General features: G+C 38.4%; 2 protein-coding genes across 2 annotated transcripts; both read left to right on the top strand.

Annotated features, from left to right (window-relative positions):
- The first annotated feature begins 3,938 nt into the window (after positions 1-3,938).
- On the top strand, positions 3,939-10,676 carry slc25a48 (solute carrier family 25 member 48). Its single transcript, XM_017690052.2, has 7 exons — positions 3,939-4,126; positions 5,418-5,461; positions 5,778-5,849; positions 6,034-6,286; positions 8,180-8,455; positions 9,468-9,601; positions 10,456-10,676. Exons 1-7 carry the CDS (start codon positions 4,081-4,083, stop codon positions 10,558-10,560), a joined length of 930 nt encoding a protein of 309 aa, XP_017545541.1. The 5' UTR covers positions 3,939-4,080; the 3' UTR covers positions 10,561-10,676.
- Positions 10,677-30,064: 19,388 nt separating this feature from the next.
- cplx2 (complexin 2) lies at positions 30,065-71,198 on the top strand. Its single transcript, XM_017690054.2, has 4 exons — positions 30,065-30,146; positions 50,717-50,873; positions 60,846-61,021; positions 63,418-71,198. The coding sequence occupies exons 2-4, from the start codon at positions 50,843-50,845 to the stop codon at positions 63,613-63,615; spliced, it is 405 nt and encodes a 134-aa protein (XP_017545543.1). The 5' UTR covers positions 30,065-30,146; positions 50,717-50,842; the 3' UTR covers positions 63,616-71,198.
- Positions 71,199-72,089: the final 891 nt, after the last annotated feature.

Below are 72,089 nucleotides of genomic sequence, written 5' to 3'. Positions count from 1 at the left end.
CTTTAAAAGAATATACTTAAATATGAGATATACTCTCTTAAAAATAAAGATCATGGGGAAAAAGTTTACTTGGTGCAGAACATTATATGGCAGTCTTTAAATCCCTTACTCTTTACTCCTATGACATAAGTATGACTCAGTCAGTTTTAATTGCTTTCCATGTAGTTACTGATTAATAAGCCTTATGATATAATAAGCCTGGGATTTAAACTTAAAAAGGTTCTTAACACCAGCACATCTCATACACAACAACCAATCCATTAAAAAAGTGATTTGTTCCAAAAGAACCCTTTTTAGTGCTTTTATTTTAAGAGTGCTGGCTATTTCTGATCACAGTATAGACTACGTGTCAACCTATGGTGAGAAAGCCAAGAGAGAGCTAGAAGAGTCCATTGCCAGCGCACAAGGGGTTTATTTGGAAATAAGCTATGTTATCAGTCCTGCACAGTTGTGACCATGCTGTAAACATCTGTGAAAAAGACCCACCCCTGGGGTCTTTCATAATTACTGTAGCGGCTGCAACGGCCCAGCAGTGACAGGAAATAGAGACGAGTTCTGATATTTCACACCCCAAGCTTTGCTATGCATTCCCATAAATATTCCCACTCATACAGTACTAATATGTCAACAAGAAAAGCTGACACATCTAAGTAAGCGTATATTCAAGGACTGTAATGTTGTCTCAGGCCTGTCAGACCCTGGTAATTTTCCATGAAGTTGTTATCAGCAAAAAAGGTCTGTGTTATCAAGATCATGTATATGGTTATTTGTAACCCAACCAGACACCTCAGTTAGAGAGTCTTAATGAGATAATCAAATGTGCCATGTTCATACTTTAACAGACGTCCTATTTAGACTATTAAAGTGAAATAGTGATTGGCTTACAAATGACACATTGCCTTTGATCAGTTGACCATCTCAAGGGGAAAAGTTGACATGTAATTAAAGTAAATGAGTACTTTGATGTGAAATGGTGCATTACCATTACTAAGATTTTCTTATAGTGGTGGTGAAAAGAACCAGGGGTTGCAATGTGTACATCACAAATATAGTTATTTTGTTTGTGACCAAAAAAAAATTATTATTATATATTTTGTTGATAAAAAAAAAATAAGAAAAAATAAGTTTTCTTTGGGCATTGTTTTGCCATACAGCCCACTTCATGTACCACTTGGCCATGATTTAACCCAAAACTATCAGAGAAAAGTGTCTCAGCCATTGGACAATGCATTTTGTTACCATTTCATGTAATAATGTTCTGTGAAGGAATATATAGAGGCATTAAACACTTTGTTGAAGCCATTAATACACACAATTTGAAATATTGGTGGAATTTCCCTTTATAAACTGATAGGTGGTGTTCATTTGTAAGTTAAGGATTAATCAGAGCACTAAAGTTTGAACAAAACAGGGTTACAACAAAAATTACCTTGATGGGTTAACCCAGTTCGCTTATACAGTTTATACAGTTAAGCCCAGAAATATTTGGACAGTGACACAGGTTTTGGTATTTTAGCTGTTTACCAAAACATGTTCAAGATACAGTTGTATAATCAACATGAGCTTAAAGTGCAGACTCTCTGTTTTAATTTGAGGGTATTCACATCCCAATTGGAGGAAGGGTTTAGGAATTACAACTCTTTAATATGTAGCTGCCTCTTTTTCAAGGGTTCTAAGGAAATTGGACAATTATCTCAAAAGCTATTTCATAGGCTGCATGGGCTATTCCCTCATTAATCCATCATCAATTAGCCAAGAAAAAGGTCTGGAGTTGATTCCAGGTGTGCTATTTGCATTTGGAAGCTGTTGCTGTGAACCCACAACATGCGGTCAAAGGAGCTCTCAATGGAAATGAAGCAGACCATCATTAGGCTGAAAAAAAGAAGAAATCCATCAGAGCGATAGCAGAAATGTTAGGAGTGGCCAAATCAACAGTTTGGTACATTCTAGGGAAAAAAGAGCGCACTGGTGAGTCCGGGAACTCAAAAAGACATGGACGTCCACGGAAGAAAACAGCGATGGATGATTGCAGAATCCTTTCCATGGTGAAGAAAAACCCTTCACAACATCCACCCAAGCTAAGAAAACTCTCCAGGAAGTAGGTGTATCAGTATCTAAGCCTACTATAAAGAGAAGACTTCATGAGGGTTCACCACAAGGTGCAAACCGTTAATCAGCCTCAAAAATGGAAAGGCCAGATTAGACTTTGCCAAAAACATATGAAGAAGCCTGGAACTTCTGGAACAGCATTCTTTGGACACATGAAACTAAGATCAACCTGTACCAGAATGATGGAAAGAATATAGTATGGAGAAGGCTTGGAATGGCTCATGATCCAAAGCACACCACATCGTCTGTAAACCACGGTGGAGGCAATGTGATGCCATGGGCATACATGCAATTCCTGAACATTTCATAGGATATTTTTGTCTACACTTCAATTGCATCTCAGTTGTTTCATTTGAAATCCAATGTGGTGGCTTGCAGAGCCCAAATTATGAAGATTGTGTCACTGTCCAAATATTTCTGGGCCTAGCTGTGTATATATATCATATATATACATTTGTTTAATTTAAACTCATTTTTATTAAACTAAGTTGCAAATAAATCTTAAACCAATACTTTGCTTGTTTGCAAAAAGTTACTTCATAGCCATTTGGATCTATCTAATGGAAATTGTTTGCCTTCAATATTTTGTGCTTGTGATAATTTTAATACACATCAGTGTCAGACAAATTTAAGACATTCTATTATAATATTGGTGTCACAAGAGTGCTGAGGTGCATAACTGCAGAGTACCAAACCTCCTCTGGCATTAACATCAGCACAAAAACTGTGCACCAAGAGTTTCATGGCATGGCGTAGAAGCTGCATGCAAGTCTTGCATCTCATAGTACAATGCCAAATGTCAGATGTAAAGCAAAAGTGGTGTAAGGCACACCACCACTGGAATCTGGCACTGTGGAAAACGCATTTCTGTGGAATGATTAATCATTTTTCTCTCTCTGGCAGTCTGACAGATGAGTCTGGGTTTGGCCAGGAGAATGTTACCTGCCTGACTGCATTATGTCAACTGTAAGGTTTGGTGGAGGAGGGATAATGATATGGGGTTGTTTTTCAGGGGTTGGCCTAGGCCCCTTAGTTCTAGTGAAGGGAAATATTAATGCTTCACCATGACAAGACATTTTAGACAATTGTATGCTTCCAACTTTGCAGGAACAATTTGGGAGAGCCCTTTTCTGTTTCAGCATGACTGAACCCCACTGAGTGTGATGTGGAAGAACTTGTCCGGCCTGCAGAGAGCCCTGACATCAACCCCATCGAATACATTGGGGATGAACTACAACAGAGATTGTGAGCCAGACCCTCTCGTCCACCATCAGTGTCTGACTCCTCAAATGCTCTTTTGGATGAATGGGCAAGAATTCACACAAACACAGTCCATAATCTTGTAGAAAGCCAGAAGAGTGGAAGCTGTCACACCTGCAAAGTGGGGACCAAGTCCATATCAATGCCTATGGATTTAGAATGGGATGGCATAAAAGCTCCTGTAGGTGTAACATGTAGTTGTCCCAATACTTGTCCATATAGTGTACATTATGCACATATTTCCAATATTTGATTGTTATGCTTTATGTGATGGTCCTTTGATATTTTAAATCTCTTCACTGGCATCCCTTCAAATAAACCAGAGCACCTTTTTTTTGAAGAGTATAGTTTTCCACGGAAGCAGCTATTGGTAGCCAAGCAAGGAAAGTAGGCTATAAAGGATCGAATGGAGAGCAGAAAAACAGTGAATTCGTTTGGAAACGTGCCAAGTGCTCTCATGGTATATGTTTTGATCCTGATAACGCCACTCAGCCTGTCTCGCAATGCTATTGGTGCTCAGGCTGTGGACTCCGTATCTCTACAACGCCCCCAAAATGCACTCATCAGGGGGAAAAGTTGTGCTGCTGGCTTCAGGTCTTCATCTGTTCCAGTGTTACAGAAACATGCTCAGGTTTAAGATGTTCTCGGCTGTTTGACGAGCCGCTGTGCGATTATTCGATTTTTACCTCAGACTGACCGTCGTTGGCTAAGATGACTTTCTTTCGGCTGGATGATTTTTTGGCAGGATGGATTGGAGGTGAGTGTGTTTTTTGTAGCGTGTTTATTTCACTCACTCTTTAGCTGAGCCGCTTATGGTCACGGAACCGGGGAATTGGAAAAGAGAGAAAGAAATAAACGCGACTTTTGCGTGACATGCTTTGTTTAAAACGTGTGGTGGAAATGCAGGGCTCACGCTGAACGAAGCTCGAGTCGGCTTCTTGCTCGACAGTTTCTTTTTCGAAGTTTACCGGTCGACCTTAAATGGTGCAGCAGTTACATTGTGGCGCTAGAGTGGAACTGTTACACTATTTAAGGTGGACCGGGAAAATCCGAGTAAGAAGCTGGCGAATGGGAAAGCCCTGTTTACGGTGACTGTTTAGAGGCCAAAAACATCACAAATAACAAGTACGGCTATCCACGGTCTATATATTGACCACGCTATGCTGAACTCGGGCATGTTCGCCTCAGAAAAGCCGTGATAAAAGTCTGCAAGTGATTTGGTGTAGCGTTAGTTAAGCGGCAACGAATGAAAAGCACAGCTTTATGATGTGACCCAGTGTTTTGCTCGCTTTCTCTGGAAAACACTCCAACGTTTGAGAAGGATAAACTGAAAATAGAAACCACAGAAGTGGTAAAGCGACAAGAGGTTTGAGGGGCGTTTTGCACTTTGTTTACTTCGCTTTTCCCCTCTTGTTTTTATTGTAGCAGAAAATACTATAATGAAATAAGCCCCTGTCACTTTTAAATGCCACTTTAGACACCCCCCCCCACCCCACCCCACCCCCAGAAAATAGAAACCACAGAGTTGGTAAAGCGACAAGAGGTTTGAGGGGCGTTATGCACTTTGTTTACTTCACTTTTCTCTTCTTTTTTTTATTGTAGCAGCAAATGCTATAATGCCAATGCAAATGAAATAAGTCCCTTATAAAGGCCACTTTAGACCCCCCCGCCCTACCCCCCTACCCCCCTACAGGACTCGCCAGGTTTCAAGTTTGTTTGCACTGCAGGGTGTTTTGGGGAGCCTGACAGGGTCCAGAGGCTATACTGTCCTTTGGCGAGCCACAATAAAATCCCTCCTTAAGGAGTGTCCTGATTTGCTTGCTGGATTGCCAGCCTTTTTATTTGTCTGTGCATTCACCCTAAAAAACACAATGTATGGTATTCATCATAGAAGACAAAGTGGTATTCATGAGTCTGCTGCTGGGACGTCCACCCACAAAGCTGTCATGAAAACCTGCTCTTCCTCTCCAGTGGCTTGTGTTGTCCCCTTAAAATAATTTAGCAGGTTTTTTTTTACATACAGACTATGCTGCTTTCTTTTGTTTCAGGTGCATCTAGTGTGATTGTGGGACATCCACTTGACACAGTTAAGGTATCCAAACTCATTCTTTTACCAGAAAAAAGAGGAAATATCTTGTTTCATGTGCAAAAAAGACTAAACAATCTAAAACCCAATGGGATGCTCAATCCTGCCCCGGGACATCTACTGCCCTGCAGAATTGAGCTCATCTAACACACCTGATCTGGATAAAGAAGATTAGAGTCAGGTATGTTGGATCTGAATTCTCCAGGGTGGTAGATCTCCAGGAACAGAAAAGGGCTCCTTGATCTAAGCAAAGAGAAGTCAGCTATGATTTGAGCCTCTGCTCCTGGGCATATCCTTGTTAGTGTCATTTCAATCTGTGCAGACACGTTTACAAGCAGGCAAAGGATACAAGAACACTCTTCACTGTATCGTCACCATCTACAAAAAAGAAACCGTGAGTGAACAGCTACTGCTCTTTTTTATGTGCACTGTAACGGTTTGGTCCTGCAATGTGTCTTGAGGCATTTCTTTCTCATACCTAACATGCTTGTATCTACATAACAAGAACTGCCTGAAGAATGCACCTGGCTAACTGGCTCTTTCCTCATCGTACCTATCAATTTCTACTCTTGCATTAGGTTGCTGGCTTTTTTAAAGGCCTCTCCTTTCCCCTGGCTAGCATCACACTCTACAACTCGATGGTGTTTGGCTTCTTCAGCAATTCTCAGAGACTCATCAGCAAGCTTCGTTATGGTGACGGGAGACACCCTTCTGGTATGCTTGACCTGACTGTGGCCAGCATGACAACAGGCCTGGTATCAGTAGGCCTGGGAGCACCTGTGGATCTGGTCAAAATCAGGCTGCAAATGCAAACACAACCAGTTCTTGCAGGTAGGTCTGAAATTCAAATGAGGTGATCTGCAGTCAGTGTATTTGGGTATACAATCATATGCAAATGTTTGGGGGCCCTTGGTCAGATTGCTTGTTTTGTTGATTTTCTAAGGGAAAATGAGAACACATCCTTCCACTTCTGCACTATATAATAACTGTTTATTTGCTGAATTTAATATATTGAAAAAATTCAACATACAATAGAGTAGTGGTGAACGGAGAACACAAATCATGTACTTGAGTTAAAGTAGAGATACCCAAGATAAAAAATTACTTCAGTAAAAGTAGAAGTTCTCTCTTTAGACCTCCACTAAAGTATTTGCAAAAATATTTCAAATGTACTGAAGTATTGAAAGTAAAAATACTACAAATGTATTTATGGCTGCAATGTCCTATTATCATTTTTGTGACAAGACTCTTGCTTTATCAATTTATTTTAGGTACAAATACTCTAGTATCACTTTTGGTAAACCAATCTTTTAATAGAATGTCATCAATTAGTCTGTCACTAATGTCTATTAATATTATTATAAGAACAAAACACCAAAGGCAAACAATTTGCATTAGGTAAACATTTTGCAAACAAGTAAAGTTTCGGTTTAAGTTTTATTTGCAGTTTAGTTAGTTTTAGGGCCACTGTTAATAAAAATAGTTGACTTCTAGAATAAAGTCGTAATGTTTTGAGAAAAAAGTTATAGAATTGTGAAATTAAAGTGGCATTAATACCAGCAAAGGTCTCAATATTGTGGCAAAAGGCTTTGCAGAGGGAAGGCCCCACCTCCTCATGTTAAATGAGGGGCGTTGAGGAGTTGGTGGAGTTTATTTAAGATAAAGAGCCAGACAGACTCGGAGGAAACTGTCTGTTTTGTAAGAAGAGAGTCGCACATGCCTATCGGGGCTACATCACTGTTGTATTCAAAGAGGGCATGAAGTTTCACAGACAATGAGTATGATAATGAAAACGATCCACAAAGAGATAGGAGTGAGTGGAACTCCAGTACCAGTACAGCAGCCAAGACCACTGCAGTTAGCCCATTTTATCCTCCAAATTTTATGACTTTTTTCCTGAAATATTACAACAATATTGCAATTTTTATTACTATTACTATTTATTGAAATGATTTTATTCTTGAAATAGTAAGCTTTTTTTCTCTAAAATATTACGTCCTTATACTCTCGAAAGTGTATAACTTTTTTCTCTAGATATTATTACCTTATTATCGTAGTCTATTTCTTATTTTTGTCAACAGTGGCCCTAAAACACCATTGTACATCCATATGCTTGTACTGTGTCGGTATGTCTAATGGGTCAAAACAAGCTCAAAACAAAGTGTGTGCTGAACCTTGATTTGTGTTCTTGCTTCACGTTTCTTTTGTTCTGACTTTGAAAAATGTTGCGTTTTTATACACACATAAACCAAAAGGAATGTCAGATTTCACAAAAAGTAGTGGAGTAAAAAGTAAGATATTTGACTGTGAAATGGAGTGGAGTTAAAGTAAAAAGTTGCCCAAAATCGAAATACTTCAGTAAAGTACAGATGCCCAAAAAAACTACTTAAGTACAGTAACGAATTACATTTACTTCGTTACTATCCACCACTTCAATACAATAGAGAATTTGCTAACTTACAAAGCATTTAAATTAGCACTTATAGGTTGAGATGAGAGAGAGTGTTTGAGTAGTTTTAGCATGATAGCCTACTTCTAAATGCTCATCTTAAGTTAAGTACTTGAAATAAAATTGCTTATTTAGAGCAGTTTTTAAAGATTGGAGTTGGTCTCAGCCAGTACCCCAGGTTTTAATATTAGTGTGAAAATGTGATGTCAGACAATCTCTACTCATTAGATTTATTCACATTTAAATTTTTGTATACAACTTATCTCTGTTTCCAGAAAACGTCACCCTTGCTGGTAATGGCAGTGTCCCGCTTCGGACAATGGGCCTGCAGGCCCAGCCCGTTTATAGAGGCCCCCTTCACTGTATCAGCAGCATCCTGCAGACTGAGGGAATCCAGGGGTTGTACAGAGGGGCAGGAGCCATGGTGCTGCGCGACGTGCCTGGATATACCCTTTATTTCATCCCATACATTTTATTCTGTGACTGGTTAAAGCCTAATGGGAACAGCCCCCCTCACCCCTGCTTCATTTGCCTCGCTGGAGGATTAGCAGGTAGCAGGGTTTGTCACTAAATGTCTTCTCTGGACTGCATTGATTCAGGTTGTTTGTTTAATCATAAGAAATGACACAAGTGTGCTATAAACTTGGAGAAACTCCAAGGACAGCTAGTTGCAGTGCTAGTCCTGTTTGTATTTTTTCAGGTGCCCCTGCTTTATTCTCTCCAAGTTCTAATGAGTGAAAAGATCACAGGATAATAGAAACTTAGTGCAACTCTCTTCATTCACTTAGAAGAATCAAAGCAGTCAGATTTTTATCAGTAAATCCTCTGGACTTCAACATCGGTCAATATTGTCAGCCCTGCAAATATACTGGAAACTTTCTGTGAAGTGAAATGTATTTATTATTTTAGACTTTGAGACTTTATGTGGTTTATTTGAGTTCATGTCATAGTTAGCTCTGTAAAACCAGTGTAGGTCAGTCAGGGCCTAGCTAAGAGTATGCAAACATTTGCATAGACTTTGTTTTCTCAAAAATAGAATAGAGGAATTTACATTGCAGTACTAAAAAACATGTAGTATAGAAATACTAGATGATGATACGAGATGAATTGAGGCACATTATACAGAATCAGCCACATCCTAACTCTTACCGTTTTCTTTAAGATGCTTTTCACCCCAGTAGATGTTGGCAATACGAGAATATTGTATCATTATTGTGATAAATGTTGGTATCATATTAACAATGAACTTTTCTGAGCATATCATTGATAACGTCCATATTTAATGAAATAGAAAAACTGCATTTTCTATTACAAACGGGGCATAATTAGTACTGCCTAATTTGATTTAGTGCAGTGCAGTATTTGAAACACTGAATACAGTTCATTGTATTCATAGGTTTAAATGGCAGGTTTTAAATGCAGCACTACTAGTGCATTGAGTCTCTGTGTCAAAACATCATGATACATATTGTTAATCATGAAATGTCTTCAAGCATTGTGATGTAAGATTGTTGCCATATTGCCCACCCCTACCTCAAGTCTTTTATGCGTCTTTTCCTTCAGGATCCATATCTTGGGTCACAGCAACACCAGCTGATGTGGTTAAGAGTCGATTGCAGGCAGACGTTATGCACAACAGGAAATATAAAGGAATTGTCCATTGCATCATACAGAGTTACAAGACAGAGGGAATACATGTAAGTACACCAGACTAGGTAGATAGACTTTAATGCCATGTCATCACTCTATTGAAATTGATTACTAGCGATGGCACATTGAGAGGCTTTTATTGTCGGCTCAGACAGGAAATGACCTGTAAAGACATTGTTGCATAATAAAATAATCAGTAACGAAAAGTTCACCTTGCATAAGATACTGGTCTGTCTGTCTGAATGCCAGGTGGACAGAGATCCATAAGGTCATGGGGTACACCAAATAAGAACGTTGCACTTGATTTCTATTTTTTGTTCAGTGGACAATATAAAAAAAACTAAAAATTGGCCTATTTTTTGGCTAATTTGGCTAACTTATTTGTTTTCAGACTGAACACAATTTATAGTACTGTAGGCGCGTTTATAGTACTGGATTGATGCACATTCACTGTGAGGCTCCCAGTAATATATAGCATGTAATGTTTCCAATGCAGAATAGGAAAACAAAGTTGTTGTTAAATGCACACTCTACCATTTAACAATCATTGTTGTGCTAAGATGCTTTTCCATAACCCAGCCCTGTAGAATTCTGTATTTAGCCCTGAATAACTCATAACTAAATTTGTGTAGAAGTTGTAGAAACCCTAACCCTGAAATATCAAAAACTGAATCAAATCTTATCTTCAGAATTGAAAACCATATCAAGTCTGAAGATATGTGTATCATTACTTCCCTACTCATAACTCTTGAATTCTATTTTCATATCTTCGAAACATGAAATATAGCCTTTGGTTATTACTACTGGTTTATTACTAGACTATAGCTTGATTGGTATACTATATGAATTGAGTATGGATTGAACTGTTTTTAACTATGTATTCATTTGTTCCCTAACTCAGGTTTTCTTCCGTGGTGTGACAGTGAATGCAGTCAGAGGATTTCCCATGAGCGCTACTATGTTCCTGGGTTACGAACTTTCCCTCAGGTTTTTTCGAAGCCTGTAACAACCTTCCAAATCTCTACTTAACACCGAGACTGACTAGTTCTTAGTGTGGATAATATTCATCCAAGATTTTACTGTTTACAAAGATCTGCAAAGTAAACTGCAAAGTTTACAAAGGTTAGCTAGTTACTCTGCTATTCTGATTCTTCTATGGTATCAGTTACAGTTTCGCTTATTTCTTATGTTAAGAAAGAGTAAACATATTAATTACCCATGATTTACAGATGTTAACACAGCTTTTACTAGACTGTGTGTGTGTGTGTATATATATATATATGTATATATGTATGTGTATCTATCTATATCTATATCTATCTATATATATATATATCTATATCTATCTATATATATATATATATATATATATATATATATATATATATATATATATATATATATATATATATATATAGTATGTATGTGAGAGAGATTTTCAAAATGTTTATTTTACTCATAGTCACATGAATTCACTTTAAACATAGATGCTGCCTTTAAAGAACTGGCCACTATCAGTCAACAGTTCACATGTCTTAAGATGCTGTGCAATATTTGATCATTTGTAGATAACCAGATTCAAGCTTGAGATGTTTGTTGATAAGATTATATTATTAATATCATGTATATATGGAAATAATGTCAGTTGCATTCCATAAAGAAAGGTATAGCAAACAAATGTAATGTTTTGCCTAAACCTGTGGAAAATGTGATCCTTCAGCTGCAGTAGCCACACAGATAAAACTGTTTCAGAAAAACATGACTGTTATCAACAAACAAATGGACATTGTAACATGGATTATAGATTTTAGCTTCTACAAAACAAAAACGTTAAACTTTTTTGCTCAATTCGTCATTCTATACACAGAAACCTACAAAATGAGGTTAATCATTGATCCGGTTATTTGCTAAATGTGAAGTTCAAATGCCTTTATCGATCAAAAGTTTAATTATTCATATAACCTAAATTTGCATTAAAGAATCCAGGACAACAGCATATCAGGGACAGAGCTGCATCTCTGACTTGCATAATCATCAGCTTTGTTCAAACATTAGCTTCTTTGTGCTTTCAGCATGCAAAGCAAATTCAGGACGTCTTTCAGATATCAGCTACACACTCCTGCAGAATCATAATGAGATGAGAACAGATGCAACCAGAATGGCAAAATGAATCAAGGAAATTGTTTTGTTTGTTGAATATCATTCAAATATTCCTATAGCAGAAAAACACACCACCAAATTAATAGCAGACTGACTGGCTGAAGGGTTTTATTGGTCTCTTGAGTTAATGCTGCTTTCAGATGTGCTTAAAAAAACACATTCCTTTGTAGCTTTGTACCCAGCTGCACTCCACAGCTCTAGAGAATTGACAAAAGATGAGATATTGTTAACTCTATATGTCCAGCATTACATAAAACTTTAGCCATGTTTCTAGTGAACAACGTTGAGAGGCAGTGATTGCAGCTGAAAATCTCAAATATGTATTAAGGCCTGAATGAGAACTCTCTTAGCCTTTCTTTTTGAATACAAAGCAAATTAGTTCTGATTAGTAGGTGCTTTTGCACTTAAAGGGGAATTCAGCAAGTTTTTAAAGATTTTCTGCATAGTTGAGTCATTCAGAGTGTTTTGATGTGAAGCCCTGTGTTACTGTGTTACTTTCCCTGTTTTACAGGGAAATACCACCATTTTTTCTAAATTTATACACACTAATGCACACACTGTAAACAGTCATTCAGAGTGGTTTGATGTGAAATGGTTAGTTGTAGAGAAAACTGACTTGGATTTTCTTCATAACGGTAGTGGGAGTAACCGGATTGCCTACACAAATATACCTGCGCACTATTCAAACCTTTTTTATATGTAAGGTTGATGATGGTAAAATAGTGGGAAATCTTACTTTTCTGTGGGGACTACTTTGCTGTACAACACCTTGTGCCCTGTGTGAACCATGTATGCCATGTATGGGTTTTAACTCCTTAAATGGCCAGAGCCTGCCAGGCCCAAATAATAATGATACTAATGAAAGTAAAAATAATAGTAATAGTCCAGTAAAAACAAAGGGAAAAAAAAAGTAAAAAAAAAACTAGTTAAACACCAACATAAATAAATATGTTTCTACCTGTTTTAAAAACCATTGACAGAAGGAGCCTCACAGATGTTTATTGGTAATTTCCAGATCTTTGGTGCATAACAACAACACACTGCCTCTCCACTCGTTTTAAGTTGTATACATGGAATATAGAGAATTCAGCACTAGATGATCTTAAAGCTCAATTTGGAACATATCAGACACTCAGAAATGTATGAAGGTGCAATTACATTAAGTGATTTAGAAACTTTTATAGTTGATTCTAAAAGACACAGGCAGCCAGTTGAGTAATGCTAAAAATGCTCTAATATGATCTTGTTTCTGGTGACTTTCATTGAGGGAGGCATTAAACACTTCATATGTCTAGTTCTTATCATCAGAACTGTGAATAATTCTGACCAAGCGTTTCACAACACACCACTCCCAGTGACTTTATTTACAGACATGGTATCTTGTTTATTTGCATGGAACACTGCATCAGTTTACAGTAATATGTGTGTAGAATATTATAGACATAGAAAAGAAGAAAGAGGAAAAAACCTTTTAATGTGGCAAAAAGTCTATTAAAAACACTATTAGAATAAATAAAATTGGGCAAATGTGTTGTGTTGACCATTATTTAGGCCCAGTATTTAAAGATACCATCTAATATCTGTTTATCTAATGAACACCTCATTAAATCAGGAGAGGTGCTGATGGAATTGAATTGAAACATGCAATGGCTGGAGTGCAGTAAGAAGTCAGAAACCTCCCTCATCAACTTCTAATGACGACATTAATGACTTACAAGCAAGCAATTCTTGTTACATCGAAGTATGAATATTTATGTGTTTATACTGACGTTACTTACTACAGAAATACACTTATTGATATGATAAATAGCTTTCATCAGTTTCCATGATTCCCCAAGTTGATCCTTGCAGAGAACCCAAATGACTTTTGCAGAATTTATTTGATTTTGCTGAATTAAGAAGTTTTTGGTAAGGAAGTTCTTCCTGGCTCTTTAACTAACAAGCCAGCAGAAACAAAAAAGGTACATTTTTAATAAAGTTGGCTGATGTCAGTGTCACATTGCAACTACAGTAACAGATATTTTGTGCATTTATTTTGAATATCGTCAGTATCCAATGAAAACCATGTTCTCCATTTTTGTTGATTTTTAGTTTTCTGCATCATTTCAACAAACCAGCTGTCCTGTACATACATCATGATGAATGGACCAAAAGAAATGCTCTAAAATGACTTGAAACAAAATCTCTTTACATTGACTTACATTGAAAAGTAAGAGTGTTTTTGCCTTCTCCTGTAAAGTTAATATTTAGGAGATACTTGTTTTTCATTGGACAGCGGCGATATCCAAGTGCTGCTATGAAATCAGCACTAGATGCTGTTCTTTCTTTATACTCAAGGCAGTTAAGTTTAAAACCACAGTCTGGAACTGTTTTTTTGGGTTCACATATGTTGACAATAATCATAAAACCATTACATCATAAAAATTGTGCATTCGTGAATGTTCACACACATACAAATGAAAAACAGATACTGAGCCTCTGGGAAAGAGAAGAACTTTGGGAAAATACATATGTTGGCAACAATCATAAAACCATTACATCATAAAAATTGTGCATTTTTGAATGTTCACAAACATAGTTGCAAATGCAAAATAGACACTGAGCCTCTGGGAAAGAGAAGAACTTTTGGGAAAGACTGTTGACAGTGATTAAGATTGTAACCAACATTAAGGTAACTCAGGGTAAGTTTTGAACCTTTTCATAGGAGCGCTCTATATTCAGTAACTGCTGCAGGTGGGATTATATCCTCTGGGAGACGAGGAACTGGACAGGTACAATATATCCACCCACTAGATAGAGTCATTGCTTGTAAAACAAAAGTTCTATCTGGTATTCTATGTTCTGTCTGATAAGCAATGCATTTTTCAACACTAGAGGTCAGCAGTGTACTGTTCAAAAAAAAAAAAAGGTGCCAGAAGTGGTTCTATGGAAGGATGCCACATTATCACTAAGTTTGGGTCCTTAAAGAAACGTGTTTTGTAGAGGAGATATGAGGCAGTGAAGATGCTCCTCACCAGTGCTGCATGATGTATCAAATGTTTGATGCATATTTAATACTACAGCATAATAATCAACTTTTAATATGTTCAAATTTGTCTATAATCTCAGGCTTATTAAGGGGTTAAAGATCAGAATCAGAGTATTACTATATTAATCTGTCTTTAAGCAAATTATATTGTGCATGCTAATGTGATTTCAGTATTCATTCAGTGAATTCAGTAAAATATAGAGTTCCTGTTCCTACAAACAATCAACAGATTTACAACAGGTTTAACTGAACCTCTTCTTGTTTTAAATACAATGCGATCAATTTGGCACACAAGTTCAGGACACTCAAGTATATGGAGTGGTCACTTATAGCCAGAGACCGTTTGAGGGGAGCCTGGCCACTTCTTATTTCTCTCATTACATCAAAAATATGACTGAAAAATGCCAGAGGGCGCCTGCGAGCTAGTCCTCAATGAATGGAGGTGAATGGAGCAAAACGGATAGTTTTGAATTCCTTGCCCAGGACCTTTCTTTCATTTTGGAAAGTAGAAGGATGCATTCCACTAAAAAAGAACTCCATCCATCCATCCATCATCTTCCGCTTCTCTGGGGTTCGGGTCGCGGGAGCAGCAGCATCCTGAGCAATGAGGCCCAGACCTCCCTTTCCCCAACCACTTCCACTAGCTCCCTGGGAGGGATTCCGAGGCGCTGCCAGGCCAGCTGGGCGATATAGTCGCGCCAGCGTGTCCTGGGTCTTCCCCGGGGTCTCCTCCCCGGTGGACTTGCCTGTGACACCTCCCAAGGGAGGCGTCCAGGAGGCATCCTAACAAGATGCTCGAACCACCTCAACTGGCTCCTCTCGACGTGGAGAAGCAGCGGCTCTACTTTGAGTCCCTCCCGGATGACCGAACTTCTCACCCTATCTCTAAGGGAGAGTCCAGCCACCCTGCGGAGGAAACTCATTTCGGCCGCTTGTATTTGCGATCTCGTTCTTTCGGTCATTACCCAAAGCTCATGACCATAGGTGAGGGTGGGAACGTAGATCGACCAGTAAATCGAGAGCCTTGCCTTATGGCTCAGCTCTTTCTTTACTACAACAGACCTGTAAAGAGCCCGCATCACTGCTGACCCAGCACCAATCCGCCTGTCAATCTCCCGCTCCCTTGTACCATCACTCGTGAACAAGACCCCGAGATACTTGAACTCCTCCACTCCCTTTTCCGCCTGAGAACCATGGCCTCGGATTTGGAGGTACTGATCCTCATCCCGGCCGCTTCACACTCGGCTGCAAACCGATCCAGTGAAAGCTGAAGTTCACGGCCTGATATCCCCAATAGGACCACATCATCTGCAAACAGCAGCGATGTGACCCTGATGTCACCAAACCAGACACCCTCCATCCCCTGACTGCGCCTAGAAATTCTATCCATAAAAATTATGAATAGAATCGGTGACAAAGGGCAGCCCTGACGGAGTCCAACTCTCACTGGGAACAAGTATGACTTACTGCCGGCCATGCGAACCAAATTCCTGCTTTGTTTGTACAGGGCCTGAATGGCTCGTAGCAAATGCCATGTACCCCGTACTCCTGAAGCACCTCCCACAGAATACCCATGGGAACACAGTCGAATGCCTTCTCCAAATCCACAAAGCACATGTGGACTGGTTGGGCAAACTCCCATGAACCCTCCAGAATCCTGGAGAGCGTAAAGAGTTGGTCTAGTGTTCCACGACCAGGGCGGAACCTGCACTGCTCCTCCTGAATCCGAGGTTCGACTATAAGCCGGACTCTCTTATCCAGTACCCCTGCATAGACCTTACCAGGGAGGCTGAGGAGTGTGATTCCCCTGTAGTTGGAACACACCCTCCGGTCCCCTTTTTTAAAAAGAGGCACCACCACCCCAGTCTGCCAATCCAGTGGCACCACCCCCGATGTCCACGCAATGTTGAAAAGGCATGTCACCCAAGACACCCCAACATCCAGAGCCTTGAGGAACTCGGGACGGATCTCATCCACCCCTGGAGCCCTGCCGCCAAGGAGCTTTTTAACTGCCTTAGCGACTTCGGCCTCAGTAATGGACAAGCCTATTCCCATGTCCCCAGACTCTGCCTCCTCACTGGAGAACGTGTTTATGGGATTGAGAAGGTCCTCAAAGTATTCCTTCCACCGCCCAATGACGTCTTCAGTCGAAGTCAGCAGCACACCATCTCCACTATATACAGTGCTAGTGGCACACTGCTTTCCCCTTCTGAGTCGCCTGACGGTTTGCCAGAATCTTTTCGGAGCCGACTTAAAGTCACTTTCCAAGGCCTCACCAAACTCTTCCCACACCCGGGTTTTTGCCTTGGCAACGACTGAAACCGCAGATCGCTTGGCCTGTCGATACCTGTCAGCTGCCTCTGGTGTCCTACAGGCCAACCATGTCCGTTAGGACTCCTTCATCAGCTTAACGGTATCTCTCACCTGGGGTGTCCACCTCCGGGTTCGAGGATTACCGCCCTGACAGGCACCAACTACCTTGCGACCACAGCTACAGTCAGCCGCTTCAACAATGGAGGAGCGGAACATGGCCCATTCTGAGTCAATGTCCCCCACCTCCCCCGTTTTTCTGGTCAAAGTTCTGACGGAGGTGTGAGTTGAAGATCAATCTGACAGGTTTTTCTGCCAGACGTTCCCAGCAAACCCTCACTATACGTTTGGGTTTGCCTGGTCTGACCGGCATCTTCCCCCACCAAAAAAGAACTTTCCAGTATATTTCCTTTTTTTTTTTAACAGTAAATGAGTTTTGTGCAGTAGGACACTAGTATTACTGCTACTGAGTGCTGATTGGTTGGCAAGCTGATCACCTCATTGGCTGAATGAAGCAGTTTGGTGTTAAAATGTTTTATGCTATTCTGTGTTCTGGAAATGAATTCATTCTTCTGTATAGAATGTTTAAGCCTTTACAAACTATTAACACACTGCGCTGTTTGCTCCACATTAAGGCCTCAACACAAGTACACCAATGCAAATGACAACGCATTGCTCAGTCCTTCTGTACAAATGAATGGACTTCTAATGGTGGTGTACTACTTCTGACATACTGTTTAGTATGGTAGTATACTGCAGCCTAAATGAACTCATTAGCAGAACCAATCAACATCTCAGTTTCAGCTGGGAGGTGGAACATTTCACAAACAGTGAAGTCTTTCTGTTTCCTGAGAAGCTGTGGTTCACTATTCCAGTAACGATGTTTTGACTGCGATACACAAACATGCTTGAGCACAGTTTATGTCACTGTACTACTCAAATGTACTAAATGTCAGTTTAAATATGTCTTAACTAAGGACACTTTTACACCCATCTTGGCATTGGCCTACCGAGCTTTTTCTTCAGTTCAATCCATTTTGTACTCATATTTATTGGCATAAATCGCGGGTCTTGACTCACTTGTTTAGGGGGCAGTCGTGGGCTGGAGGTTAGGGAACTGGCCCAGTGCTGACAGTCCATGACTGAGCTGTCTTTGAGCGAGACACCTAACACCAATTGTTCCCCAGGCGCCGTAGATAGGGCTGCCCACCGCTCCAGGCAAGTTTGCTCACTGCCCCCTAGTGTGTGTGTTGCACATTATTATTGCAATTTCTGATTAGTTTAAAGCATATAAAACAATATTAGACAGGTTTAGGGCTGCCCTGTAACTCTGCCCAGACTTTCTCTCTTTGAATCTCAGTTCAATTATGTCCAAGCCAAGAACCAATTACGAACCTTTATTCTTAAGAGGGTATTGTTCCTCAATTAACATTCATGGTTTGAAAATTAGAGGCAAAAATAACGTCCAGAGAGCACTTTTTTCCATTTGTTTAGATCAATGTTGTCATTGCACCTCTTTTGTCACTTCAACTGACTCCTTTCATCTATGGTCAGTGGAGTGGTAGATGAGTTTTAAGGAAAAACAGCTGAGACCACACGCTCTCACTAAAGCTACCAGCCTGCACTGTCTCTGCTTCATTACAGATGAAAGCTGACCACCAGCCCTTCCTCCACTCACTACTGCTCTCCTTCAAAGGCCATTAGCAAGATGACATAAGGGCAGAGTTAATCACGCCATGACAATACTGCAGAGTAACTGCTATGTTACTGCATACTGCTATGTATTTAAACATTATATATAACATACAGTATATATATATGTGTGTGTGTGTGTGTGTGTGTCATGAAGAAAACATATATGAAATGTTCCTATAATAGCTGTTATAATGATCAATATTTTACCACAGATTAAATAATTTATCTTAAAGGGGAATTCCACTAATGTTTTGAACTTTTTGCATAATTAAATCAGTAAGAGGACAACAAAGTTATGCATCATGGTTTGATGCAAAACTCTGTTTTACAGAAAGAAGCAAGACATTTGAAGCACTAAAAGCCTCTAAAACCTACATCACTGAAAGTTATTTCATGAAATGTTAACAAATACACTACTTGATACCGGAGACATTGTTTTATGACAGTTTTGAGAGATGCTTTTGTTGTAAAACATATTTTTAAATATACTTCCAAATAGTGCTCAAAGAATGTTTCACTTTTATTTTGTAAAAATCCACCATTATTAGCATTTCACATACATTGCATGTAGGTTCACTGGTAATTTTGGATAGTAAATAAAATGGCTATAATATATTTGTATTATAAACTCTGTGACTCCTGGTTTCAGTCACCACCACAGTAATGAACTCTGGAATGAACCATCTCACATCAAACCACTCTGATTACTGAATCACCACTGAATTATACAGAAATGTTCAGAAATCAGTGGAATTCGCCAACATATTCTATTAGTTTGGCAGCAGCAGATTCTTTGGCAGGGTCTCTCTGTCTCAAGAAGCGAAGGACTAAGAAATGATGTCTTTTTTATCAAGGAGATCTGATTCTAAACAAACACAATCCAATGAAGTGATTGATCAGTTAAACAGCATGTGATCAATACACCAATAGACCTGCATCATGCAAAAAGGATTGAATCTTCTCTGCCTAGGAGAGGAGATTAGATCTGCCTTTTTGGGTACAGAATGCTTTGCAAATAAATTTTTATAAAGATTGAAAGCAATAAAATAATGTGATAAAAATGCGCGTAAACTTCAAATGTATGCAGAAACTGTCCAGTTCAAGCCCTCAGAGCACTATGAAAATGAGAGAAGCCACTTTGATCATTGATCCCTTTCACAGGATTAAAATGGAGGGTAGAGGTTTACATCCTACTGAGCCGTAGCCTCAGAGCGCACATAAACTCTTAACAGAGATGGATGGGTGTCTTCCTCATCTCTGTCAGCCAGGCCTTCACTCTGCTGCTTCCAGGAAGCCACAGTGCAGAAAGTGAAAGGAATCCCAGGCCTAGAAATGCAGGGCTTTGGTTCTGTTTTGCATATAAAAAAATGTTTCTTTTGCCAAGAAAAGAGAAAAAGTCATGCATTGAATTTACTTGATTCCAATGTGTACATAAATTCCACATAAATAAAACTACAGCAACAAAATTATGGCCACTATAAATAAACAGCAAATAAATCCAAAAGGAATTGTGCTCATACGTTTGATATATATTGATCCATGTAGAAAAGATGTACATATTTGTGTTGATCTGTATTTTTTGTTAAATTAATTGCAAATAAATAGAAATTGTCCACAAAGATTTGCAAAAAAATATCATATTTAACTCCCCTGTAGATGATGTGTTAACCAATTTTTATTTAGAAAATCAACAAAAGATGTAATTAGTGCAACTTTTGAATATGTCTGTATAAGCTTAGTTTACTTATATAAGACAATCTTGATCCAAATATTCACCTCATGCTCTTTATGCTTAACACTTGTCTTACTTGCATCTATTTTTACATAACTGATTATGTTACTAATGGTTCATTTACCTGGGTCTATAAAGCGCTGCTGCAGTGCACACACTGCAGTTCACCCTGTCTCAATGCTACATTCTCTGGAGAGATGTTGTGATTGGGTTACCTCTGCTTGTCCATGGTTGTCATGAATAAGGTTTTATTGCTCTTTATTGTGGGGACAGGGAAGGTTTCGCATGCCAGCTGCTGTTCCTGGTTGGCAATATAAACCCCCCCGAGAGTGCCTCCCCACAGAAAGCAAACATGAGAGGAGAATAACATAATAACCAACCTCTGGCCTGGCTTGGGTTTCCTCTTTACCAAACCCTGCTTCCGAAAATGAAAAGAGGTGGCTCACAAACTAATATCATTTGGATCCTGAAATCAGATTATGTGTGTATGGTCTGGCTGTCTTAGAAAAGGTTAAAATGGCCTATATTATACATTTTTCTTCTATTGGATTTATGTCCCAAAGATGGTTGTAATTCACTTTAATACAGCTATTTTCAAACCATTCCTGATGCATTAGAACTAAACAGGCTGTTTTTGTTACCTTTCATTTAAGACTGGTGTATGTAAGTGACCTCTATTCTGATTGGCTACCCTGTCTTAAGACAGAGATCAGGGACCAAATCTGCTGCTACTTATCACTTTAGTTTGAATAAGCAGGCTGTAAACCAGGAGCATAGCTACAGGAGGGCCCAAGGTGGGCTAAATACAAGGCAGAAGAGATAGTTTACTGGTTGAGAAATGAATGGGATAGCTTGATAACTGTCAACATGACATTAAAAACAGCCCTTCTTTGAGGAAAAATTAAGAGGTGCAGTAGCCTGAAAAAATATCTTTGTGTTTTTTAACCAAATGCTAAAAAGTACTAATGCTTTTTTGTCCAATTTTAGCAATGTTTTCAAATTTTGTTTTCTGAATGTTAATGTCTCTCTTGTTTTTTTTCTCCAGTTCAGTTCATTCATTCTCGTGACATTATTTTAAATACAATTTAGATCAATAATAGCTCTCCTTTGATCACAATTTTTGGTTGCTGCTTTTACCATGGCAGAGTATACACATCTGCATGCAGTCATGCAGCCCACTGTCACTGTTTTACACCAACCGTTTCAACAGGGCCATGTAAAAACAGCATTATCCTGCTTAGCTGTTTCTGTAGATTGTGGGAACATAGATGAGCTGTGCTAGTTTCTAGTGTAGAATTCTACTTACCTAGCTTGTGAGCTAGTAAAGTTGATCATGGTTGAAAATACAAAGTTCAATGCTGCAAAAATGATGAGAACATCACAGCTTCAAGCCATTCACCCCATCTACACATAGTTCTCGAAAAGGTAGGGCTCTGGTAGCTGTTACAGTAAGTAGACAGTTAAATGATGAATCAGCTTCAGTGCATGAAATCAAGCGCAAGTCTAGCAGTCCCCTTATTTACATATCATTTACATCAACCATGTCATTATTCATGCAGATGTTTCAGTAAAACAGCAGCATTCAGCAGCGATGGCTGTGGTCAAGTCAAAGTTTATTTATATAGTGCTTTTTGCAAGCAGCTTTACAGAAAATCTAAATCCAAGCCCCCATGAGCAAGCCAGGGGCAACACTGGCAAGAAAAAACTGGTTAAGAGCAAGAGAAGAACTAAGACTCAAAAGGGAAACCCATCCTCCACTGGTTGACACCAACACATGAGCAGTGAACAGAAGATATGATTTTATAATTAATATAAAATTTTGAATTTAGAGAAAAGGGAATAAAGAATGAGTCATTGGACAGATGTATTTAGATTAACCAGGGATAACTGATGATTACTCTTAGAGGCCTATCAAAGTAACAATGAAAAAAAAGATCTATGAGAGTCAATCACTGTCACCAGTGAAAACCATTGACTACTGCTAGGAGTGTATCACAGTTAAACCATGGGTGTCAATGACTACTGTTACAGGCCTATTATGATCTGTTAGTATGAATACGAAGAGCTCAGTGTATTGTGAAGCAGGTGAAACAATGCCTGTGATTAAATAGTTTGAGTCTGTGCAGCAGCAGAATCATCAGGAGGGTGAGTGGCATGCGGGTCAGGCTTTTCTGCACAGCATTGGACAGCCAGAAGCTCCATGTTGGTCAAACTGGTCCAGAACACGGGCAAGCAGGGGCATTCGATCAAGGCAGATGAAGGATCAGCATCAGACTGCACAGCATGGGCAGCTCAGCAAAAAAAATATAGACATTTCTATTAGAAGTGACTGATTACAGTATACAGTGTTCAACAGTGTGCAAGCAGAAACTCCAGCAGGTCTAGCAATTACAGCCATATTACAAATGGAGAGCCAGAAGGTAACAAAGACATGAGGGCTCCCTGAGATGTCAGAGCCTCTCTGCTCCACTAAGAAAAGTTCACACAGGTAATGGGGGGCATGGCCGTTTAGAGTTTTAAATATCAGTAGAAGAATTCTGAACTTCAGTACACAGGGTTGATAAAATTAAAATTAAGCATTATTTTATTACTTGAGTAGGGGGGAAGTTAATCGACATCTAGTCTTTTATGTCATTCACCCAGCTAATGACACACATTGTGTGTCATTAGCATAGCAGTGGAAATTTATTCTATGTTTGCTGATAACAGTACCCAGTGGTATATAAGACGTGAATAATAGAGATCCTAAAACAGAGCCTTGTGGAACACCATACTTTACTTTTGTACAATAGATGATTTGCCTTTTATACTCACAAACTGATCAATCAGGTCAAATCGGAACCAGGAAAGATCCACTCCTTTTACTCCTGAGGTTTTCTAGCCTGTCTAGTAGGATAGCGTGATCTATCATATCAAATGCTACACTAGGATCAAGCGGAACGATAAATATATATTTCCTTGGTCAGAGAACAACAAGAGATTGTATACAATTTTCACTAGTGCTGTCTCTGTACTGTGATGAGGCCTAAATCCAGACTAAATGTTTCATTTACTTGATTCCTATGCAAGTAGGGACTTGAGTTGTTGCACCAGTTTTTTTAATCTTTGATATAAAGGAAAGATTTGAGATAGGTCTATTATTGGATTGCTCACAGTGATCAAGATAAGGTTTCTTAATAAGAGGTTTAATTATTGCTCATTTAAGAGGTTTTGGTATATAGCCAAGGCTAAGAGAGGAGTTTGAATTTGAAGGAATTGGATCTACTATGCAAGTAGAAGATTTTGAGGAGGAAAATTTAAACGAGCTCTTTTTGGTGACGTAAGCCCCTCTGCAGTAGTTGAACTAAACTCAAGATCTGGATGGACTTTGTAGGGCAGCAGGTTTGCAGTGGTAAACTGCATTCTGAATTTTTGGCCTGATCGTTTCAATTTTATTATTGAAAAAAATCATGATATCATTGCTGCTGTAGGCTGATGGTGTCTGAATTTCAGTAACTGTTTGGTTCTTAATTAATTTAGAAATTGCGCTAAATAATAATCTGTGGTTATTCTTTTTAGTTTCAATAAAAGAGGAGAGATAGGTCATCATAGAAGCTATGCTCTTCTATAGTGTGCCCTTCTATAGTCTATAAGGCTATCCTTCCAAGTGGACTGGAATACTTCTAGTTTAGTCAGGCACCATTTATGCTCTAGTTGTCTGACAGTCTGTTTGCAAGCACGAATATGATCATTGTACCATGGGCAAACGTTTTTTTATGGTTTATTCTTTTACTTTTTAATGGAGCCATATTATCTACAGTGCAACCAAAAGTATCCTCTAAGCACTACTCCACCTCCTGACCAAACTTTAGAGTGTTAAAATAGCAGCAACTGGAATTAATTAAATGTGGAATAAGCAAGACATTTTCTTGTGTGTGTGTGTGTCATGTAATTATTTTCCTGAGATAATTTATTTAAACACTGTATTATTGCAGTGTGCGAGATGCCTCTGCTCTAGCTATGTTTTGTATTGTTGTTTTTTTTTCTTTTGGGCAGTGGGCTGAGATGTTCTGAAACTTTACCAGTGTTTACAAAGAACATGAAGCTTTTTTATATTATTATAAAAAAGCAAGACATTTTTTCCATGTTATAGGCCCTTTTAAAATGTGTAGCTTTTTCCAGAAAATTATTTGATGACCATATAATAATGACCTTAAATGCAGTTCTGAACAGCTCAAGGAGAGGACAGTAGCTTATACAATATCTAGGGTTTTTTTTGGCTCAAAGCCTCTATATTATCTGATTATAAACATAGTAGAGGCAACATATTCAAGCATACAAGTGTTTCAACATTATCTATCCATTCAGCAATGATGGCATCCCTTTAATAATTCATTTTCCTGCTGATGTTGCAGAGCTTAGCTTCCCAAAAGCTTCATAGCACAAAGGTCACTTCAGGACGGTCGAGCAAGTACCACTTTAAACACATCTCTATTGTCCTGACGCTGTGATGCTTTTAGGCAACTGATCCCTTGGTAGAAATAAATATCAGTTTTATTTTACACTTCTTTGAACTTGTCTTCGGAGCTCCTGGCTGTTAAGATGCAGCGCTGGACAAGCAAACAGACACGAATCTGTTGGCGACCAAATGCACACAAGACACTAATCTGCCCAAACAAGACTTGGCTTTTCTCTAAGGACATTCAAATGCATCTTAGCTTGCCTAATTCAATTGCATTAAGATGTGTTTATGGCACTGCAGCAATTCTCACAAAGGCCCACAAACGGCATGCTCTTGCACACTACTTACATCATTATTATGCTAAATAAAACATATTAAAATCATTACAGCACAAATGAGCTATTTCTTTACAAACACAGGCCCCTTGTTGTCTGTTGGATGGGATGGATGGATATAGTGAAGTAAATAGTTTGGCTGCTGTGTTATAAACGTGGTGTAACTGTTGTAAACAATAAACTGCAGTGGATCATGTTTCGCAGCTCCAAAGCATCTACAGCACTGTGAAAAAATATTTGGCGCCTCACACTTTCAGATAAGGAAGAGACTTGACAGACTCATTAAGAGGGCCTGCTTTGTCCTCTGTCTCTGCTAGACCCAGTGCAGGAGGTGGGAGGATGTTAACTAAGCTAGCATCCATGCTGGAGAACAGCTCCCACCCCATGCATGAGATTCAGCACTGGGCAGCTCCTTCAGTGATAGGCTGCTTCACTCCAAGTGTATGAACAAATATTATCGCAGGTCCTTTATTCCTGTTGCTGTTAGACTGTACAGCCAGAACTGCTCCCAGTAGAAATCCCCCAAACCCTCCATTGGACCTCACACACACAGTAGATTCACAGTAGAACTGTGAATTCATCACCATTTGGTTGCAATATAATCAATACTTTGTGTAGTTACGTGTAAATATTCTTACAGCGTAACCAGTTTTTGCTTCGTCTATTTATAATGTTTATATTGTTAATTTTGTGAAGGAAGTTTTTATATATCTTCAATATTGTATATATATATATATATATATATATATATATATATATATATATATATATATATATATATATATATATAAGTAGTGCAATTAAAATATATACACCAATATGGCACCTATTCTACCATTTATCCTGAAATATATTATATTCTGCTTTGTTTTGGCCTTGTTTAACATTGCAGATAGTGCACGCTGAGCAGCTGTCAGTATTGTTTGCTTGGGTCTGATGAATAGACCAGGTAATGACAGATGAGCACAGCACCTTCACAAACAACCCCAATAAGCTAAATGACTCTTACATACAAACTAAACTCACTGAACATGTGTTATTGCTAAGCTGTGGATTGATGGTATTAAAAGCTGAAAATCACTAGACACAGTCATGGCTGTGCTTCAGTGCCTTTCCTGTGCTTCAGTGCCTTACCTGTGCAAGGGGCTGATAATGTTACTGTGATGCACTAATGATAGACAACATGACTGTAGATGAGTCAAACTCTTTTTCTTCTTTTAAACAGGGCACATGTTTTAAGAATGCAACTTCAGCCCTTGCACTATTACTATATAAGATATATAGAAAACATTATAGACTATTATTTCATATGGAAAGCAAAGGCAACCATAGAGACCATAGACTCAGTTTAGAGGTGAGTCACTGACCAAATTGGTCTTTTTTTGCCCATTTATATTTATTTATTTATCCTAGAATTCATACTGTTTTTTTTCCACACCTCCAAAGTTCTGTCTTAGAAGTTGGTTGCATTTTCATCTTCTCATGTTCCAAGAAATCCCAAACACATTAAATGATGTTGAGATCTGGGCTCAGTGCATTGTTCTGAGAACACCAGCAGCTTTGTTTGATTTTGTTATGCTTGCCTGTTTCTTTTTCTCAGTAATAACTTCTTGACACCTACACATCCTTTCAGACCCATAGTGTTGAGTTATCTTCTTACAGTGTTAGGATGGAGAGAAGCACCTGTGGATTTTTCAGATCTGAAGCAGGAGGGGAGCTTGATTTTCTTGAAAGATGAAAGCTTTAAGTACTATTGATCTGATGGTGATAGTATTAGTGATCTACTAGGTCAGGGGTGGCCAACCAGCCACAGAGACCAAGAGCCAGAAAAAATGCTCATTACTACTAGGAGCCACAGGCTATATTTACACAAACATTTATAGTTTTTAAACCCATTTTCCTACCTGTCATGTAGATGAGTTTAGTGGGACTTCTAGCATTTTTTGTTTTCCACAATCTGTTTCAAATCTGGCTTGTATTTAGTTGTTGCTACTCGAAGCAGTTCTTTCACGTGTGTATCAGTAAGAACAGAGCAATACTTTGATTTCACATGTTGCAGGGTGGAAAATACTGATTCACAAACATATGCTGAGCCGAACATTGACAGGAGCTTCAGTGTAGCTTGTTTTACATTGGGATACTTCTCCACAGGCACGATTTTCCCTCACTCAGAACAGACCTGAGTCTGTCATCTTCAAAAAGTTCAATCATCTCCATTTGAGATGTAGCTTCATCTATCATCAATGGGGGTTTCAAACAGTCTGAATCAGCAGCAAAAGGGTTAGCAAGGAATGTCATTTGTGGCCTTTTCAGCTGTAGATCATGGAATCTGTCCTCAAGGTTCTGTTGCAGACTTTCAAGAAGTGTTGCATAGTGTGCAGTTCTCCCTTTTAGGATCTTAGCTACTTGGGCACTTGCATTTGACACAGACTGGAAATGTGTTAGTTCTCCGTTTTTAAGATGAGTTTTAAATAGCTTGAGTTTGTTAACAAATGCAAATACTGACTGCACTAGATCAGACATCATCTTTAATTTCCCCTGGAGATCAAGGTTCAGTCTGTCCAAGTGGTGCAGCATGTCCACCAGAAAAGCCAGATCTAAAATCCACTGGAGTATCAGAAAGCTCAGGATAGTCTTTGTGTTTTTCTTCCAGGAACAACTTCACTTGGTTCAAGAGTTCAAAAAAACAAGATATCACCTTACCTCTTGAAAGCCACCTCACGTTGCAGTGAAGTGGCAAATCACTGGGAAGGTTTTCATCAAGGTCTGCAATGAAATTTCTGAACTGTCTGGGATGAAGGGTCTGATATTCTGTGTTCGACTGTATGTCGGGACAACTGGAGCTCTGATACCATTCGTTTCAAATGTTTGTTTTGTGGAGACAAGATTGAAATGGCGTCGCTGAGACAACTTTTCAAAAATTCCTCCTTTTTAGCACGAGCGATATTCCATGCCAGTTGACAGGATGCAAACGTGACAATTTCTGACTGTTTTGTTAACTTCTGAACAACTGGGTCTGTTTGTCTGACTGGCGTTTCAAAGTGTTCAGCTTGTGCTCGAGCAGTTCGGTACCTTTGGGAAACTCCTGGTCCATGTTGGTGTGCAGTGAGGTAAAGAGGCGCTGAAGATTGGAAGCTTTAAAATTGGATAATGAAGTTTGGCATATCAAACAGAACGGCTTCCTGTTCCGCTCAATAAAAAAATACAAATCCTCCCACTCTGGTAAGAAGGTTCTGTGTTCATCTTCATATTTTCGCTTGGCTTTACATTTGCCCGACGCTGCCATGTTTCGGCGGTTGGATAGCTAGTAGCCTGGCTCAGCGCGTGGTTCTGCTGCGACGTTCTCCTTGCAGGGGGAGGGGTGGGGGCGTAGCATCACTGTGGCAACAGACTTTGGCTTCTTCCAGTGGAAAATATTGAAGAAGTGATATATATATATATATATATATATATATATATATATATATATATATATATATATATATGTATATATATATGTATGTATATATATATATGTATATATATATATATATATATATATATATATATGTATGTATATATATATATATATATATATATATATAATTATTTAATTGTAAATAGAAGAGCCGCACACGTGCAGGCATGTGGCTCGCCAGCCATGGGTTGGCCACCCCTGTACTATATCTTTCAGGTGTTGTGTTATAAATCCCATTTCCTCTGTACCTTTCAATCATGTTTCCACTCTTGTTTTGGAAGCTCTGTTTTTGTTTATTTTCTTTCCTTTTGCAAATGGATTATTTTATCTGTGATACCCTCAGAAATACACCATATGGACAAAAGTATGCGGGCACCCCTCCCAAATAATTCATGTTATTCAGAGACAAATTCATGTTTTCTAGAGTGACAAATAAGGCTTCATTATCCGCCAGTCTGGTGGACGAACCTTGTTTTGGTTGATGCCAACAGTAAAGTTTGGTGGACGTAGAATAATCATCTGGGGCTGTTTTTTAGGGTTTGGGTCCCTTAGCTCCAGTGAAGGGTAATGTTAATTCCACTGCATACAAAGACATTTTTGACAGTGGCTTCCAACTGGAACAGAAGGCCCTTTTCCGTTCCAGCATTACTGTGCCCCTGTGCACAAAGTGAGCTCCATAAATATATGGTTTGGTGAATTTGGTGTGGATGAACTCCAGTGGACTCCATTGTACACCTTTAGGATGAACTGGAACACTGATTTTGAACCAGGCGTTCTTTTGACTGAATGGACACAGGTTCCCACAGACACAGTCCAGAATCTCATGCCTTTACAAAAGAGTGGAAGCTGTTATAGCCACAAAGATCCAGGAATGGGATATTCTACAAAATCATAAAGGTGCAATGGTCATGTGTCCACATACTTTTGGCTATATAGTGTATCTTGTGCTTGCACAGCTTTTAATGGAAATTCCGACTTTGCCAAAGCACCACGTTGTCACACAGTTAGTGTGTGTTTCATTTCCACATTATACAGTAGATCAGCACACTTATGGTCAAAGTAAAGTTGCGTGAAAGTGACTGTGCAGTGATATACTCTACTCCTGTGGGAATCACGTTGAATGAAACAGTTTCACTTTATTTTTTCAGTGTGTGGTGCAATATGTTTGCCCTTATTTGCATAAAATAACTTGTTGTTTCAGCCCCACGCAGGATCGCCTTCATTTCCAGCAGCTTTTTGTTCCACAGTCTGGAGTGCGGGAGCGCTGCTGGAGAGGGGGGCGGTAGTGACGAGCAGCCCAGAGGAAGGGAGGAGGGAAGGAGGGACGGAGGGAGGGAGAGAAGGAGGGAGGAGGGAGGGGGAGGCTGGAGACCGTACAGGAGGAGCAGTCTCTCGAGTCACACACGAGTGAGGAGGCTGGAGCCGCGAGCCGAGGTTTGTACACGGTCCATCCTGCATGCTCTTTTCATCCGCAGCCCGATTTAAAAAGACAAACGAAAGGCATTACACGGGCGCGCGAGCACGAGCCGCTGGTCTTTCACGGCTCTATTACTGGTCAGCAGCGCGCGCTCGCTGGTTGAACGCTGCAGTGGTGCGAACTCGCCGACGGATGCGGAGGGAGGGTTGGGCATGCAGGGTAAGGCGTGATCTGTCAGTTTCAGCTCCATGTTGCAGGAGGTACATGAAGAACATACTACAAGTGAACCGCGAGCGCTGTGGGGTTTGTTCCTCGCGCTACGCAAGCGCGCTGTTGGGGATCGGAGGGCTAGAGGAGGGTAGGAACTGATGATCTCGCGGAAAAAAAGAGCACGGAATGTGCAGGTGCAGCCGGTGCTGAAGGTGTCTGTGGACGAGGGGGTTGTTGATTTCATTGTACCGCCGGTAAAAGGCTGATGTCCTGCAGCAGAAAGCCTGGCTGCGGGGGGAGGCTCTGTGCTCAGTGGGCTGCACTCTGTCAGGAGGCTAACATTGCTGTTTCCTCAGGGCTGGGTTTATCTCTGGCTTTACTGTATCACGTCTTAAATAATTGATTTGGGGCTGCATTGATCTCTTCACGTTCAGCTGTGAGTGTGTAGTGTGACTTCTTAATAAAGAATCAGTGGCACGTGTGGTTCTGAACAGGTTAACGTCATGACAGGCACTCTATTAATTGATTGATTAATTAATGAATTATTGTCATTGATTTGTTTTATTTACGTATTTATTGCTCTGGTTTAGTCTGTGTGTGAAGTCTGTGTAATATGCACCAAAAGGAGCAGATGAAAGAGATACTCGAGTGTAATCTCTGTGTTCATAGAGGTGATTACCCATACAACCTTTTCCCTCCTGATGCTGATACTGATTCGGGGTATTGGCTGATGCTGGAAACTGGCCAGTCCTTTTTTCTTCTTCAGTTTAAAATGTGTATATCTTACATAAGACGTATTTTGGGATCAATCATATGCGTCTAATTTATTTTAGGGCAACAAAGTCTTATTGATCCCTTTCGATATATTAACGATCCCTTTTATCATCTCAAAACCACCCAAAAATCCACTTGTTTAACCCAAAAACGAAGGTGCTAGAGAGGGTTATTTGCCATAGCAGAAATGTTTTAGTCCATTAAGTGGATGATTCTTTAGAAAACCATTCTTCTAAATGGGTAAGCCTGAAGAATCTTCTTTTGCCTTTAAAGTACCTGCGCATGATGTAAAGGCTAGGAAATCTTAGACTGGTAAAGAACCTTTATGTGAAGGTTCTTTATACCTTTTACAAGGTTCACAAATCTTATTTTCTTCAGGGAACTAAAATGATGAGCCATGTGGCTCCTTTTTTAAAGAGTGTACGTCAAATTGATGAAAATGTAAAAGTCTTAAATTGTTAAATGTGTGAAGCAAAACAGAATTGGAAAAGCTCGCACACACTGGGCTTTTATTTTGACATGCTGCGGGGCTTTGTTGAGAAACGCATTGTGCATTTCATGTTTGCTGAGAAATATTAATTTCATAACACAATTGCCTGCTATTGGAGCTTTCAGTTCCATTAATAAAAGAACAAAGTGGGAATTTGACGTATATCACATTTGGAACAACCCCCTTCCATTTTAGAATGATTGTGTCTAAGAAACAGTATTGATAGTATTGATAGTAGCTGGGTCCAGTCGGCCAATACCTCATCCGTTGTGTCAGATTGATTCATCGCTAAAAACTATCGACACATTTCCTTGTGCTTAGTACAAGAGCAGAAAACCCAGTGACTCGAGTGTCTGCCTAATTGACTTCTATTATAAGGTCTTTTGAGTGAACAGGTTTTCTGTTCTTGTCTAAATACAGCAGAATTATTTTTCAATGTAATCAGTTCTGTACTACAGATGTGGCAGATGGAGATTAAGTTGAATTTTTTTGAAGTATTCCTTTAATACTGACCTGCAGACTACATATACAATAACAGAATACGAGATCTTTCTAGGACAGAAAAATGCGCTGAGGTTAAAGAGACAGTAAAGCATCACTTCCCCGTGCAACAGCAGCACTAGTTTCTAATGGGGCTTTGCACACTGGATGCCCCAAATGCACATTACTGTTCTATACCCCCAGCTCCTGAGGCACAGGCAGAATCATGCATAGCCTCTGACCATCCTTCATTTGCTTTCTCAGAGAGGGAGAACATGCTGTCATGGCTGTAACCATGTCAGAAAAAAAACACTGAAGTTGTGATTAATGTGGTCTACGCTGCAGCGTGCACTCATGTGTACAGTTCGCTCAGTGAAGGTTAGCGAGGGCGTACAGCACATTCAGATTCACATTCGTCAAACAGGTCTAAATGGCCACACTATAATTAGCACTCAAATCGTAAAAGCTAATCTGGAAGATGAAGCCAGATAAGAAGGAAAAAAATATGTATAAGAAAATGTTACAAATGAATAATGCAGTGTGTCAGCCTACGTCTCATAAATAGGTAAATGCCATGAAGAAGGCTTTGATCAACCATTTGAAGGCAGCAGGCCAAACACTTCTGTATTGCTTAAGAATACGCCAAGAATAACAGCCCTGTGCTAACAGAGCAGGGTTATTTTCACCAGCCCTTTATCAAGATCAAGAGAGTAGAGCAATAGGACAGATCTGCAGCAAAAACAGAAAGTGGCTGTATAAACCTTCAAATCCAGTAAAACCTGTGAATGTTTAGTCACTGAACATATGTCTGGAACGTTTAGGCTGCTAAGAGCTAATACAGCTTTTGTCGAAGATACAGGATTCTCGGTTTAAAGGGGGATGTCCATTCTTCATAATAAGTTGATACGGTGTAAACAAAGTCATTCAGGGTGGTTTGACGTGAAATGCTCAATGGACTTGTTGTGGAGTTGTTCACAGTATTGGTGATAGGAACCAGGCATCTGAAGCATTTAATGCCGTAAAGATATGTGCATCACATAGTTATTACATGAAATGGCTACGGCTACATTTCTTGTTAAGATTTTGGCCTAAAAATGTATTTTTCTTACACTGTCTTAATTCTCAGGTACCTTGTTTAATAAACTGTGCTTGCATCTGCACAAAAATAGAGCTCTGAGACTGCTAAGAGCTGGCCACATGGGCAATAAAATACAGCTATTGTCAAAGATATAGTATTCACTAATTAAATATTTCTGATCGCCTAAATCAGTTGGAGTGAAAACACAGAAAGTCATAGAAAAATCTTCAAATCCACTAAATTCTTAACATGTGTAGATATGGAACTTATGTCTGGAACATTTAGGGCACTAAGAACTGGTCATGAGGGCAGCAAATATACGTTAAGATGTAAACACCATTCTAGAATCAGAAATTTTCACAGTATTGGTGATAGGAAGCAGATGTCTGAAACATTAAATGCTTCTAAAAGCAATATCACTAAGTTGTTATGCTAAATGGTGACTAATCACTTGCCTACACTAATATGTGTTTTGAATTAAAGTTCTGGCCTTACACTGCTTTTTTAATTGCTTCTGGGTTTCATTCTCACTTCTATTTTCAAGCCTAGCCTCCAAACCATAACCCCCATGCTATACGCATGGGTGGAATAGAGCCCTTAGGCAGCTAAAGGCAGGTTGTGAGTGTATCAAAATACAGCTATAGTCAAAGACACAGTATATGTAAATATGTCAATTCCACCAATTAATGCAAAATTCTGATTAAGAAAATCTATGGTTTGCTGTGAAATTTCCCATTCTAGAGAAATTTAAAGGTAATGGTAAGAACCAAAATGGTAAGGGATACATGCACTATATTATTTTACAGCCTTTTTGTATTAAGATTTTGGCTTAAGACATATTTGTTCATAGAAACTCTTTTCCTCTGGTTTCTTCTGTGTTTCGTTCTCAACTGCATTCTGAGCTCAAATTCAAGCTCTATCTCTAAACCATGTTGCCAGTGCTGTATCACTAAGCTGCACTTGTATTTGCCCCTGCATGAAAATAGAGCCCTTGGGCCGCTTAGAGCTGGTTGTGAAGGCATCAAAATATAGCTATGGTCCGAATTTATCAAGAACACTGATCTAAAATCAGTTCATGTAATAACCTTTCTTCTATGGAATGGGCATAAACTGATTCCAGTTCAGCATTCCTACCCTGAAAAGACTAATATTGGCCAAAAATACATTATTTGCAACTTTAAGGGCTCATATCCTGGAAAACCTCATTTTCCTGACTTATCCACCACTTCAGCCTATAGCAGTTTAGCTACACCCATTCAGGCTGAAGTTATAAGGAATGTTTCAGCCAGGACTGAATTAGGCTCGATACAGGCAGCCAGTCAGAACAGAAGTCATTAACATACATCAGTTGTAACGGCAAAAGAAACGCCCTGATTTATTCTAAAGAATAAAAGAGATTGGAGGAATATCATGGAAATTGTTTTTGGTATATAAATTCACACAAATGTTATAAGTGAACTTAAGGGTACAAAATAAAATGGAAGACAAATGTGTGATATGGGCCTGTAAAGCCTGAATTTTAACACACTGAACGTACACCTGAAGCATTTAGGCTGCTGAGAGCTGCTCATGTGGGCAACAAAATACAGCTACGATGAAACATGCATTATTTACTGCTTAAACATTTGAGGTCATCTAAATGATCCAGCTAGAGCTTGCTTTTATAAAGACCATCACTCTAATTGGGCTTTAGATGTCATATATGCTGAACATGCTCACGCATGTGCCCAGACTTCATATGATATGATTTATAACTACAAAGCAGGCCAAAGAGACAAAATCGTGTTAGCGACATGCTGCTAATGTGTTGTACATGGCAGGTGAGGAATGGCAGGCTGTGACTCCTTCTCTCTGTGTTTTGTTCTGAAAGTCATCAGCACTGGCCTAGCAGCAGGGAAAGAAATCAAGTGCTAAATTATTCATGCTCTGCACAAAAAAAAAACAAAACAAAAAAAACCACAACCTTGTCAAGATGTAACATGAGCTTTTTTCGATTCACTTTTTCGGTAGGCTACGATGACATTTCGTCCACAGAAATGCCTCAAACTTGCCGGTCTGGCAGAAAGTGGCCAGGCGGCTAAGGAGCTTAAAGGAACTCAACAGGTGTGGCAGTGACAGGTCAGCAGGAGCACTTTTAAAAAAGCCTTTTCACTCTTTTGTGGCGTATGCAATTCTCTTTCCTCTGCTGGGCTGCTGCAGATTAGAGCATTTGGCGACTGCGAGCTTGATGCCTTTTTGAAGCCTTCCACTGTAGTTCATTAGCTTGGCTACTTGAGATAATCCAGTAAGTGTGAAATTGGCAGCGGATGGTAAATTCCTTTTTTTTTTTTTGGAGATCAGTTCAATACAAGAGAGAAATAAACTGGCTGTGCTACTGCTTTCAACAAGTAGTCATGTTTGCTACCTTTGATTGTTCCCTTTGTATCTTCTATGTGGATGAGGAGTGGACTTGATTCTCTGAAGATTTTAAAAAACGGATGCCAGTGACACCATCTCTGGCAGTGGTGAGATGTTAGAGAAGTTGGCTGTAATTGAAAAGACCTTTAATCTAGCAAAATGGTATGGAGATAATGCTCTTTTGGACTGCCTGCTCGCGGCAAGCATTTCAAATGAGAGCTTATCTCCCTTCCCCAGATTCTTCCTCCTTCTAAGTGGTTAGCTCCTGGGCAGACGCACATGGACACTGAGCACTCTTCAAACCCACAAAAGATGCTTCAGCTAGCTAAAAGCCCCAAAAGTACAGGTCATCAGATATGAGTTTTGGAGGTCAAAATCACTGTTTACTTGCAAATGTTCTGGTATTGAATTATGTTTTTAATATGACGTGCTATGAATTGTTATTTTAATCTCAAATCTCTACATCTACAGCTACTGTTTAGCTATTGTGATTAGTTAGTCCTCTGTCAAGTAAGACTTTAAAGGGGAATTCCACTGATATTTCAAAAGTTCTGCATAATTAAACCATTAAGATGTAATCACAGTCAGTCAGAGTGGTTTTATATGACATGTTACATTATAGAGAAACTTACAGAGTCAGAATTGTTCTCAATGAAGGTGATAGGAACCAAACGTTGTTCACAATGGAGGTGATAGGAACCAGATATCTAAAGCGTTTCATGATGCTAAAAGCTTACCTGAAATGATCATAAATAATAATCAAAATTCTTTTTAGATTTACTATTATTAACATTACATATAAAAAGAAGTACACATGTGTAGGTTCACTGGTGGTTGTATTTGGCTATATCTGCAATGCCATTGTAAAGAAAGCTGAAGTAAGTTGCTCTACAGTAAAGCATTTCAGATCAAACCACTCTGAATGACTTTATATCTCAAACACTGAAATATATAATCTTGAAACCTTGATGGAATTCCCCTTTATGTCCAATATATATAAAATTCTAATAACGTTTGCTTACCAACTAACCAACACCAGTAATACTTATACAGAAGCCCTAACATGCTTTACAAAGGACACCAGTTCTACTCCTATTGCACAGATGGACGAACATCTTTTACATCTTTTTTACCTTAAAAGCTGCATGTGGTGTGTGCAGACTGTCACTCTTCATGTAATAATCTTATAAGACAGATGTAGCAAACTTGTTTATTCGTTTGTTTATTTTCTAGGATTTATATTAACTGCTTGCTCCTATTCCCACAGTTTCATACTCAGAAGAAGACAAAACAAGACGTTAATTAGGCTTCTTGTGCAGGCCTGATAGTCAAAGTAGGGCTTAACACAGATTAAAGAAGAAAAAAAAAAAGATTTTAGAAGATGAAAAAAGGGCAAAAATAGGACGACACATACTGGTAAATAAAATGAGACTGAGACCTAAAATAAATAGGTAATGATGTGCAAAAGTGCTAATTTAGGCTAAATGACTATTAAAACTGCCTTTAGTTGATGAGCTCATTAGATCTGCCAGATGGAGATGAAGTTCTGTTTTATAACAGGGAAGGTGTTTCGCATTTGGAGGAACTAAGTGTTGTCTGTCTAGCTCACTGCCTTATGTCCCTGCCTAAACACAATACTGAGAGCTGTTATCTACTTAATAAGCAGACGCCTTTGTGAATATGCCTTGCCAATAGAGTTGGAGAAGGCTGTGCAGTCCTACTGATCTGAAAGCGCTTCCTAGACAGAAGAATCGTCATTGCAAGCTACATGCTGCATACTGTAGTGCCTGTAATGTATGTACTGATCCACTAGATCTGATTCTGTAGTTTAAGACCTACAGGTTTAGCTCTTAGTGTGGCAGGTCCACACATAACTTACATAAGCAAATCTTAAGCTGTCCTTATTGATTTGTTGCACATTTCATATTTGTTGATGCTTGTAGTCTTTATATATGTTACAAACATCAAATGTTACATTTGATAAAATAAGAGGCAGGAGGTAAAAATCAAAAATTGCATGGGACTTAGACTATAACCTTGTAGAACCCCATAGTGAATTATTTTGCCCTCACAATCTTGCTTATTTTTAATAGCCCTTGTGTTATTTCACTTTTTTTGGTCAATTTTAGTTTGAAAAGATGTTTATGGGGAGAATCCAAAAACATAAATTTACAAAAATGTAGAAAATAAGACGAATACAAAAACTGCTGTCACAACAATGGAAATCATACAGTTAAATGCTTTACTGCTGTGGATGTTTATCCATAATAAGCATGCATTTCATTTGCACAAATCATTACGTGAAATGTTTAAATTGGGGATTACACACCAAAGTCAGCAAATGCTGTAACTATGTGCAGCAAACGTACATACTGCATTCTGACAGAGGCTAATTGGCCCCCACTGGAGAAGGGGTTTCCCATGACCTCTTATGCTACTGATATACTTTGACACTTACTTAGCAGGAGGTCAGTAAAAGTGAATGAAGACCCCCTCCCTGAAAGCAAGTGTCCCCAACTGCTTTCACCCTGCAGTGGGTAGAATATTCATATGTTGGCCTAAGCGTCAAAAATGTCAGGAAGATGCCACGGAGCCAGATTCATGAACCAGCACGCTTGAACAGTGAGAACACATAATATGAGAACATTTTAACCTCCAATAAATCTAGATTCATTACTGTTGTGATGCTTTCTTATTCAAATGCAATCAAGTCCATAATTAATTATACACTGTGTGCACAATTATTAGGCAAGTCTATTTTTGAGGATTATTTTTATTAATTACCAACTACAGTGCTCTCGGTTAATCCAAAGTGTTAATAAACCTCAAACATGAATGTTTAAGAAAGTAAAAGTGTAGTTTTTGCTTTCTTAGGAGAATATCTATACGTGCACATTTATTGAGCAACTATAATGGTGCAGAATTATTACGCAGCTAAATGAAAAACACACATTATCCATCTCACTTTTTATTTTCATCTGTTCAAGTGTTGTTATAAACAAACAACTCAAAGCTTTCCAAATGAACATTTCTGAGAGAAAAAAAAAAAAAGTGTGACCAATATAGCCACCCTTCTTTTCAATAACAGTGATAAGCCTTCCATTCATCGAGTCTGTCAGTTTCTTCATCTGTTGACGATCAACTTTTTGTGCAGCAGCAACCACAGCCTCCCAGATCCTGTTCAGAGAGGTGTACTGTTTTCCTTCACTGTAAATCTCCTGTTTAAGAATTGCCTACAAGTTCTCAATTGGGTTCAGGTCAGGTGAGGAAGGGGACCATGTCATAAGTTTTTCATCTTTAATGCCTTTACTGGCGAGCCATGCAGAGCAGTACTTGGATGCATGTGATGGAGCATTGTCCTGCATAAAAATCATTGTCTTTTTGAAAGATGCAGATTCTTCCTGGACCACTGCTTAAAGAAAGTGTCTTCTAAAAACTGGCAGTAGGCTTGGGAGTTGATTTTGAGCCCATCTTCAACCCGAAAAGGTCCAACCAGCTCATCTTTAACAATACCAACCCATACCAGTACCCCACCTCCACCTTACTGGCGTCTGACTTGAAGTGGAGCCGTTACTGTCCCGTTACTGATCCAGCCATGGGCCCATCCATCTGGTCCGTCAAGAGTCACTCTCATTTAATCAGTGCATAAAACCTTTGAAAAATCTGTCTTCAGACTCTTCTTGGACCAGTCTAGACACTTCAGCTTATGTGTCTTGCTCAGTGGTGGTCGGGTTTCAGCCTTCCTTACCTTGGCCATGTCTCTGAGTACTGAACATCTTGTACTTCTTGATACTCCAACTAGGTTGTAGTTCTGGAATATGACAGAACTGGAAGATAAAGGGTTCCTGGTAGCTTCATGCTTGATTCTTCTCAAATCCTTGGCAGTTATTTTGCATCTTTTTTTCTCAGCACGTTTCTTGCGACCCTGTTGACTATTTGCAACAAAACGTTTGATGGTTCTGTGATCTCGCCCCAATATCTTAGCAATTTCAAGAGTTCTGCATCCCTCTGAGAGACTTTTGGTAATTTTTAACTTTTCAGAGTCAGTTCAATCTTTTTTTTGGCCCATTTTGCCTAAAGAAAAAGCTGCTTAATAATTATGCACACCTTGATATAGGGTGTTGACCTCCTTAGGCCACACCCTCCCTCATTACACAGATACACATCACCTGCTATGCTTAAATCCATTAAGCATTCAAGTTTATCCAGCTTGGAGTTAGAAAATATGCCTAAAAATGATAATATGGTCAAAATACTCTCTTGCCTAATAATTGTGCACACGGTGCATAGAGACTGAAATTACTTACATTTACTTACATACAATTACTTACATACAATTTACTTGCATTTAATTTACGTGTCTACAATGTTGAGTACGAATGTCCGTCTTTTTACTTTTTCTTTTTGTGTCAGTGCTGAATAGCGACAAAAATGTTGCAAATCAAGTTCAAATCATAAAATATCTTTCTTTTCACTGTTCCGGCAGTATTTCTCCACTTTTTTCACATAGCTATGAGCTATCTCCGGCTACATTTGTTTCCTCTAAGGGTGAATTCTGGGATAATCTCAGCACTGACAGCAAAAAGTGGCATTTTTTGACACAGTTTTTATTGAAAACTAGGAATATATCTATAAGTATAGATGCCCATTCCGAGAGAGCTGGCACAAGACCTCGACAGCAAGCAGCAAAAATCCCACTGCCTGTCACTGCAAGCTCGAATTCACACATCCCAGATCCAGCTTGCTGTGTGGACAGGCGTAGGGAGCGCTGAAGTTGTGATAGGTAATGAAGAAGTGACATGCTGGAGTCCGTGCAGCTGCTCCTGTGCTCCACTAGGCCTCATCTTCCTCTCCTGGCAGTTGATGTTTTACACGAGAAGCCGTTGCCCTGGTAACAACTCTTCACACCTGATTCTATAATGCCACTTCATTTACCCCAACCAATTTATGAGGGACGCTCAGGAGATACCTAAGAGAATACATAAATATGTGCTTAGCATGGAGATATCTAAGCAGCCCTCCTCTCTATTAGCTATTGCATCATTCTAATATAGATTGTAGTCACTGTATGAATGCTCTGAGCCGTAGGGGAGCTGCTACCCACTTCACTATCACCACCACATCACCACCATGAACATGTTTAAAATTCAGAAGAAATTGGGTTAGAATTATAGTCTATGTGAAAAGCCAGGGAAAGGTCATCCACATACACAGCAGCTCTAGGAACTCCGTCACTCATCATAAAACACGTGAATTATTGTTCAGTCAAGCATGTCATGAAGCAGACAAAGAGGAGGCCGAAGTTAATTAATGACACAGCAGGCATGAGCGAAGAGTCAAATAAAGTCAAACCTCACACAGCTACGTAATGTTTTCGATAAGAGCAAAGACCACCCCGAGAGACTTGGACGCTATGGCAATTTCCCAAAAGCAAAAGCTCATGTTCAGTTCACTTATATATTCAGGCCTACACCAAATGCTAGTCTTGAAAAAATGTTATGTTTTTAATTGAGATGGCCATGATTGGCCAAGATATGCAAGTTATTAAGGAGATATTTCTGAGATTAGATATAAGATAATCCACTTGCATAAGGACAGGGGTAGTCAGAAAAATAAGTGTTTCTAAACCTGGAGTTCAGTGAAGTTAAACTAAAAGATACATAGAAAATAGGACTCCTAGCAACCGTTGAACATCTGGTAGACCACCAAATCTTTCACCATCAGATACAGTTACAGTTCACAGCCCACTGCATACATTCCATAGGTTAATAAATGTCATTTAAACATAGAACAAATTCTGTACATTTTTATTCTTTAATAAAAGTGTTATTAATAATAATACTGCATTAATATTTCTTCCTAGTGTAATCCCAATCCTGCTAACATATATAATGGAAAAAGTGAAGAAAGTGGTGTTTTATATCACTGTTGTTAGAAGAAAAACTTGTATCTCCAAACTGGTAACTTTACAGGAGAAGGAAAAAGCATACTTTACTTTTAATGTAAGTTAATGGAGCCAGATATTTTTCAGAGGAATTTTTGGCCGTTTCTTTTGGTCCATTCATCATTAAATTTATACCCAATGTAAAGGGCAACAGACATTTTCAAACTGTGTCAAAAACTGAAAAACATCAAAAATGGAGATACGAGGTTTTCTTCCGACAACAGCGATATGTTTATGAAACCATTGATAAAGAAACTAAGCTGCAAAAGAGGCTTGTTTTCAATGAATTGTTTTTGTGATGTCCCGAAAACGAAGGCTGAGTAAAAACCAGTTCCCCTCCCATGTGTGCGCTGCATCTGCACTGCATTTTGTCCTGGCTGCATGCCCCATATTTAATCTTATCATCAGTGGTGCTTTGCTGTCAGAATCACTTTGTAAACCAGGCAAAGCAACATACAGTTTAACCTAATTACCCTTCATGCCCTGACTTCCAGTATGCCTTCATGCGGCTCCCACTCTTTTCCTCTTGTGGGAAGGATCTCTGTCTTTTTATCTCATGAGCCAAAATCTTCCCACAGAAACCATTCAAACCATTCATTTGCTCCTTAACATCAAGCAATGGAAAAATAATACAGAGTATACAGAAAAAACAGTAATGCTTTGGATTTATCAGATTCACATGTGAGCATCGGTTCCACATGAATAAAATACAGAAGATCAACAGTGACTGCCAAAAAGAAGTTCATGAAAGACAGTAATTGTGTTGATGTAAAATGCTTCATTCATATGGACCTGATGCAAATAGTCAAACCTGATAAAAGCAGTTTTTCAGTGAATGTAGATGCATGCGTTGCTTTGAATCAAGTGTGCAAAGCGCATAGAACAGTATGTGCCGCTTATTCCGCAGTGTTAGTATCCAGTAGATGTTTGTTATATAACAGGTGAAATGCTCTGTTCTAGAGAAACCTACAGTCTGAATTGTTCACAGTGGTGGAGACAGGAACCAGACATTCTGAAAATGGGGTTCACTGACCATTTTGGACAGCAATAAACTACTATGTTCATATTTTAGACATTGAAAGTTTCAAGTTCACACCGCAGCAATTTACTTACTTAGAAATTTGAAAAATCTACATAATTCCCCTTGATTTAGTGCGACAAACTAAACTGAAATGTCACATTACAGAATGTTACGTCTTTAACCAAAAAGTCAACCAAAAATATTGCTCCTCCTCGGCTGGACTGGACATTAAAAGTTAATTAGTGCAAACATGAAGTTTCTTCTCTCTTACGAAGTTGTTTGTAATTAGAATGACTCCATCAGTCAAAGGTATAAGGTGTTTGCCAAGAATGTAATGAAACTATTGGTCTTTTGTCGTCTACAATTAATGACATTTACAACATGATTCAAGCAATTTATCAAGTCTGCGTCATTTAGAGAAAGAACAATCATTTCCAGTACCATGCATTTAAGAGGACTTTTAGTAAATGCCATCCATTATTGTCTTTCTCCCACATAACATTAAGTCCTTGTAGACTTCTGTAATACCTCTAATGCTCCTTAATTTATAATAATTTGTCAAGAAAGGAGAAGCCAGAGAGTTGACACTGAATGAGCTATGAGTTCCGTTTGACAGCATAATTCCAGAAAGCACTAGCAATAGTGCCAAACTCTCCACAGTAAAAGCCCTAGTGTTAAAATTTACGCAGTGTTGACGTCAACCCAGAATTAAAATAGAACCTTTTTTTTTTGTTAGTTGTTAGTTTGTGTGTCTTGGCATACTAAGCATGACTCATCCTACTACATCATTTATAGGACAAAATACTTGTTTTTCCTTCATCTTTGTCATATATGCTATGATTTCTGGTTCACGTTGACTTTAAAGGGGAATTCCACAAATTTTTTCAAAAGTGTGTACTGACATGGTTAAGATGTGAACAAAGTCATTTGAAGTGGTCTGATAAGAAATGCTCTGTTCAAGAGTGAAGTACCCAGGCAGAGTCATTCACAGTGGTGGTGACAGGAACCAGACGTCGGATAAGTGCTTTGTAAAGTTCCCTCTCGTGAATATGCTGCCCGGTGCCTGAAGATGAAGGTTTTGACCTAAAACCTTGTACAATTGGATACATTTCTTCAGATTTACAACTACTTCACCATCATTAACTTTACATGCAAAAACACAGAAGACATGTAGGTTCACTGATCATTTTGGATGGTGCATTAAATGGCTATATTTATACTGTAGACATTGTGACTCCTGGTTCCTATCACCACCACTGTAAAGATAATCTGTAAGTTTCTGTGTAAGTTCCTCTAGAATGCACCATGTTACATCACACCAGTCTGAATGGCTTTGTTTCTATCTTAATGAGTTCATTTTGCACAAGTTTAGAAAAATCAGTGGAATTTCCCTTTAAGCATACCATGTACTATAAGCCGCAGTGTTCATTCAACACTGAGGATTTTTCTAGGTACACAGGGGCCCTTTTTTCATGAAGCAGAGTATAACATCTTTTACTTCAGGTTGCCAGCCGTCTGTTTCTTATGTCAGTCAGATTATTCATCGGTTTTGTCAAGACTGAGGTTGCCCCACAACTACACGAGCGAGTGTCCAGAAGGTACAGTTTCCACACAAGTGCAATCAGATGTTAGAGTTAGAGAAGTGGAACAGAAGTAGGCGTGTGCATTAATTAATCAGGATCTTCTCAGCCAATCAGATGAATCGCCTCATACCTTTTAAACAGATGCACGATGTGCAACGTCTGCACATGCAAATGGCACAGTCGAGGCAGAGCTTCACTAATGAGGAGACAGAGGAGCTCTCCCTCTTTCTCTGCACCCTCCTTCTACTGGCTGTAATGTATTCCATTAGTCTGTACTCTGCACACCCTGTCAGATCAGGAGGAGACAGATCAAAATTACTAGTGTCTGCAGTAGAAATGGACAATGGAAATAGCCCATATGTCATACTTTGTCTTGCACAGCTCAAGAAATGCTGTGGAGCATGACGTTTTAAAGCTCTTTTATGTATATGGTGAGGGGTGTAGACCTCCTGTACCAGTGTTTGTGGTATAGTGATTAGTATAGCTGCCTTCCAAGCAGTTGACCTGGGTTTGATTTGTTGAATGCTATCATTGTCAAAATCATATCAGTTTGCTGCTATACGGTGTCATAACTACGTTAGTCAAGGCCATTTTCCATGAAACAATAGAACTGACCTGTCCATGCTCCGCCCACAGACGCATGCTAACCTAGCAACCGTGACGAGGTCAGACAAGCTTCATGCAATGTTCATAAAATTCCATTCAATCTAATCATAAATTGTAGCCTACAATGCAAAATGTTTAATGTCGCGCTGCTCTGCTTTTTCTGCTGTGTAACATTAAAGCTTCTAATTTTAAATGAAGCTCACAAATGGACTATTTTAGCAGGTAATCAAAACAATACATAAACACCACGCTAACATCAGCCTGAATGCACTATAAAAACCTTTCACAGCATACAAATAAATTCCATTTGAAAAGTATTTTAAGAAAAATAGTTATGCTCTACAGTTTCTCATTATGTTGAATATAAAATTTGCATCACAAGGGTTACTATACAACCGAGCCCCTGAAGGGACACCACATGGTATCTGGTGCTCATCTGATCGTGTCTCGTGCTCATTACATAGTATCTGTTGCTCACCTGATCGAGTATCAGGTGCTCAACCGTGCTGAGCCATGAGTGTTAACACTGCACCTTCAATTCAAGCTGTAAACCACAAAACTAAAAGAAAACACCTCTGTGGTGCAAATTTCTGCATCTCTGTGGGACGTCAGGAGTATCTTAGTGCTAAGCTAACAGCAATTCACATTAATATTTTTGGCAATGTTAGATTAAACAGACATTTGAAGCTTGTAAAAGACATTGTGCTTTATTTGAACATTGTAATAAACACGTTAACATATATTATACATTTGATACCACTGCAAAGCTAGAACAACAATCAAAATGTGGAAGACAAATCTGTGAAGAACCTCACACTTTAGAACCCACATTCCTAAACTGACTGAAGGATATTACCAGCATCTATTTCATGACACTAAAAGAACCTCGTCATGTCTCTAGTATTAAACTGACAAAGAATCATTTTCTATGAGATATTCTGTAGCGACTTTGTCCTTCAAGCTGTGGAAAATGAGATGTCTTTTTTTAGAAGCTGTTCACAGGCTATAGGATAAAAATGATTTGAGTCATACTAATTTGTTATAGGCCTTTAACATGGTGTGTTATGTTATGTTGGGTGTATCATTTTGTTCTAAAAAATAATGGAACCAGGCCACCTTACCCTCTATCAAGACCAGCTACTGTAATTGATCACCATCCCGCCACAAGAATAAATTCGCTTGGCCTGTGAACTGGCTAGCTGTGGAAGCAGTCTGGAGGACAGTATTGGTAGACTAATAGTGACCAAAGCCTCAGATGTGTAGACCAGAATCACCAGAGAGTGAACATGATTTTCAATGGAAGGAATCATTTTTTCAAATCTGACCTTTTTGTATAAAGGCCTTAACATGGTCAGCAACACAAATTAGCTTAAATCTGAACAGTGATATAGAAATAGTGCAGAATTTTCAATATTTCTTCTGTAAATTCTGTATTTATTATAATATAACAATCTTTTATTTATGTTTTTGAAATTTCTCAAATGTTTTTTCCAGTCTCTGACTTTTGGACCCCACTATACACGCCACATACTTTGTATTCTAGAGATATAGAACCTCTAGTCGAACCTCCATATGTGGATCAACATGTCAACATGTATTTTTAGGGATGTAGAATGGAAATCCTCTTCAAAATAGATTGGCACCAAAAACGTACGTATTTGATTTACACAAAGTCATTGATGCATCCGTTCAAAAACTGCTTGTAACCAGCATGAAAGAGAGTACAGTGTAGCAAGGTGTAAAAATACCTGTAGTGTACTTGTGAGCAGGATACTAGATGAAATTCTTTCACAGGTATGAGTTTCATCATAACCTTAACACCGGTATGCCACAAACAAGCACAGATAATGCACTAACACTATATGACCATTTTTATAATCTTATACAGACAGCTTGGAGAGCCATTAAAAATGATATTCTGTGTGATATTCTTATGTTTCACAATTTCATTGTATTCATTTACTTTATTCATAAATTAGGGAGTTTAATGTAGTTAATAAATTGATTGGCATGTCACCTTTTAATTTCATTTTATATTGATTTCCTTAGACTTCCAGAATCCATCATGATTTTGAGTGCACCAAGCAAAAAAGCAGGAATGAAGGGCTGAAATTGAGTGCTTTGACTCTATTTGCCATCAGTACTTTGTTCCATGTATATATGTTGATTTATGCAGTGAAATTGGGCTCCCCGGAGTTTTCTACTACATCAGGGTGGTTTGCCACTGAAATGGAAGTTGCATAAGGAACAAAACTCACTAATAGCTGCAGGAAGAAAAGTGCTGCTTTTGTTCTTCTGTGCTTAAGATATTATGTGTAGCTCAACAAACAAATCTTTTATACGATTTATAAGATTCTCTTCAGCTCTTCATTAAAAATACACTAGAGGTTCAATCCACATTAAGAAAATCAAACTATAATGTACCACACACTACTTTAGATTTTTGAACTTATGGTCAAATTAAATCATTAATACCCTTGAGTTTAAGCCCGGTTCAGACTTGATGGCCATGTATGCATACCAAGTCAAATGATGTGAAATGCTCCATTCTAGAAAAATGCACTGAGTTGGAACTGTTTGGAGTGGTGGTGATAGGAACCAGGCATTTGAAGCATTTCATTCCTCCAACAGCTACGTAACTGAAAGTTATTGCATGAAACAACTACACATGCATGACATTGTTTATTATAGTTTTCAAATGAGGTTCTGACTACATGCATGGTGGAGAGGATACATGCAGGATGTAAGGAAAAATAGTACTGAATGAAATTTGATATGAATTACTATAATTTTATCATCAACATTAAATAAAAAACTCAGAAGATGTGCAGGTTTCCAGGTCATTTTGGACAGTGAATAAACTGACTATATTTGGGTTTCACACATCACAACCTATTAGCACTACTGTAAAGAGATCAGCACCGGTAAGTTTATCTACAACAAACCATCTCCTATTAAAACACACTAAATGACTTTGTTTACATGTCAACAGTTTAATTATGCAAAGATTTTGTAAAACCAGTGAACTTCCCTTTTTAATATATGTGGTCCTTTGCAAGTTTAACACGAACTTGTTGTCATCACTGCTGTACTGAAGTGCTCAGGGCAAACTAAGATAAGAGACACGATGATGTATTTCCAGAATGAAACAGTAACCTGCTGGGACCTCCGTTCCAACAAGTCCCAGCAGTGCCATACGCTCTCCACACGAGTGCCGTTTGGTTACGCTCTGATTGGCAGGGTTCCCCTTTGCTCCATTGATATAAGTAATGTTCCAGCCAAGATTAAGCTTATGCCTCTTAGATGCTTCATTTACAAAGACAATAGGGGAGAATGTTTGGAAATGAACCTTCTGAGAAGCATGGGACTCATCTTTGATAATCAGTGGCAATATAACAAAGCTGTTCTGATCAAAAGTGGCTTAATAGTTTCCTTGGCATGTCTTGGTGCAACGAGCAAAGCAGCCTTACGACATAGCAGAGATGTAAAGTGGACAATCCTGGATCCCAATATCAGAGTAAGACTCCTCTGAAAGGTAGAAACAGAACAGAGTTTGAGCACAGGGCACAGGACAGAGAGAGAAGGCAGGGGAGATTTCAGGTTAGCAATGGTTTATCAGACATCTGTTGATGCAAGCTGCTCTAAGTGCCTCAGATGCCAGTTCTTTGCTCCAAAACATGGCAAGAATGACCTTGCCAATTCACAGTTATATAATTTATAATGGCAAAAATGAAAAAGATACTACAACAACAACACACTTTATTTATATAGCACCATTTTTAAAACATGTTTACAGAGTGCTTTTCAGGGAAAGTAATATAGAAAGAAAAGAAAATACTGTAAATAAAGTAAAAAGAACATGCACTTAAACGAGAAGGGGAAATTTCATTCTTTAACTTTTTAGTTGGCTTGACGTAGCTGTTGTTATAGGCTTGCTTGGCTGTTGCTATGGTATCCCAGGTGGTTGCTAACGTGCGTGTGTATTTACAATATACACTTCCAAGCAAACAGAAAAGCTAAGTTTTTATTTCCAGAGAAGCTGAAAACAGAAGCTGATTTGTTTTATATGGGTCCATCAAAATCAAGAGCCATTGGGAAGCCAATGAAGGGATTTAAGGGCTGTTGTAATGTGATCTCTCTTTGGGGTTGTGTGAAGTTTCCGGCTTTAACACTCTGAGCTCGCCACAGATTAGTGAAAAAGGTCCTGGCAAGGCCAGATACCAACTGAATGTTGAGTTATCTCACTCAGTACATTCTATCTAATCATTACAAGACTATGACTGAGCAAAGTCGTTGCTATATTTACAGTTGTACTACAGGTCAACATTCATATTGCTGTGCATTGTCCAGTATTATCTGTGATCAACTGTAATGAGTTTACAGTTCTTTGTGATACTGTGCTCATTTTCTTAGCTTCAATGAATAACACAAGTGGACAAATAATGTATGTATACAATTCCTGGCTACAGAAGTGTCCTAGAAGCGTTACTTCCTGCAATTCCCTTTTCCATATCATGCCTTGCTGCTAAGGAAACCTAGTCACCAACTTGGTGGCTCTCCAGGAGTAGCCTGCGGAGCTTGGGTTTGCTTAATAAGCATAATGATAATGGTGCGCTAAGTACACCGCGAAACAACATAATGGATTTGATTCCCAACAAAATGCTCTACATGGAAGCCTAGCAATGCTCCCAACTGTTTGCTTTTGAGTCCATTAACATTATCTAACACTAAAAGCTCATGCATGACTTGTCCAAAGTGTAGTAACCTATTACTGTCAGCTCGTCCTTAAACATAAGCAAGTAAATATATCACAGTTCATCCGTTTATAAAGCTTATATCATAGTTTCTGATGTAATTCTGTGGTGTGCAATGTTAGGTTTGTGCTTAACAAAACACTCCACTGATTTATCTAAATATCTGTAGAAATAACCATTAAGATATAAACAAAGTCATTCAGAGCAGTTTGATGTGAAATATTGTGTTCTAGAGAAAACAATTAAGTCAGAATTGTTCACAACAGTTCTGATGGGAACCAAACATCTGTGTATTTTCCTCTGATTGACCAATTTACTGTGATTTGCTGATTTAATACTTAACCACTATTATCATTACATAAAAAATTCAGAGGACATGTGTTGGTGCACTAGTGGTTCTGGATAGTAAATAGAACACCTATCACCACCAGTGTAATAAAATGAGTGTGGGTATATTGCTCTAGAACTTTTATTTTACATAAAATCTCTGTTTACATCTCAGCAACTGAATTCTGCTGCAGTGTTGAAAGATTAGTGAAATTCACTTTAAATGATTAAGAAAGGTTCTTAATTCATTAATAAATGAATTTTGAAAGATGTCCAAAATATATTAGATATTTGGAGTATGTCAACACTCATATCACTCTTGCTGGAAGAAAACCTCGTATCTCCAAAATGGTAAATTTACAGAAGAAGGAAAAAACCTGCTTTACTTTCAATGTAAGTCAATGGAACCAGACATTTTTCTGAGTCATTTTAAGTCATTTCTTTTAGTCCATTCATCATGAAATTTACATACAATGTTAAGGACAACAGGCATTTTCAAATTATGACAAAATTTTTTAAAATGTCAAAAATGGAGATACGAGGTTTTCCTCTGACAACATCACATAACTGCAAATAATGAAATATAATATATATATACATATATATATATATACACACACACACACACACACACACATATATATATATATATATATATTATATATACATACATATATGAGAGAGAGAGCAAGAGAACGAGAGAACGAGAGTGTTCTTCTTTATCATTAAATTGAAATAAAGATCATGTTTAGAGCAAAAAAATTGTTTTTGAACATGCATTTATATATGCATTTCAACAGTGCTAAATAATCTTTACTGAGAATAACTGCTGTTGGAGAATATGTTTGGTTTTACAGTCCCCTCCCCTGATGTAGGCGTGCATCTACCAGCTTCTTATCATTTCTTTCTCTTTTTCCCAACAGACGTGAAAGCTGTATTGTCAAGCACACGATAAAACACGCTGTGGTGGACTGACACAGTTGGGACTACAGACAGACTACATGCACCATTCTCTCTAGCTTTAAGAAGGCCAGATATCAAACGTCATCATGAATTTTGTAATGAAGCAAGCACTGGGGGGTAAGTGTAAGACTTTTTACGGATATCGCCTTTGCAAATCACATGTATAGTGATACAAGATTTTTGAGAGATTTGGCTTAAAAACTGCTTTGTTGTTTCTTTACAACCATACAGATTGTTAGGTATTCATTTGTTTAAGTAAAAGGCAGCAAGCTATTTCCAGAGGTCCCAGCAGATAAGCTCAGACCTTCAACATGAACAGACAGACTCTTACACCATGTTAACACTCAACCCTGTATATATTATTACTTTGGATTATATAACATTACCAGTAATTCTGTAATCTGTAAGACTGGGTACTGGGTATATGTCATGTCTGTGGAGATATAACCTATTTTGTATAAAATAAGACTGACAACCTAAACTATTTTTCACCTGTTTGATTGATAACATAAAAATGACCTATAAATGACCTATAAATATTCTCGATTTGTTAGAAGACAATCTTAGCAAATAAGCATTTACTACAAAAATATTAAGTATTTATTTTGAGATAAACTCTTAAATTCACTGGATAAAGTCTCATCGCTGAGTAATTACATAAATAAACATGCAAATTGAGTTATTCTTAAGTTCATTCTTAAGGTGTGTCTGGCCATTCACAGGATTGAAATAAAACCCTCTTAATATGAAATGTTTTGTGCCAATATCAAATGACCTGCATCACATGATGAAATGTCCCCCGAAAATACTTGAAGTCATATGCTCTCTTTTCTTTCCAAATGTTTGTTAAAAAGGCGTGTCTGGATCAAGAATACAATCGTTTAGTGGTCACTGCTGTTGCTCTACTATCATTGATTAAATATTTAATACAAGTGGTTGAATAAAACAGTTGTAATGTTTTTGGAAATACAGCTCCAAACACAGCATGTGCCAGTTTTAGGCTTTCATGTGCAATACAGACCCAGAATTGATCTGTGACCTGTCAACTGTGTTAGTCTGTGATACTGTGGATTTTAAGGTGTGTCCTCTTTTATACATGGTATTCAAGATGTAACCTTTATTAATGTTTAGGTAAAATAGTATGTAACAAGACAAAGGGGAATTCTACCAATGTGTTCCAGTTGTCAGATGTTCTGTACAGTTTAGTCATCAAGCTGTAAATTAAGTCATTCAGAGTGATTTGATGTGAGCTCATTAAAAACAAGAGCCATTGGGGAACCAATGAAGGGATTTAAGACCTGGTGTAATGTGATCTCTTTTTCAAATTTGATGTGGAGTTAGAATTGTTCACAGTGGTGATCTTAGGAACCAGACATCAGAAGAGCTCCCTCACAGAAAGTTATTACATAAAATGGTTATGTACCACATTACCTAATGCGCGAGACAGTTTTACAGTCATTGTAAGATAATATTTTGGCTCTTTTACTTTCAGAATATATTCATGGCACGTAATTTTTTTTAAGATGTACCACTATTTTCCTTCATCAACATTACATATATGAACACTGAAGAAAAGTGTATGTTCACTGGTCATTTTGTTCGGTAAATAAATGCTCTATTTGTGTCTCAGACATTTCAGCCACTGGTTCCTGTCAACCCACTGTGATCAATTATGACTCTGGAATTCAGCCTTTAAGACAAGAAATCAAAACAAACATGAAGGAAAATGAATCACATATATATTAAACAGACACAGCATGTACCCACAGAGGATGCTGACTGTTATATTGACTGTGCTTTACACATGTTGTGGTTGCAGGCATGTTTATGTACGGACTATAGATTTTGTGACTTTAGAGGACACGTTTTGGTCAATGAGTCACTTATATCAATTTTTCCGTTTGGTTTCTTCAGCTGAGTGACTAAAGATAATGTATTCCCCACCTTCCAATTCCCTCAAATGGGCCAGATGTGGCAGCTTCTTGAGAGCCATTCTGATGACATGATGATCTTTTATGTATTGCGTCTTACAATGGAACAGATTCACTGGCTGCAGAAAACACTAATAGTGAAGTATTGCCAAATTATCTGGCAATGTTTTAAACCCACAGTTAGCAAATTTGTTCTACAGGACTATGTTGGAATACGGTGCTTTTCAACTCTCAGTGAGATTCAGGTCAAAGCACCAGCCCACTGCTGCTTTCTAGCATGAATGGGGTCATTATTGTGTTGATGGGTAAACTTCTATTCCAGTTTCGGTTCTATAGCAGAGGCCAGCACGCTTTCTTTGGGAAAATCATCTCTTCTATCCTCACTAGTGCCCTATTGACTTCTGAAGAGAAACATTATAAATGAATGCTGCCAAGCTTTACAGCAGGGATGGTTGTTAGTTGGCAAGTCAGCTAAAAGCATTCAGAAACCACACATTGCATTCAGATTCAAAATGCAGCGGAAAGAAATCAGCAATTTTTGTTTTTAAACTTAAAACCAATTTTAAATAACCCACTGCATGGCACAAAGATAAGTTGCATACATGCAGCTTCTATTATCTCCATAGCAAAGGACTGAGAGCAGAATGGGATGCTGGAGGACCCACATATGAGCCTAAGGCCAGACTCCTCTCCAGGGTGGTAGATCTCCAAGACCAGGCTTGAGCCTCACTTGGCATTGGACATGGTAACCATGATGGTGTCAGCTAGAGGGCTATAAAGCCCACCATCACTGAGCCATAAAGCAGTGCAACTGCCTTCTCTGGAGTGATGGAGCTCCATTTAATAACTTTGGGATGAGCTAGAGTGATGTTTGCAATCCAAAACTAATCAGTCAACATCACTGCCTGACCTCACTAATGCTCTTATGGCTGGATGCAATCAACTCTTCACAGTAATATTCCAACATCTAGTCTTCCCAGAAGACCATAGACTGTGACTGCAGCGAAGGGGTACAAACTCATTATTAATACCCTTTATTTTAGAAGAAACATTGGATAAGCAGATGTCTACAAACCTTTGGACACATATCTTTAAGATAAAGTAACAAAAACCTGTTTCATTCCCACATAAATGTCATCACTGGAACCCTTAAAGGAAAATGCAGTTATAGTCTCTTTAGATATTAAGAAAATAGGAATAATTTTTTAGCATTACATACATGCCTGCATTACTATATTACCACATACACAAGTCGACTACACCCTGACGGAACAGGACACTGTAAAATCTGACCTCAGAACTCACGCTGGATACTGGGCTCTTATAAAATCTGTAGCCTTTGTCACTGTGCTTGATGTGTTTCTTTGAGCAAATGTGTCTGCACTTCTGCTCACCTTAATGGTGGTGGAGCATGATTTATCCATGAAGGTCATTCATTATTCAGAACACTTCTTCTCATCAAACTTCCACATCCTTTACAAATTATTCAGGAGAATATAACATTTCAGCAGCTCCTTTGGAGTCACCAGCCCAGCCTTCTGGCCTCCTACTTGTTCAGCAGACTGGAAAAAACCCTAAATATGTGTGAAAGTGTTTAGTGAGACAGTCCTTACAAAGAATAATTAAAAGACTAAAACTGTACAGGCCAGTGGTCCTCAACTACCTACAGCACAAGTACATACAGGCATTTTGATGTCTCTGACATATAGATAGCTAGTAATCAATAGAAAGCTTTAGCAAGAGCTAGAAAACAGTAAACGGGCACTCTTGTCGAAATAAAAAATGCCTGCCTTACTACCCATCTTTTGTAAACATGCTGATTTGTCTCGCAGTGGTGCTGCACTAGTCTATAAAGCATGTATTTGTGGTGTAAAGGCTAGGGAATGCCCCTCCTGATGTATCTTAAAGGTGGGAGTGCATTTTTAAAAGACTATAAGTACTTTGGAGTGGAAACTTACGGGTGGGCTGTTTTCCTGCTAACTAGCTAATTCTTCAACTGAATTATTCCTTTAACAAATGAGAAAGTTTGGCGATCAGCTGAGGTCAGTACATCAAAAATCCCTAAGTACTAGCTAGCACCACGTGTTCATTAGCTTTTAGATCTGTGGCTATCAGTCAGGATTTGTTGAGCATCTTCGGCATCTCATACCCAGTGACTGGTGTTCTGAGTATTGCAAACTAAAGATACATGAACGTGTATTGTCTGATTCACTAGTGCCTGAGTGGTAGTGAGTAATAGTCAGGGATGGGGGAGAGGCTAAGTCGCGCGCTACCTTTTGTAGTTAGCTATAAATTTTAGTAGCTAGTAGCACCTACAAATGTTTGTGTAGCCATAGCGAACCACAGACCGTGAAGCACAGAGCGCGGTCGAGAGCGAGTGGCCGGTGGCGACCGTGCAGTAATGACTGAGCCGCGGACAGCTCGAGCAAACGGGCACGCGCTCGCCCCTCGCGCCGATCACCCCTTACTAGTAGGCTAAACTCAGGGGTCACAACCGAAATGTTAAGAGCCATTTTGTCCTTTCAACAAAAATAAAACCACCTTGGGAAACACGGCATTTCTGTCCGTTTCACCGTCGTGGCTGTAAGTATGTCTCAGTATGTGCTGATGGCGCAGCCTGAAAATATAAACCCATACTTGCTCTGCTCTGCTTTAACCTTCAGCTCAGCTGTAGCCGCTTTTCTCGTTTCTCAGGAAATTTCTCCGCGAGTTTATTGTAAAAATGTCTCTCAGTGTTTGACTTTTTAAGAGGTTGAAGTCGCTTCTCATTCTTCAGTTTCTCTTTCGTTTGTCCCGTTCCACCTTAAATTGTGCCTGAGGCGCCAGATTGTCCTGCTGCGCCATTTAAGTTGGAACAGGAGAATTCGAACGAAAAGCAGGGGAAAGAGAAGCTGACTGAAGTTTCGCGAGTTGCTGCAGATTAAACGTGTCAGCAAACCAGAGTGATTTATAAATGTAAATATGTCCGTTCATCTCCAAATGACCGGTGTTCGTCTTCTCTCTCTTTTCCCTTTCGTTGTCTGCGTTGCTGTGTGTCCAGCAGTCTGTGCGTCTTCAACGTTAAAGGGTGAATTAGCCGTTATGCGTTATAGACCATTTACTTAAACACTGTGTCCACTCACTGTCCACTCTATTAGACGCACCTTGCGTTGTCGGTTCACTCTGTAGATGCAAAGCCAGAGACGGCAGCTCATCTCTTGCTGTACAGTATGAGCTAATCATCATCTAGTCCTTCATCAGCGGTCACAGGACGCTGCTGGCTGGATGTTTTTGGTTGGTGGACTGTTCTCAGTCCTGCAGTAACAATGAGGTGTTTAAAAACTCCCAACAGCACTGCTGTGACTGATCCACTCAGACCAGCACAACACACACTAACACACCACCACCACGTCAGTGTTACTGATCTGTGAATCTTGCTGAAATGTTTCAATTAGACCAGTTTTATTTCAACAGTTGACAATGTTTTGCACAAAATTCTCTGGTTTGTATTCAGTTATTTTTGTTGATTTTAGTTAGGAAAAACCTGGAACGATTGACTTTGACTTTAGTCTTAATTTTTGTTGGATATCACGCCTTTGGGTGTGTAAATTTGATTGTTGGTTACACTTTTTGGTGGTCTTTTTTTTGCAGCTTTTCAATTGTATGTTTCTTTCTAGCCCAGGATTAAATGCAGCGTCTTGTTCACACTGTCAGCTGGGCTTGTTTGGTGTGTCAGTTGGAGATTCACAAACAAATATTCTGACAACTTTGAAAGTCGCTAAAAAGTAGCCAAAAATTTAGCTAGCTACAAACTTCAGGAAAGTAGCTACAAAGTAGCTAACTACTAATTTTTCAGTAGCTATCCCAACCCTGTTAATAGTGCACTTTGCAATAAAGGCATCAATAACATTTTTGGTAAGAAAGATATTCAGGTGGGGCTGCAGCTCAAAATTATTTCTGTAATCATTTAATCTATTGACTTTTATTTAATTAATGGATCCATCAAACTATTATACCTTCTTTAATACCGCTGCCTATGCTCCAGTCACAACACCTCCATTATTCAAATTCCTTCGTGAGTGAGGAGACCTGGCTTACAGGCTTGTCAGGCGCTAGAGGACGATCCTAAGCGATTCCAAAATGAATGAGTTTAATGGAGCTTTGTGTAAAGCTGTAGTTTGTAAATGCTCAATCAGTTTTATACAGTAAATACACTTGTTTTTGCAACACACAATGACAAATATTCAAAGTCTGCTGTGACAGTGCTTTATATATGTTCATAACATCAGTGAGTGTGAGCTGCTTCACTCAACCAGTCAGTGCTCAGTAGCTAGCGTTCTACTGCCCAAAACCTTTTGCAAAAGAAAAAAGGAAAGATACTGGTAGATTTTCATTCCATATTCTTTTTCATTCTAACACATCCTTTTCCTTCTAAAATTACAGATGATTTCTGCATAAATGGCTAAATATATGTTAAATTTTTAACCTTTAACCATTTAGCTCAGTTCACCTCCATCCTTTGAGAAACTGCAAGAACAGTGTTTTGCAGTATGTTCTTAGTATAATGGGAGGAATTGTAAGTAGTCAGGCTTCCTATGAACCTCTTAAATGGCCAGGGCCCACCGGCAGGCCCAAAGTTTTATTACACACCTCTGTGACCTAAGAATAACCTGTAGTTACAGAGTAATAAGCCTTAGTATGTAAAGAGCCTGGGGTTTTACATGGTTAACTAGCTCTGGTTGCTTTGTGCAATAAGCGCAATATACGCCATATCACTTCCTAAACGTCCTGTAGCGCATTGCATTGCACCAAAGTCATTTTAGGAAAGTCTAACTCCTATGTGGCCATTCTGACAACACTGCCAGGCAGTCTATCTTTTTGACTGGTGAGAAACTAAAAATGATAAAACTGAAGTCCAGGTTACCAATTTAAAAACATGTTCGAAGTTACTGGTAAAATCTGAAATAAATGGTTTATAGCATTTGTCTCAAATGACACACAAAATATGTGAAGGGCAAGACTATCCCTATAAGCAGATGCCATGTTGAGCTTTACAAACTTTCAAACCATTCATATTTGAAACAGTGACCAGGCTCTTCCTTTATAATGTCTCTGGTACTGTCAAAATGACTTTGATTACTAATCAGCTTTGTAGACTACAGCCCTACTTTAGAGATCATATATCTCAGCTTTAAGGGGCAATAGACTAAATGTTTAACTGCAACCTACTCACAAAACCAACTGGTTGAACAGCAGATCCTGGTGATTTATTGAAGTAGATTACAGAAAAAAAAAGAAGCACCGTAACCCTTACTGTGTTAAAGCCCCTAACTTTTGTACAGATGCTGAAGTGGAGGTAATGAGTGACCTATTTTATTAGTCTTTTATCAAAGAACACTAAGAACCTAATTAACATGTTAATTTAGGGAGCCCTGATGATTTGCATATCAACAAGAATTAGGGTTTTTTTCCCAGATATATGAATTTAGCTCCAACCACCGCTGAACGATAAGTCACGGGATTTGGTCGCCCATCCATCACCACAGTCTGTTATTTCTGCAGTGCTTTGATGTAAAGCCATGCACAATCTGATAGAGAAGAAAAGCTCTTCTTTTGTTATGTTAACTAATCTCGGTATGGCTTTAAAAGTGACTGGAATAAATGAAAAGGCCTACATATTTCTTACTAGAAGTGCTGTTATATTGTTGTTGAAGAAGACTTTAGATTGCAGATCTCTCCCAAAACAAGTAACACAGAATCTTTTCAAATTTGCAAATAAAAAAGCCAGAATTTAATCTTGTCCAGGGACTATCCTTTGAGACCCCAGACTGGTATATTACTGTACCACACCATTCAACTGAGGATGAAGAGGCAGTATTAATGACCTTGAGTTCATGTGTAATGTCAGAAAAGCTCAGGCGTACAAATCCAGTTAGCAGAAAGTGGACTGCTGAGCTGGCTAGTTAATTATCTATTAGGAACGCTGGGAGGAGTGGCCCAGGCCCAAGATTCTGAACGACCTTCACTACCTATCCTCTACAGGCTGTGGAGGTACCTGCAGTTAGAACTCAGCTGAGTGCTAATCTGTCAGCCCAAGGTGTCCCATGCACACATTTGCCAATTAAAGAGTCCACTGGCAGTCCTTTGCCCCTGAATGCCTTGGGAGGCATGTGAAAGTAATTAAACTCAGGTCATTAACACTGAGGATGGGTTTCAAAGGTGTAGTGGTATGTAATATATGCCGGTATAAAATTATAATTAATATTCAGATTTCAAAAACAGAACTTTCTCCACTTGTTTGTAGAGATAATGAAACACAACTAATAATGCAGTAATTTAAAAAACAAAGGCAGTGATTGTCAAGTGCACTTGATCTGACTTCTTAACTGTCAAGTTGTGGGCTTGGGGCAGTTGTGGGCTGGTGGTTAGGGAACTGGCCCTGTGACTGCAACGTTGCTGATCCGATCCCCAGTGCTGACAGTCCATGACTAAGGTGTCCTTGAGCAAGACACCTAACCGCCAATTGCTCCCCGGGCACTGTGGATAGGGCTGCCCACTGTTCTTGGCAAGTGTGCTCCCTGCCCCCTAGTGTGTGTGTATTCACTAGTGCATATGTGGTGTTTCACTTCATGGATGGGTTAAATGCGGAGGTGGAATTTTCCCATTTGTGGGATTAAAAAAGTATCACTTAACTGTACCTCTGCTAATTAGGTGTTGGTTGAAGATCTAGATTAGTGTTTTGCAACAGACAATTATTTATTTGATTTCCATTCAAAATGTTCCATTTTGAAGAGCCATAAAAACAATTACATGCATTTACCAGATAATCAAGGTTCAACAACTAAATATAATATCAGGTTTAGTTAGGTTTTGCCTTTATTACACCGTCCATTCTTTTCAGGACACTCGCTTTCAGTTTTTTTAAAGTAATCTGCACCACCATAGTTCAGTCTTAGTAGTTGGTTGAATTTTTATTATCTTGTATAATTTCTCTGGTGTGCTCAAGCTCCATCTGAACCTTTGGGATGAGTTGGTGTGATCCAGAACTAATAATCCAACATTGATACCAGACCTCGCTAATGCTCTTGGGGCTGTATGTAATCAAATCCTCACAGCAATGTTCCAATATCCAGTGTTCCAATATGCACCAGCATAACAGCCATGTTTAGAAAAAAAAAGTTATGGAAAACTATCTATGATATGAAATAATAAATATTTCTGTCAATTTTTTCATTGTAAATAATGTCCAATCAGAAAATAACAAATGGGTCAGTATCCAGTCAGATTCTTGTTAATGTGCAGTTGACCATTTTTTTGCACTAAGTTAGTATAACTATTGATCAACATTCAGTAACCGTTTGAGAGACAGAGGGCAAGAACCCTATCTAGAGACAGAGAACAATAAATAGACTTTTTACTTTCAAGAGTTGGTCTGACCATTCTGCGTCTTTATAAGTAAAGATGTGGGTGGATTCCAGTGGTGTCTTATAAAAGCAAAGGGTGCCTTTTTTTAGTGGCTGAACTATTCTTAGGTTGTAGAAGTGTGTAATAAAACTTTGGGGTTGCTGGTAGGTCCCAGCCATTTAAAGGCCATTTAACTAAATAACTGGTTAACAGAAATGTGGTATTATTATTAATAATGTGTAAAATGTAACATGGTATTAATAGTCCACATGAAAAAAAAACATGACAACTAACCTATAACCCTTATACGAACAGAATAAAGAAAATAAAGATTTTCTTAAGAGAATATATGGGTTTTTATGAGAACTGCATTTAAAAAAAATCTTAGGAACTTCGTAGCATTTGTGTTAAGAACCTGATGAGGCATTTGGCCCCAAGTTACTTGCTGTAGATGAAGGTTATTAAAGGAAACAGGTATGAAACACACATACTCCCAGATTTGATATCATAAATTTGTTACCAATTTAGAAAAAGATTTCTAGGACACAGGAAAAAAATGCTCATGACTTTAATATGAGCTAATACATTAATACATTTTATTTTGTGCAAGTTATTTAAACCCATTTCTGTGGTTCTGTTTGTCACATTTACATGATGTGAACAGCAGTTGCCAATTTTTGTTTTGTTGTGCTGTTTTCAATCTCTTAAAAAAAAATGTTACAGCTTTCTTAAAAAAACACCTGATGATAAGCTGGCTTTTGACTCTGTCCTACAGGGGCCACCAAAGACATGGGAAAGATGTTAGGTGGAGAAGAAGAGAAAGATCCAGATGCCCAAAAAAAGGAAGAGGAGAGGCAAGAGGCACTGAGGCAACAAGAGGAGGAGAGGAAGGCCAAACACGCTCGTATGGAGGCAGAGAGGGAAAAGGTCAGACAGACCATTCGAGATAAGGTGAGCTTCGCCTGTTACCCACAAAGCCCTGCAAAATGATGACACACCACACCCTCAAGCTGAAACTTTTACGATATCGTCTGAACAGTGAATTTAAAAAAACTGTTTATGTGTACATTGTAGGGGTGCAACGATTATTCGACTAAAATCGACGACCAAATTAGTTGGCAACTAATTTAGTAGTCGATTAGTTGGTGACGTCATTACGCGTCTTTCTGACATTACTGGTCACTGGAGAGTTAACAACAGCGCGATGGCTGCCTCAAGAACAGAATCCGTCAAAGTGTGGCAGCTAAACTCCGAAAAATGGTTGCCAGTCTTAGCTGGCATGAAGGCACATCCTCCATGTTGGAGAAACTGAAAAGGGAACTCATCACTGGGTGAAGAAGATATCTCGATAAGATGTCGTCACGCCCCGTCCCAAACCGCATACTAGCTCACTAAACAGTGTGTAATAATAGCGCATATTCAAACAGAAGTACACTCATTAGTGTAGTATGTGAAGTACATAAGTGTGTGGTTTGGGACGCGGTGATAGTTGTGCTAGCGAGCGAGTTAGCTAACTAATGCTAATGTTAAAAGCCGTGCTTCATGTTGTGAGCCGAGCTGAAACACTTTCTGTTTCGACATGCAGGTTCTCTGGTGTGGTTAATGGAGCTGAAACAGAGAAGCAAGTGACTATTGTTCACAGCGACCCTGTCCACGTCCCGGAAAACGTTCACACTTTTGAACGCCGCGTCGTCGTCTTAGCGTTGAGGCCGCCGGTGCGGTCAAATTCACTAACCCTATTTAGTTTCAGCGGAGTGTAGACAGACAGCAGACTGCACAAAACACTGTTAAACTGTAACATTTAAATTTAGATTTATTCTTTTTATTTACTTGGTTAAAGGAAAATGGATTCCGTGTTGTTATATTTTGTTGCTGCTACTTTGCACGTCCATGGTTATAAACATTGAGAGGAAAAATACATTGGAGTTTTATTTTTTTTATCTTTTGTATTAGCAGAAAAGTTCTTTAAACAGTCAATCACTGAATTTTATTCATCTTTATTGTCTTTACTGTTAGTTAGCAAATGCATAAAACAACCTGAAGCTAAAAGCTACATAAAAGTTATTTGGTAATGTAGTGATTCATAATCCGAATAATCGATTATTCACTTCAGTAATCGACCGATTATTCGACTATCAAATTAGTCGTTTGTTGCAGCCCCAGTACATTAATGTCACAAGCTATTACTGTAAGTCATTTTGGGTGTTTTTTTTAGTCAATTTGTCATGAAATGCAAAAGTTTGACCATCTCGGTCAAATGACATATTTTTTAGTGAAAATGAATAAACACGGTCTCTATATGGAACCTAAAAATTTTATTTCTTCTGCACAAAATATATTTACTTGGTGAGTTTAACATACTGGAAAAATATAAAAAATAGAGTGTAAAATATGCCATAACTTTTGCACAGGCTACATTTTATGTCCTTTTGTAGAGCATGTACTTATTTTCACTTACAAAACCAACAAAACATGCAACTTGACTAGGATTCCCCAACAGTTGTGCATATATGAAGACCACATATTCACAAATCGTTAGAGAATTTAACCTCATCTACACTTCTGTTCAGATCCAACAGAGCTGTTACATCACGTTCGAGCTGATTAGTACTGTCTGTGGTTCATCAGTTAGCATTACAGAACAATCTGGAGGTCATGATTAAAATGTATTTGAGGCTCTTAATTGCAATATTTAGGGAGCAGTCATGGGGCAGTTTAGGACTCTGTAGTGGTGATGAAACAGAAAATAAGTGATTTTAATGTGCTTTAGCAATTGGCGGCCCCGCTTTGTGGCTGAGCTGTTTGCTTTAAGCTCCATTTCACAATAATAGCATTTACAGTTGTCTGGGGCAGATCTAGCAAGACAAAAAATTCACAAACTGACTTGTGGCACAGTTGGCATCAGACAACAGTGCTTTTAAAGTTACTGAGCTCTTCAGTACGACACATTCTACTGTCAGTGCTTGTCTGTTGAGATTGCTTAATTTTTTTACATCCGTTAGCAGTGGATGGTGCTAATATTTTGGAGGTGCACCCACATACTTTTGGCCATAGAGTGTATGTAACACTGCATAGTTCCAGACACATTTTCAAAGGTAGAGCTATACCCAAAAATCTGTAACCTTTTAGTAACAGTGGTACCTGTTAAAATGGAATGTGAGTTGAGTTTGTACTTGTTGATGTCAAGTGAAGGGATATACATGAATATTTCAAAGAAATATTTCACATATTTGTCGTTATGTACAATGTTGTACACTCACTTTACAAAGCAATTCTATGAACACATGCAAACATTGCTCCTTGAATAGCTATTTTTGCTTGTTGTGTGAATCCCCTGTGTTCTGTAGTATGGACTGAAGAAGAAAGAGGAGAAGGAGGCTGAAGAGAAAGCAGCTATGGAGCAAGCCTGTGAGGGCTCACTGACCCGCCCTAAAAAGGCCATCCCAGCAGGGTGCGGGGACGATGACGACGAGGACGAGGAGAGCATTTTAGACACCGTTCTCAAATTCCTGCCTGGACCTCTGCAGGACATGTTTAAAAAGTAATGGACACAAGACTTTGTCCTGGGGATGGTGGGCATTTTTTTTCATGGGGTCAGAGGGGAAGAGAATAGTTGTAATTTGGGAGTAGGGATTGCGGGTATTTTGCCAAACTGTGGGAGGCTTCTTCACTGCCTTGACAAAGTCTTAGCTTTTCTTTCTACGGATGAAAACAGTTCATACCCCTACAAGGTCTGGTCTTTTCACTGCCATTCAGGTTCAAATTGTTTACACTTTAGAGGTCTTTCTATTAGTTAAAGTTAACTTATATGCACAACCATGGCCTCATGCTTTTTTTGTAGGCCATCAGTATTCAGTGGTCAGGCCCTAATAATAAAGGGAACAACGTCAAGGTATACATTCCATACGGTTGACACTATTGAAGTCTGGCACTGGGATAAGGTGTGTGTTTAGATTGGTCTTTTTTCTCAAACTCTGAAACTTGACAAATTCATTGAGGGCAATTTACAACAGCAAATTTAGCATGCTGCCTTCCATTCACTTCCTACTCATGGAAGTTTTTTTGATTTCTTTCTTTTTTTCTGATTAAAAAAAGGACTGCAAATGTCTCTCTGTGGGATGCAAGAGGTCAAGTTCTGTCTTGTTTTGAATGGAGTGGTGAAGCCCCTACAAAACAGTGACTTATGTGGGTTTGTTGTAGTCATAGATGATATGATGATGCACTGCTCATAATAGTCCCAAGAGATGATTGTCTGAGTTGTTATGCCATTCCAGACGACCTGAATGCTAAAACTGTATGCAGTCTGACAGTTCTCATTTCTTTGTGATACTCTTATTGTATACTCTTCTTCCCTTTTTTAAAATAATTGTCTTTTCATTTGTTTTTGCGCATGAGAGAATATGATCGTACTTCGCATTAGTCCTGCCAGCAAAAAGATTTTAGGAGAGTATAGTGTCTGAGTTTGCATTGGGTTAAAAGCACTGCCACATTTGACATAACAAATGATTTATAGGGCCAAATTGTTTCTACGAAGGTAATTTTCTCAAAATTCTTAAAAATATAATATATATCTATTACACATGCATTAATAGTCACCCAGACTGATGCACTGAAGGGAGCTAGATTTTCAGAAAATAAGTTAATTTGTTCAAAGCTGGTAACCTTTCCCCAAAGACAATCAACGCTAATCACTGCTGGAGGAGAAACTCCTCAATCTTGCCTTCAGTTTATAATTATATATGAAGAAAATAATGGGACCAATGACCAACGCACTGCAGTTCATTTCTGCAGTAATGGCTGTTCAACAGTGTTAGTCTGTTACCTCCAAACAGATCCGTAATTGGCCTGCTTTTGATGCACCCATTTTCAAGAAAAGGCTCTTTGCAAGTGCCTTTGCAGGTGCCACTGCTTTGCTGTGTAAAATGCCTTTCCTGTTTTTTTTCTATCTCAGATCTTTGCCCATGTTTTTTTTTTTTTTTTTCTGAAGCACTGACCAGGCTCAAATTTCCCAACAGTTGATACCAGTTGATAACAGATATTGAGTTTCAGTTTGCATCAAGAAACCAACAGACCAAAGAGAGAGTGATAAAATCTGATTTGATTTGAACATTAGGTCTTCAGGACTGGTTTTGCTGTTTGCTGTGACCAGAGAACTGACAGCAAGCTGCAAGTAGAGATAGCGTTTCACAATCTAGCTCCCCAATATCAGGATCATATCTTGATTTCTATGAATGGTATATTTGTTACTTTGTTAGTCTAATTTTGATCAGTTGCTTTTTGTTTGTGGTTTTAATTTACTAAAGGATCTACAACAGCTCACCTATCCAAACATAACCAAGTAATGTTCTCAGTAATACTACTGGGATACCACCTTATGTGAAGGCTTATGAAACAAGATTTAAGTTTATATGACCAGCTTATGCGAGTAAGTGCAAGATGACATAAGATGACCTGTTAAGTAAATGATCACATTGCATTGGGCCTTAATTGTGATTGACATTTGTTCCATTTATGACACTATTATGAAGCATCATTCCCAAGTAGTAGAACTTAGTAGATCTAGCTAACTTATGTAGGTGTCGTGTAACCTTATGACACCTGACCTTCATTACAGTGTTACTCAGTTTTCCCATTCAAAGTCTGAGTATCTCTTCCATCAACTGCTGTTTATTTCTACCATAGAAGCTGATTTAATTTGAAGTATGGTAAAAAAGTATGGTTAAAAAAGCTGGCCTAGTTTGATTAATGTGGCCGGAAACGTATCAAAGTCCGAAACCTTTTATGTTACTATTTATTTTGAGTTGAAACTTAGATAATAAACAAAACACTTTTTGGGAGGTTATATTTACATGGTAAAATGAGTATTTACATGAAAAAATAATACTCATCAGGTCAAGAAATCGTGGGTTTAGTAATGCATGATGAATATTATATACACCCTTTATCGATAGGTGACAAAGGAAAGACAGTAGATATTTTTAGCAATTATATAGGTGTAAAAACGTAAAGTGAGTTTTTGAAAACTTGATGCAACCCAATTTACATAAAGTCCTTTATGACCATTCAATTGGCTTCTTAAGCATCAAAATATGTTAAAAGTGAATATGAAACATTAGAAATAGCTTTAGGTCAAATACGCCAGGTGAGTTTTCTATTTCTAATAGGATGATAGTAAACGATGTAAACTTTTTTTCTAGTGCTGAAAGTTTTTTCACTAGTTAAAGCCATATTGTTTAGACTGCAATAATTAATGAAAATAATATATAGGTAATTCACCTTTTAGTCATGCATTTGTTTCCTGTAAAGATGTAGAGGTTCGTGGATCCTATCTACCTAGCTTATGTGTCTTTATTCTCTTCCATTATATATGTGAACCTGTGTATATACTTAGGTATATATGCAAACATTTCTATAAAGAAAACATGCGAAAAAGCCATTGTTGACGTCTTCTGTATGTATTACGAGTTCTATGTGTAAGTGTGTCCATGTCTGTGCTCGTTTGTAATGTAAAACGTCGTTAGTTCATGTACTATGTTGATGCTGTGGCTGTTTCATAATGTTCTAATGTGCACAACTCAAAGTCTCATCGTCTCGGGGTCAGTGCGGTCTGGCTGGGGAGGCTCCTAACGTCTGACATGCATGCAGTCTAATACCAAAACGCTATGTACTAGGTTCTGTGCTGTTTACGTGTCACTGTCCCTGCAACAGAAGCTGCTCATTTGGTCAATTGAAAGGTCGGTTTCAGTTGTTATGAATGAATTGGTCCCTGCATTAAGGCCACTGCCTGTATTCCAGTTCTATAGTTAAGATTGCTTAGCTCTGAACAGCAGGGCGTGTGGACTTCTGGAACAAAAATCAGGTGTTGTTGAATGAAAACGTCTAAATCTACATTTTTATCAAGCTTCATGGTCATAGATGATCACGTTTTATATTTGTAAAGTACATTTTGTAGACTTCACATTTGGAAATGGAATTTTTAGTCATTCAGGCTGCAACCTGAGTCGTACATCTCTTCTAGACTTCACATTCCAATTGAAATGACAATTACAGGAGCACATTGAATATTTCATACATCTCACACTATCAGATCTAACGCCTTTGTGACGTCTTTACATATTTATCATGTTTGCAAATGGCATTCCTATTCTGTGTGAAGCTAACATTACTTACTAATCAACCGAAGGGCTGTGTTGATCTGTCTTTGCTTCTGACTTCAAGGATCTGATATTCACAGTAACTTTCTGAAGGTTTATTCAAAATATCTGAAGACTGATATTTTAAAATGTTGATGTATTGGTTATGTAGGACTGAGTGGGCATGAGTCTTCCTCTATTAAAACATTTGGCATCTAAAACCAGTTGATTTGTGCGAGCTTTCGCATTTTTTTGCATGGATTAACAGCTGCATTGATATGAATATTCACCAGTGAAGACAGTCCAGCTCAGATATCTCTAGCCATCATTATTTTTATCACATGTAGACTTCATCGCTTCAAATTCAGGCCTAACAGGTCACATGTAGTAAACTACAGTGCATTCAAAACACTATACAGTGCAGTGCAAAAGTCAGGGACCACCCTTCATTTGATTTATTTTCACTCAAAATGGCCATTAAGCTGGTTAAGCTTCTATTCTTTTCAGGTGACTCACTTTCAGTTTTTCAAAGAAATCTGCAGGGATATTTTTCCACACGTCCAAAGTTCAGTCTTAGAAGTCGGTTGGATTTTCCGCTTCTTACATTCCAAGTAATCCCACACACACTTAGTGATGTTGAGGTCTGGATTCTTTGGTCGAGTTGCTTTGCTCAGTAATGGCTTGACATCTACACATCCTTTCATACTGGTAGCATAGAGTTGTCCTCTCACCGTGGATGAAGGGACAGAAAAACCTGAGGATTCTTTCAGATCTGAAACAAGAGTGGAGCTTGATTTCCTCCTCTCTCTCAAAGATGAAAGCTTTAAGTTTTGTTTATCTGATGGTGACAGTGGTGGTCTACCAGGTCCATTTTCTCTTTGTTATTTAATATATATATTTTTAAGCCCACTCGTTTCTCTTCTTCCTTTATTTCTGTATTAATGAATTAATTATTTATATTTTACATAATCCTCTGAGAAATATCAGTTGAAAAAAATAATAGCTTGTGCTTAATGGACAGTAAATAAATGAAGGGTGGTCTTTTCACAGTACTGGATATGACGATGTTTGCTCTTTCACTGACTGTTCAATGCCAAATATCGTTCATTAGCTCATCTGCCCACAATGAAAAGCGTTAGTGTCTGTCGGCTGTCCTCTTTGTCATGTTCCAAGGCAAACACCGTAGGATCTTCCTGTGCTAAGGGCTATTATCAGCACATTTCCACAGGGGGAAATATTCCACTGCCACGGCACCATGGTGTTCTGATGTTACTATCGTTAACTTCTTTGTTTTACAGAGGAGAATTAGACCGAGTCCGCAGGAAGGGAGGGTCTGAAATATTTGTCTCAGTTTTTTGCCTGTGCATTTTCTCCCACAGTAAAATAAATAATTCTCCAATTTGTTTTTGATGCACATTATGTAAACTAAAACATTAGTTTGAATGAATCAGCTGTTTTGCCTCACACCAGTGTTCATTATCGTCTGCACAAAGGAGCTGAAGCTTGTGGCCCAACAAAGCCAATAAATTACAGATTAACAGAAATGTCAATTGGGACGGATTAAGGAGACGATTTAACTTCAGGCCATAGCTGCTCTTTTTCTAACTGCTTTTCTCCGTACACGCACAAAGGGACAGGCTGTGCATAACACCGTGTTTCTGACATTTGAGTACTGCTCAACATGCCCTCTCAGCATAGAGACATTATACAACCTCAGCATCCACACTCTTCAGGTCAGCCAAATACTTTCAGATCTCTTCGTTTGAATGTTTGTACACAGGTACACTGCTACAATGCTCACTTATAATGAGAAACCATCTTAAATCTAGTCAATATTTCTAATATATTTAATCATAAGATTTTTGTAAGAATATTACAAGATTGTTACTTTACTTGCTAAGGAATATTTTGCTCATGACATTGTATATATGACTGTATTGCATTGGTTGGAAAGAAAAAAAAAACTAAACTAAAAAATGTATATATAATGTTTGTGGGAGTCCTTTTGGGTTATGTTGCCTTAAGGCAACATTGTGCAACAATGGAAAGAAAAGTTAGTGTCAAATGAAAAACATGATTTTTAAATCTAAATATTTGAAACAAAACAGATTATGTATACAATTTTTTTTCCAATTTCCTGCATAGATTAACATTCAATGCTAAAACATTACAAAACTGATGAAAATATTAGAACATACTGCTAGATGATAAAAATGATTAGGCTTTAAGTCACTAATATTGCAAACACATTCAATACTAAACACACTAGATAAACACATAAATGATCACAAATTAAAAAATTATTATAAATGAGAACTCTTAAGTGACTGCATGATTGGCACTTCACTTGCGTCTGGCTATATTGATTGCACTGTCACTCACTGTTGCTTCTAGGCAACAATCTTTTAAGCAGTTTAAGCAATTGCTCATAACATAAAAATAATTAATAAGACACTGAATGATAAAAGCATGAATTCCAGCAGATGTAAATCATATATTGAGATGAATTAAAATGAGGAAAAACGGCCTTTTCTGTGAGAAATTATCTAGTATTATCTAGTCTGGGAGAAATTATCTAGAAATGTGCACATTCCAGCATCAACATGCCAGAACATTGTTTAAAATGCCCACAAAGAGATAATGTGGCAAAGTGCAAGCTTTTTATCATAAAGCATTTTATTGCATTTAATAATGTATCATGTTACTGAAAAATGAAAATGAGTTTGTTACCCTGAGGCAACATTGCGCAATAGAGGGACATTTACCTGTTAGGGAAAGTAATACTCTTACAACAATCCCATGATCTCATATTAGGTACATTGGCTTGATTTAAGATGACTTCACTGGTCAACATAGCATTTTTTGGCAGTGTACTAAGAGAAAACTGAGAGAAAACATCAAATTCTCTTAGTAACTTTATTTACGTTGTTGACAGCGATTTCTGGCAGTACAGAAATGAAGTAAAGTTCAAACGTTGGATATTTGAATCAGTTTCTGTTGCCAGGGACCTATAAGTTCAATCAGGGAAATAACTTTATTTCTCACTGCATTTCTGATAAAGAGTAAAACAGTGTATTTAAGGCTTGGACTCTAAAATCACTTTGGAATGTTATTTCTCGAAAAAGCAATTATAAAATATAACTGGACATGTGACGTATGAGTAGAATACATGTGTTAATGTTTACTGCTTAATGTTGATTTAGTCATGCACTTAAGGGTATTACTGGTGGGATTAGCAGAATAATGCATCATTCTGTTTAAAATTGCATATAATTCAACTAACCTTTCAACTTTATCGTATCAAACAAGGCTGTGTCATCAAATTTAAAATGCATTATTGTCGTAAGGCACCAGTTTTTTCCATGCATGTGTAAATACCACTTAAAAATGTGTATTGATCGTACTTTGAAAGCCTGGTACCAACTACCTTCTTAATGGTCTTGGAAAAAAGCAACATTTTAAAGTAACCTGAGATGCCACGTTTAGCAAAGACAAAGCAGGTATTGCTGTTTTTTTTCCAGGAATTATTGTCTATGTAAAACTACATTTTATGCATCAAATGTATCACTGCACAAAACATTACATGCAAAATAGCTTTGTGGAACAGCTTTCCTGATAAGATTTCAAAATTAAACAAATATCCCACTCCATTTTTCTACATTAATATGTTGAAATGATAACTGACCATCAACACATACTTTCCTTCATTCAATCTGAATGCTGTAGTGTACTGTACTGATTATTTTTGTCATATGTGACTATGATAAAGTTGAAAGGTGTTAAGCTAAGATAAAAAAAAGACAAACTTTTCTGATGCAGGGTATGCGTTTTGGAGAATGTATAGTTTGAGCTCAGATGGAATATTTTTTTTTGTTTGCATGTCACATAGTACACGATCTGTTAAATCACTGTAAAAAGTGTCATATTAACAAAACTAAGTTCAACTTAGCATTTTTGGAGGAATCGTACACAAATAAAAATGATTTATAAAAACATTTCGGTGTTGTTTTTTGGTTTGAGGTGTTCGGTATATTGAAGGTCACAGCTTTGTTTAATACTGCAGAAATACAACAGTCTGCTGCTTTCATTTCTTTTCTGTTAACACGAGCCCATTCGTGTCCAATAACTGAATAGAACAGAATAATGCAATTTAAAAATCATACATACAAGAACACATGCAAGCATATACCAAACTTTGTGGTGATTTGAAAACAAAAACAAATATAAAAATACATTTTAAAGCACAGTTACTGTTTCCTTGCTGGATTTTTAACATGTTGAGAAAAATAAAACCTAAAATACAGCCTAATATTTGCTTAAATATGGTGTAGAATTATGGCACCTTTTTATATTTTATCTTATTTATTTGGTTAATCCCAGCAAATATGTAAAAGTTGTGCACTAAAATTAGCAGAAAGATGCCATATTTAAGTGTGCTCTTTGCATAGGTGTATGTTCACTATTTTCACCTAGAAATTCAAGAATTCAACTGACTGGGAGTTTTTAAACTGGCGTACTACTGTACAAGCTACAGATACACCAGTTATCAGAGAAAATTACATTTAAAATGATTACAATTAGATGTCATAAGACAGATATTCAGGTACACATCAGTTAAATATTCACACATGGAATGAAATAATTCTTGATTCCACAGATAGAAGATGAGTAATACTGAACATTATTTACTGGACTTTCTTCAAACTAAAACATAACTATATCTCTGATCATTGTCTTTGTGGGCGGCACGGTGGCGTGGTGGGTAGCGCTGTTGCCTCACAGTAAGGAGGGCCTGGGTTCGATTCCCCGGCCGGGCGGTCCTCTCTGTGTGGAGTTTGCATGTTCTCCCCGTGTCTGCGTGGGTTTCCTCCGGTTTCCTCCCACAG

Source organism: Pygocentrus nattereri, chromosome 8 (assembly GCF_015220715.1).
Source record: "Pygocentrus nattereri isolate fPygNat1 chromosome 8, fPygNat1.pri, whole genome shotgun sequence".
Taxonomy (NCBI): domain Eukaryota; kingdom Metazoa; phylum Chordata; class Actinopteri; order Characiformes; family Serrasalmidae; genus Pygocentrus; species Pygocentrus nattereri.
The sequence above is the reverse complement of the archived record's forward strand: the minus strand, read 5'-3'. Positions and strand labels throughout refer to the sequence as shown.

Excerpts from the sequence above, each read along its gene's own strand:
- slc25a48 (XM_017690052.2), top strand. The coding sequence starts at position 4,081 with ATGACTTTCTTTCGGCTGGATGATTTTTTGGCAGGATGGATTGGAG. Across the intron at positions 8,456-9,467 it reads CCTCGCTGGAGGATTAGCAG|GATCCATATCTTGGGTCACA; the intron begins GTAGCAGGGTTT and ends CTTTTCCTTCAG. Across the intron at positions 9,602-10,455 it reads ACAAGACAGAGGGAATACAT|GTTTTCTTCCGTGGTGTGAC; the intron begins GTAAGTACACCA and ends TCCCTAACTCAG.
- cplx2 (XM_017690054.2), top strand. The coding sequence starts at position 50,843 with ATGAATTTTGTAATGAAGCAAGCACTGGGGG. Across the intron at positions 50,874-60,845 it reads AATGAAGCAAGCACTGGGGG|GGGCCACCAAAGACATGGGA; the intron begins GTAAGTGTAAGA and ends TCTGTCCTACAG. Across the intron at positions 61,022-63,417 it reads GACAGACCATTCGAGATAAG|TATGGACTGAAGAAGAAAGA; the intron begins GTGAGCTTCGCC and ends TGTGTTCTGTAG.